Source organism: Nicotiana tabacum, chromosome 1 (genome assembly GCF_000715075.1).
Source record: "Nicotiana tabacum cultivar K326 chromosome 1, ASM71507v2, whole genome shotgun sequence".
NCBI lineage: Eukaryota > Viridiplantae > Streptophyta > Magnoliopsida > Solanales > Solanaceae > Nicotiana > Nicotiana tabacum.
In genome coordinates this window covers 40218343-40289918 of record NC_134080.1, presented here as the reverse complement: position 1 = coordinate 40289918, position 71576 = coordinate 40218343, and the positions used below count along the sequence as shown (strand labels likewise).

The following is a 71576-nucleotide window of genomic DNA, read 5'->3' as shown; positions in this document are numbered from 1 at the left end:
GAAAACTATAAACTAAGCTTGACTAAAGTAAAAACTGACCCTATTCTCCAGGAGGGGCCCCCTGAATGCTAACTTGAAATGTATTCCCTGCTCTCTAGGCGGGCTCCTGACTGCTGAACTTGAAATGTATTCCCTGCTCTCCAGGCGGGCTCCTGACTGCTAAACTTGAATGTATTCCCTGCTCTTCAGGAGGGCTCTTGACTGCTAACTTGAAATGTATTCCTTGCTCTCCAGGCGGGCTCCTGACTGCTAACTTGAAATGTATTCCCTGCTCTCCAGGCGGGCTCCTAACAAATATCAATAAGAACTTGAAAGCTAAAACTTGAATTGTACTTCCTTGTCTCCAGGTGGCTCCTGATTGCTGACTTGAAATGTATTCTCTGCTCTTCAGGCGGGCTCCTGACTGCTGACTGGAAATATATTCCCTGCTCTCCAGGCGGGCTCCTGACTGCTGACTGGAAATGTATTTCCTTGTTCTCCAGGCGGGCTCCTAATTGCTACAAAATAGACAAAAACAAAGAAAATTTTCTGCCCCAGTTTGGTGGCTGGGATAATATGTGAGTGTTAAACTGAACAGTGTTACAAAATATTCGTAAGAATTTGAAAGCTAAACCCATTATCCAGGTGGGTCCTGACAACTCTCAATTAAACGACCATTATAAATCCAAGTTATATCTTCTAAAGGTGTGACTTCCGCTAGATCTTGTTATCTAAGATGGTCTTAAAGCTACATCCCATTATCTAGGAGGGTCCTGAAAATCAAAAGTCAAGTTTTATCTTAAGAGTGATAATTTCACGGTTTAATTATACTACCCTACAACAGAATTTACACTAAATATTGTTATCTAATCGAAATCTTAAAGCTAAGTCCCATTATTCAGGAGGGTCCTGAAAACTCCTAAGTGAATCCTATCTTAAACATACAAACTTTGAAGCCAACTTATATTCCTTTGGGGTACACTTATGCTGGATTATGCTACTCATGATTATTTTGAATTTTAAACTAGGTCCCATTTTCTAGGAGGGTCCTGAAAATTTACGGTCAAACCTGTCTGGCACTTGCCTTTCCTTGCGGAGGGTTTCTCCGACACAAACGAAATTTTCTGCCCCTATTTCAATCAAAGAAAAATCTTGTCAGTTTAAAATGTGGTGGTTGGTTTGTTGCTTTGACTTTGAGGGCGATTGCTCCTTCACTTCCCATGATAATTGATTTCCACTCGACGACCTTGCTTGTTTATTGATTAACCACTTTCTCTGTCATCCTTATCACAGAAAATACCTCTTCTCCGTTCAGACTCAATACCCTCTATCTGTTGTATTGCTCATGAACTGACATTTACCAACCTTTGTGTTTCACCTAAAATACCTTTGATCTGTCCACCTAACACCCTCCATCTGTTGCATCGTGCTCTTGTGTTGACATGAATTCCAAAGCACGTTAATTGCCATCCACTTAGTGCGCATGTTGTTCCTTCCTGGCTTAAATCACTGGCCTTGGCCTTGAAGTCTATTGTTCCCTCACTCGTCACGATAACTTTGATTTCTACTTGGAATATCTTGCTTGTCACTAGTTAAACGCTTTCTTTGTTGATCTCATCACAGAGAATACCTTTGACTCGTTCACCCAACATCCTCCATCTATTGCATTGTTCACGAATTGAAATATACCAAACCTTTGTATTTCTCATGGACTCCAAAGCATGTTGATTACTACCAACTCAGTGCGCTTGTTGTTCTTTCCTAACTTGTGCCACTTTGATGTACTGACCAGATCCCGTTTTGTGCAATTGGAAAGCTGGTGGCAAATTTGGAAGTCATTTCTCACTTATTCTGACCAAACGGACTCAAGAAGAAGAAGTAAACAAGACAAAAGGAACAGAGTAAAGGACAAAGGAAAGAGATGATTCCTAACAAGAAAACTACAAAGTAGAAACCTATCAGATGTGGATACCAACTCTCATGACCATGACATGCACATGTTGATTAAGTGGCCTAATCTGTCAAACAAGTCTGATGTTCAACTCTTGCTATACCCCTGAACCGTGAAACTGGACTTCAATGCTCAGATCATCCAATTTGATTCACACCCGAAGGGTTTTCACCATCAAGCCTCTCTCATTTTGTTCTTTCCTTCAACTTACCGTCGCCTTACGGTGCCCGCGAGGGTTTTCACCAATAAGACTCTCTCATTTTTGGATTTCTCTCAGCTCCCGTCGCCCTATGGTGCCCGTGAGGGTTTTCACCAATAAGACTCTCTCATTTTCATTATCTTTTCTGCTTGGACCAGAGTGTTGCCCCTGATATGAATTACCTCTCCTTGCTTGACTTGGCATCTCTCAAAGACTGATTGGAAAGTCTTTCTTTGGACCGTAACGTGGGCTTTTGGATAGGGTTAAAAAGAAAGGATATCAAAGGCTCAAAACAATTCACATGGGTCCAAAGTTACAACTTTCGGAATCAGATTTCTTACAACAACCACAACTTCTGCCCCAGTTTCTTGCTTGGGGACTTTTGGATTTTTATTTTGATGAGACCGAACTGTGAGGCTGCCTACGTATCCTTAAAAGGAATTAGGTCGAACGTAGTTCATGTTATAGGAATTACTTTGTTTGTTGTGATTTTTCCTTTCTCTTCTTTCCTTCTTTTCTTTTTGTTGTTGTTTTCTTCTCTTTTTTTCTTTTTTTCTTTTTTTCTTCTCTTTTTTTCTTTTCTCTTTCTTTTTCCTTTTCTTCTCTCTCTTTTCATTCTTTTTCTTTTCTTTTTTTTTCTTTACTCATCTGTCACGCTTGCGTTTCTGAACTTTGCTACTAATTCCAAAATAGGGGTATGAAAGAAAATAAATGAGGCTCAAAAGGGGTGACGAGGGATAAAAGTGTTTAGATAGCAGAACAAAATGCCTTCGTCATTTCAATCTTCAAGATATGCCAAATACAAACAAGTACAATCAAACAAAGAAATCATACATAGTATCTCTTGACTGCATCGGAATTGATAGCCATTTCTACACATTTCCCTTCTACATCTGTTAAATATAACGCGCCATTGGAGAACACTCTAGTTACGACAAATGGCCCCTGCCAGTTTGGGGCAAACTTTCCTTTTGCTTCAGCCTGATGAGGCAAGATACGTCTCAACACTAACTGACCCAATTCGAACTTCTGTGGACGTACCTTCTTGTTATATGCTCTCGCCATTCTCTGTTGGTACAATTGGCCGTGACACACTGCTGCTAATCTCTTTTCATCAATCAGACTTAATTGCTCCAAGCGGGTTTTGACCCATTCGGCGTCATCAATTTCTGCCTCAGCAACAATCCGAAGGGATGGGATTTCAATTTCTGTGGGTATTACTGCCTTCGTGCCATACACCAACAAATAAGGAGTGGCCCCTACTGAAGTACGGACAGTAGTGCGATAACCCAACAATGCAAACGACAGCTTTTCATGCCACTGCCTAGAACCTTCCACCATTTTTCGAAGTATCTTCTTTATATTCTTGTTGGCTGCCTCGACTGCTCCATTCGCCTTAGGGCAATATGGGGTGGAATTGTGATGTATAATTTTAAACTGCTGACATGTATCTGTCATCAGATTACTGTTGAGATTAGCGTCATTGTCCGTGATGATTACCTTCGGAATCCCAAACCGACAGATGATATTCGAATGCACAAAATCGACCACTGCTTTTTTGGTCACAGATTTAAAAGTTTTCGCTTCAACCCACTTGGTGAAATAATCAATGGCTACCAGAATAAATCTGTGTCCGTTTGATGCTGCTGGCTCGATTGGCCCAATGACATCCATGCCCCAAGCGATAAAGGGCCATGGTGCCGACATTGTATGCAATTCAGATGGTGGAGAATGAATCAAATCTCCGTGCACCTAACACTAATGACACTTGCGCACAAAACTGATGCAATCTCGCTCCATGGTGAGCCAATAATAACCTGCTCGGAGAATCTTCTTTGCCAGAACGTACCTACTCATATGCGGTCCACAAACCCCGGAGTGTACCTCAGTCATGATAGTTGTGGCCTGTTTAGCATCTATGCATCTTAGCAATCCCAGATCTGGAGTCCTTTTGTACAATACCCCTCCACTGAAGAAAAATCCACTTGCCAATCGTCGAATAGTTCTTTTCTGATCACCAGTGGCCTGTATCGGATATACCCCCATCCTGATGTATTCTTCGATATCGTGGAACCATGGCTCTCCATCAAGTTCTTCTTCCACCATATTACAGTAAGCATGCTAATCACGGACCTGGATCTGCAAAGGGTCCACATAAGCCTTATTTGGATGATGTAACATTGACGCTAGAGTAGTCAAAGCATCGACGACTTCATTATGTATTCTTGGGATATGCCTGAACTCTATTGACTGAAACCGTTGACAAATATCATGCAAACATTGTCTGTACGGTATGAGTTTCAAATCCCGTGTTTCCCATTCTCCCTGAATCTGGTGTACCAGCAGGTCTGAGTTACCCAAGACTAAGACTTCCTGGACACCCATATCCACAGCTATCCACAAACCTAAAATGCATTCCTCGTATTCCGCCATGTTGTTAGTACAATAGAACCGAAGCTGAGCCGTAACAGGGTAATGATGCCCTGTTTCAGAGACAAGTACCGCTCTTATCCCAACGCCTTTCATGTTAGCAGCCCTATCAAAGAAAAGTTTCCATCCTGGCCTTTCAATCTGTTCCAACTCCTCAATGTGCATTACCTCTTCATCAGGGAAGTAGGTCTTCAAAGGTTCGTATTCTTCATCCACAGGATTCTTAACCAAGTGGTCGACCAATGCTTGTGCTTTCATCGCGGTCCGAGTCACGTAGACAATGTCAAATTCTGTGAGCAAGATCTGCCACTTTACGAGCCTTCCCGTGGGCATAGGCTTCTGGAAGATATACTTCAATGGATCTAAGAGAGAAATGAGGTAAGTAGTATAAGAGGACAAATAATGTTTTAACTTCTGGGCTACCCAAGTTAAGGTGCAACACGTCCTCTCAAGCTAAGTGTACTTAACCTCGTAAGATGTGAACTTCTTGCCGAGATAATATATGGTCTGCTTCTTCCTGCCAGTGATGTCATTTTGACCCAATATACAGCCGAATAAATTGTCCAAAACCGTCAAATATATAATCAAAGGTCGTCCTGGTTCTTGCGGGACCAACATGGGTGGACTTGACAAGTACCCCTTTATCTTATCAAAGGCTTCCTGACATTCATCTGTCCACTTGACCGCAACATCTTTCTTTAACAGTTTGAAGATTGGCTCACAGGTTGTCGTGAGCTGAGCAATAAATCGGCTGATGTAATTCAATCTTCCCAACAGACTCATCACCTCGGTCTTGTTCCTCGGAGGTGGCAATTCCTGGATGGCCTTGACTTTCGATAGATCCAGTTCAATGCCCCGACGGCTGACTACGAACCCCAACAACTTTCCAGACGGCACCCCAAAAGCACACTTTGCTGGATTAAGCTTGAGATTGTACCTGCGAAGCCTTTGGAAGAACTTCCTCAGATCCCTCACATGGTCAGACTACTTTCTAGACTTCACGATCATATCATCCACGTACACCTCGATTTCTTGGTGTATCATATCATGGAATATTATTGTCATTGCCCTCATATAGGTTGCCCCAGTATTCTTCAAGATAAATGGCATGACCCGATAGCAGTACGTTCCCCACGGCGTGATGAATGCCGTTTTTTCTGCATCTTTCTTATCCATTAAGATCTGATGATAACCCGTGTAACAATCCACAAAAGAACCAATCTCATGTTTGGCACAATTATCAATCAAGATATGGATGTTCGGCAATGGGAAATTTTCTTTTGGACTCGCCTTGTTGAGATCCCGATAGTCAACACACACCCTAGTCTTGCCATCCTTCTTCGGCACAGGCACAACATTGGCTAACCAGGTGGGATACCGGGTGACCCAAATGACTTTGGCATTGAACTTCGTGGTGACCTCTTCTTTGATCTTTACACTCATATCTGTTTTGAACTTTCTCAGCTTCTGCTTGACAGGAGGGAATGTCGGGTCAGTGGGCAACTTGTGAACCACTAAATCAGTGCTTAGATCTGGCATGTCATCATAGGACCATGCAAAAACATCTTTGTATTCGAACAGTACTTTAATTATCTCCTCCCTGAGTTGAGGTTCCAGATGTACACTTATTTTAGTTTCACAGACATTATCTTGGCCCCCTAGATTAACTACTTCTGTATCGTTCAAATTAGGTTTGGGCTTTTCCTCAAAATGACTTAGTTCCTTACTAATTTCTTCATAGGCCTCATCACCATCAAATTTCAACTCGTCATCACACTTCATTTCTTGTATTATTATTTCATAGTTAAATTGGCTTTTAACACTGGGCCGAAGATTCCTCATATATGTCATGTCATTGATATTAGCATAAAAAGAACTGTACAAAAGAAGAAAACAAAAATAAAATTAGAAGAAATGAAGGGAAAGGAACAATCGCATTTCATTGAATTTAAAGATAACAGGGTTTTAACACATCCAATTGGAAAGAACATAATATCTGAATTACAGACCCTGGAATAATCCAGACAACTAAAAGAAAATCAAAACCCACTACTAAGACTCCCTCCAGGTAGGAAGAGGAGTAGCTTCCCAGTTGTTGACTTTTGCACGTGGTCCCACGAATTGCACATCTGCTTTGTTGGACCCTTCCCCAGCCTCAACCATGTTAATCTCAGAGAATAACCTTTCGAACCCCTTTTACAAGTCTCCATCAGCACCAATCAATGATCCAGGAACCTTTGATAACAATTGTTTTCTGATACTCGGCCTAACGAATGATCTGGACAGACGCGAGATTGGCCTAGGCAATGCCCATGCTTTCTGTTTTATTTTGCGGGCTCATCTCACATCTGCAACTGTAGGCTTGAACCCCAGACCAAAAGTATCTAGATTCTTTGGAAGAGAAACCGGCTGCACAATACCTTGCAGAGATGCACCCAAACCCTTGCCCGGTACAAAACCATTTTTTAACATTTCAACGGCTACCATGACTAATGCAGTAGCTACCTTTGGAGTTGGAACGCACTTCCCTTATGGAATTTTCTCTACCGATACTATGTCGAAAACCTGATAAACCCATGGCCCTTTGTCGTCTTCAACCTCTATGAACAGAACAATGGCATCATTGGGCACACACAAATTATCCTCGCCGTGTACGACAATTTCCTGTCGATCCCATTCAAACTTGACAATTTGATGCAAAGTAGACGGGACCGCTTTGGCAGCATGAATCCAAGGTCGTCCCAAGAGCAGATTATAGGAAACAGCCACATCGAGCACCTGGAATTCCATAGTAAATTCAACTGGCCCTATTGTGAGCTCGAGCACTATGTCCCCGACTGAATCTTTTCCTCCCCCGTCGAATCCCCGAATGCAGATACTATTCTTGTGAATTCTTTCATCGTCCACCTTTAACTTGTTCAGAGTGCAAAGAGGGCAAATATTTGCACTGGAACCATTGTCAACAAGTACCCGAGTAACCACAGAATCTTCACATTTCACCGTCAGATAGAGGGCTCTATTGTGCTCGGTACCCTCCACGGGCAACATATCATCAGAAAAAGTGACTTTGTTTACCTCAAATATCTTTCTAGCTATCTTTTCCAAGTAGTTTACCAAGATTTTGTCAGGAACGTGGGCCTCATTCAAGATCTTCATCAAAGCCCGATGGTGTTCGTCTAAATGGATCACTAATGACAAGAGCGAGATCTGAGCTGGTGTCTTCCTTAACTGCTCCACAATGGAATAGTCTTGCACTTTCATCTTTCTCAGAAATTCTTCTACTTCTTCCTCAGTCACCGCTTTCTTCACCAACACTGGATTATCTTTTGAGGTCTTAGCTTTTCTCAACTCTTCGGGGGCAAAGCATCTCCCCAATCGAGTCAAACCATGAGTCTCACACACTTCTTCTTTAACCTCTTTCCCTTTGTAAGTCATGGTCACTCGTTCATAATTCCATGGGACTGCCTTGCTGTTGACTATCGATAATTGAGTTACCGGTTTGATAATGACAGGATTTGTGGGGGCGCCCTTCACAATTACCACAGGCTTGTTCGTCACTCCTGGAACAACCACTTTTGCTCTTTCATGTTTTCCTACAACGTCACTTGAGGACCCCTTTTTGACCTCAACATATGGTTCATTATTTGCCCTGTTCAACTTGATCACATACTTCTCACTTGTTGACTTTTCAAATGGCCTGGCTTCACTAGCCCGAATCATCATGACGGTTTGCGGAGGCTTCTTAGGCTCCCCTCCCTTATGCACTATCTCAATCATATTTGTTTCATGATGGGCTAGCAAGGGATTCTGATTGATATTGGGCGTCTCCGGAGCTTGGACCTCAATTCGATTAGTGTCAATGAGTTCTTGAATGGCTGTTTTTAATTTCCAGCATTTCTCTATGTCATGTCCCGGGGCCCCTGAACAATACTCACAACTCACCGAGAGGTCAAGATTTCTGGAAGGGGGATTCGACAATTTAGCCTCGATCGCATTCAACATACCCAACTGTCTCAGTCTGTGGGAATAGACTAGAATACTATTCTCCCAATGGAGTGAAAGTCTTTTGCTTCTGCAACCTCTCATTCTTACAGGCTTGGTTGGATCGAAAACCTATTCCAGGAGGATTTTTGTAGGCTTTTGGGGGTGGATAGTTATTTTGTGGAGCTTGGTATGGATTTTGTGGAGCTGGCGCATGCCATTGTGCGTGAGCGGGAGGTTGGGTATAGGTTTGTGCGTGCTGGACAGAAAAATGGGGATCTAGCGGTGGGTAATAGTGTTGCGGTGGGTTATATGGAGTGTGGGGGTAAGTTTGGGGATATGGTTGCGGCTGGTTGTAGTAACGGGGAAGGTTCCTGGATCCAAACCAAGCTCCTAACTCAATTGTCGCAACATCCTCCTTCTTCTTCTTCCCGAGCACACCCCCAGTACCGTTTTGAATGGCCTGGGTAGTCGCTTTGATCGCGGAATAACTCATGATCTTGTTGGACTTGTGTCCCTCTTCAACCATGCCTCCCATTTTTACGACTTCATTAAAGGAATTACCTACTGCTGACACCAAGTGACCGAAATAAGTGGGTTCCAAAGCCTGCAAGAAATAATTAACCATCTCGCTTTCTTTCATCGGAGGGTCAACCCTCGTTGCTTGCTCTCTCCAATGAAATCTGTATTCCCTGAAGCTCTCACCGGGCTTCTTCTTAATGTTTGTCAACGACAGACGGTCTGGGATAATTTCGAGATTGTACTGAAAATAACAGGCAAAGGCTTGGGCCAAATCGTCTCATGTGTACCACCTGTTGTGATATTGTCTGGTATAGCATTCTAAAGTCGATCCACTCAGACTTTGGCTGAAATATGCCATCAGCAATTCATCTCTTCCACCTGCTCCTCTCATCTTGCTACAAAATCCTCTTAAGTGTGCTACTGGGTCACCATGCCCATCGTACAGATCAAACTTGGGCATTTTGAACCCCGCTGGAAACTGAACATCTGGGAACAGACATAAATCCTTATAGGCCACACTTACTTGACCTTCCAACCCCCTCATATCTCGGAATGACTGTTCTAAGCTTTTGACCTTTCTGATCATCTCTTCATATTCGGGATTTTTGGGTGGTTTCTTGGTCTCTACCGGGAGATCAAGATGATGGGTGTAAGGATATGGTTCTGGAACTTTGAAGGTGGGTTCAGGGGGATAGTACTGGTTGTCGTGAGTATGGAACAGGTGTTCACTAGAAGATCGATGTAATGTAGCAGGTGGAGGTGCCACAAAAACGGGTGTAATTGGTGGGGGAGGGTATGGGACTTGTTTGGGTGGTGGAGCTTGAGAAGTATGGGAAGTGGAGCCATGACATTGTTGGTAGAGGGGAAAGGCTAGAGATGAGTTCACAGTGGGAGGCTCCGGAGGTTGGGATGATGGTGGGATATAAGTAGGGTTGGCGGGATAAACTGGTGGTGGATTCCCCTTGGCCCAGGCTTGGTACATTTCAGCCATCTGTTGCTTTAGCTTATACGTTTCTTCCCTCATTGCATTAACGTCCAATTCTTCCACTTCTTTCGATGGGTCGACAATACTTATTTCCGGTTCTTGGTTGGCCATATTCAGCCTGTCTTTTGATCGGGTGTTGTATGAGTGGGTTGCCAGAATGCCAATCAACTAACCACCTGCCTGGACTCAATGCATCAACAACAACAACATTTTTAGCGATTAGGTTTTAACAGATTGGTAACCGCACATTGGGCATGAATGCACCTAAACAGTTAACCATCTCTACTATGTATCTGATTGGTTGCATGCGTCATCCTGGCCTTTTAATTGCAATCTTCCCCCTTTTCTTTCTTTTTCGTTTCCTTCCTTTCACTTTTGCCTCTGTTCTCTCTTTGTTTTTATTCTCTCTTGATCTCTTATTTTCTCTCTTTTCTTTCTTGTTTTCCCGCTCTTTTCTTTTCTTTACTCTCTTGTTTTTCCTCTTATTTTCTTTCTCTCTTTTTTTTATTTGGTTACGGTCGAATCCTATGAAGATTGCCTATGTATCATGACCCTGCATGAATCAGACCAAGCGTAGTTCTTGGAGTAAATAATAAAACATTTTTGGAATTTTCAAATTTTCATAATAAGACTCGGAAATAAACTTAAACAGAAACTAACAAACTCTGATGAAAGACGAAATACAGACTCCAAAACAACTGGCAGACTTTAACGGAAAGAAAATACAAACTCAAGAAATCACGAATACATCAATGCCTCAATCGCCCCCGGGACTCGCGGGGCATCATTCGGCCTTGCTGCGGGCCAACTCGCTAAATCCCCTTGAAGGTGGTAGAGATCTTCTATTACCCGGCGAACAAAAATCATCACAGTGGCAAAGAACATAGATCTAGTCATATCCTCACAGCTACTGCACTTCATTGCAATATAGTTGGCGACCCTTTTGACTCGCTCTCTTATGACGCCCTTCTCTTGCAACAAACGCCCAATTTGTTCGGTTCTGGCTTCCAAAGTTCGTTTGGCTACCTGGTTCTGCTCTTGGAGTTGTTGCAAGTCTCTTTCTAGCCGTGCCATTAAGGCGTAACAATGTTCTCTTTCAGCCTTAAAATTTTCGGCTTGCTTAGCCATTTCACCCTCGAGGTTGCCAATTGCCTTTTCCCAACCTGTGACCCCTTTTTCATATCTTTCTTTCATCTGTTGAACGAAAGCTGCACGCCCTTTGGCACTTTTAGCCAACCTCGCCCATGCTTTTGCTAGTTCAGACTCAACTTTCTGCAGGTCATCTTCATAGTCACGTACCTTTTGAGTAAGGTTATAAATGAGCCTTTCATCTTTCCTGCTTCGGTCTGGGTTTTCAGCTTCAATTTTCAACTGTCGAACCTAAGCTCTGAGGGCTTCATTTTCTCGCACCAATCTTCTCCTTTCACCTTCGGCCTCTTGCGCCTGCAAATCATTGTTGAATGTGACATTTTTCAACTCTTCTCGTAGACCATGGATGATGGCCTTATATTCCTTTTCCTTCTTCCTCCAAGCTAACCTCTCCTGAATTTTATCATCAAAGGCTTGAACGTGAGGCCTTTTGGCAGGCCTTTCAGGCTCTAGCTCGTCATTTACATAAGACATTTTCTTAAACCAAGCAGCATAATTTGGATCTACTTCCCCCTTGGCGATGTCTGGTACCTGGGGCCATTTTTTAGATACCGACAGCTACTCCAATCCTGCTGAACTACCGCCTCGGGCAATACAACTTCTGGATGTAACTCTATGACCTGGGTGCTTAGATCTTCATCTTCAGGCACAATCTAATACCTTCCCAATTGCCTCAAGACCCTCTGCGGTGCATATGGCTGGATACTCCTTATACCCATTAACCTCAGGTAGCCTTTGGTAGCAGTCATATAGATGACTTCTGTCCTCGGGAGCCATCCTATAGTCCACTCAACCTGACCTGCGTTAAGAACTTTCAAGTGAGAGACCCATGCTTCAAACCCTTCTGGTGCGTTATAATCTTTTACCCTCTCCTCGTAACTAGTGATGAAGTTATTCGGGCTCGATCCATAACTCATGAATCTAGGATGATGGCGAAGGTACTCAGTCAACCACATTTGCAGAAGGATGTTGCAACCTTCAAAAAATTGAGCCCCTGCTTTGCATAGAGTCAATGCTTGATAAATATCCGCCAGCACCAACGGGGTAAGTGTATGATCTTCCTTGGTAGTGAGGATTTGTGCAATTCCAGCCATACGAATATAAACTGTCCCTTTCTCATTTGGAAAAACCATGATCCCCAAGAATGCCACAATGAATGCGAACCGGCGATGAATCTGCTAAAGGCCCTTGTCTTGCTTGTTGTTCAGACCCTTTTCATGCATTTCAAAACCAGCAGAGTGCCCGAACCTGAAGTATAAAAAATGGAAAGCACAACACCCGTTGCTCACACGTTCTTTATTCGTCTGTTAACTAATATTCAGGAGGTCAAAGAACTTGTGCACCGATGGAGCCCTTGGAAATATGAGTCATTGCTTCCTCAAATCTCGTCCGAATTCAATGTACCCGGCTATTTCCTCCAAAGTAGGGGTGATTTCAAAATCCGAGAAATGAAAGACATTGTGGACAGGATCCCAGAAAGTTACCAAAGCTTTGATCAGATCTTCTCGTGGTTTGATCTCAAAGATGTCTATAAGATCACCCAAGTGCTTTTCACCCATTTCTGACCATCTTCGTCTAGATCATTCCACCACATACGCAAGTGTAGTTGAGCCTGTTCCTTGACCACTTCTGGCGGTTCCTGGATGGTATTCATTTGTTCCTGTGGAAGATTAAGGTTAGGGTTGACTCGAGTGGACCCTTTTGTAAACAATTTTTGAAGAAGAAAAGAAAAATAAAGGGAAAAGAAAAGAAGAAAAGAACCATAATTTCTTCCCCTATATGCCAACTTTAGCCAAGCGACTGTTTTTGCAAATGCGGCCCCTTCCCAATTTCACGCGAATTTTGAGGCCGGGGGAAATTATTTTATGACCCTTCACAAACTTGTCCATTCTTTTACGAAAATAGCCTTTCGACAATTGAAGAATACTCTGAGGCTATCTCTACAAGAACGGTTTAAGACATTGCCGAAGCTGGATCGGCTTATTTTGACCAAAAATCAAGATTGCATTCACTCGACCACCGACTCTCTTTTCTTTTTTTTCTTTCTCTCTTTTTTTTTCCAAAAACAAGGCCGAACCTTATGTAGGTTGCCTACGTATCCCACATCTGGTGAGAATCAGACCTGCGTAGTTCGATCAGTTTTGACACCATCGAAAGAACACAGTGTTTGACTCTTTTTTGAAAAATTTTGGGTAGAGTTTCAGGATGCTTTTCAAATACCGGGATGTTTAGAAACGGGCTTTATTTCCTTCCCTACATCACTCTTTGGTTTTCTTTTTTTGCTTTATTTTCCCTGGCCGGTCAGCATGCATGCCAAAACAAATAAATGTTCACATAGCACGTAGAATGCATCAGTATGGTCTATTATTTTGGGCACACCTGTCCTATACGGACCCAACCTCTATGTTGAGTCCCCTAAGTCAAATGCACATGATGAAAACAAACGTTCCTACTAGGGATCCGGCATGAGGCTATGTTTTTCTAGGTTTAAATCCTGGGGTTTAGTTCTAGACTTGGGGTACCCGAGCGGACAACTGGGGCCGAAGAGGGAGCGACGTACCGGGAGCACTGAAGTCTGCCCGGCCTTGTCGCTTGCCCAGCCTCGTACTATTTGGTATAATTTCTACAGAAAAAGCGGGCTACGCGAATGTATGCGCCATTTCCAGAAGACTCAGATGGGTGGCGTAAGAAGACAATTATATACAATTCAAATAATATTAAAGCGGTAAACAAATAGCATTTAGCACAAAAGATTCACAGAATACGATAATATTAACATTAAATAAAGCCAAACAAAATCATATTAACAAGCTCGAATTCTTGAACCCTGAACCAGAGATTCTGGGTTCGATCCCCAGCAGAGTCACCAGAGCTGTCACACCTCCTTTTTCACTACACCCCGCAAAGGGTATAAATATAAGGGAGTTTTTCCAATTAAAGGACAGTTGAAACGGATTTTTTTGTTTAAAAATTTAGAGTCGCCACTTAGGATAATTTATGGTATCCCAAGTCACCGGTTCGAATCCCGAATTGAGGAAAAGATTGACTCTGTACTACAGTTTGCGAACACAGAAATTCGGGTAAGGAATTATGTTAACCCAGGAGAAGGTGTTAGGCACTCCCGAGTTCTGTGGTTCTAGCACGGTCGCTTTGATCATACTTGGCTTAATCAAATTGTCTAATTACTTATTTTAGAACCTATGTGCATTTGCGTCTTTTAATTAAGAAATTATATTGAAATGAGTCACGCGTATGTGTACCCATTCGTTTGGCGCGTCAAAAATCATGTCACGCGAACGTGTCCACAATTAATAACGCATTATTATTCATTAAGAAAATTTGGCCGAAGTTGCGCGAACGCATACCCCGAACTAGTTTTTATAATGGTAATCATGTCACGCGAACGTGTACACAATCACAATATATTTTTTACGAGAATGTGCATAAAGGCGTACTAACGATTCTGGAACATGTTCCGTAATCAATTATTATGAACTAAAGTTGTTTCAGCCAATTCCATTTTTAAACTAAGAAACTCAAGTGATACATTTTTCCTTTTAGGCTTAGTCCGTATCTTTTAGGCCATAACAAAGAAAGTAATCCCCTGCAAATCATAACACATAGTGGTGCTCCAATATTCATTTTCCAAATTTGAAAAAAAAAAGGAGAGAGACAAAATCAGAACATTTCAAGCGGCAAAAACTACACGGCAGCACATAGCTGAGCAATTAATGTGCATAAGTCGGCCACACTCTTCCTTGTACTCCACTAACTGATTGTGAATACCACCTAAATACAATTGTGATCAATTGCAAAAGCAGAAAAAACGTAGGCAATGTTCTCAGGCATAAAAATGATAAAAACAAAGCACCCTCGCATAAGTTATGAATAATGATTTAACTGGAAGTAAACACTTCAGTTATCTAAAACCAATCAATGCCTAACTTAGGATCGTCATCAACTTCTGGCATGTACAATACCCTGGAATCATTGAAATCTTATTTTATAAAGTAAAATTTGTATTGGGAATTAGGGAAAGCTTACTAGGAACAAAGTTGTGGTTGAATGCATACAAGATTGCGACAGGAGCGAAGTCTACCTCGCCGGAAACTTCGACGACCTTGACGACCTAAGCTCCACTTAAGAGACCAGTAGCAGTTAAAGAAGCTGAAGCTGCTACGTTTTATAGTAAGAACAAACTGGTTGGAGATGGTGAAACTCCGGCAAAACGCCGGAAAAAGCAGTGACATTTACAACAACGTCGAGTTTTAGCAGCTCGAGCTCGACGGGAAAAAATGGACAGCGATAACCGTAGACCGGAACCAACGTACGGCAACTTCCATACGACTCAAACTCGCAAACGACTCCAGACCTCAGCTAAACATCCATGTTTCGGAAACTAAGAATCAAACCAAGGATGAGGAAGACGAAACATTTTTTGTACTGTTTTTCGACTTTCTGAAATCTCAAACCTGCCTTATGTTGATACCCAATTTTTCTCTATGTATTTCTTTTACATGCAAATACTTTCAAATATCATATATATACATATATAAGTATGCCCAAGTATTTTAGTATTTTTCCAATTTTTTAAAAGATTTTTAAATTGATTTATTGCTCAATAATTATTCCCAAAATTATCACTTTGGTGAATAACTTATTTTATTCTCATATTTATACCAAAATATAGGTAGGTTACTTTTCATATATTTTTACTATTTAATTTGGTATTTTAAAAGCTAAATTGCATATAATTGCAATTTTAGCCTGCTTTAAGATTTAATAGCATTTTATAATTATGAAACTGGTTCCAGTATTTTTAAATTAATATTTATATACTATTAATGGATCCAGTGCTTTTAATTTGCTTTCAAAATTATTTTTTACTATTTTTATAAAACAAAAAGGGAAAACTGGATATTTAAATTTTGACCTCAGTTCGTTTCAATTGTAGCCCCATTACATTTCGATTTTAGCCTAAAATTGACCCAATTTCAAACTCAAATTCGAACCAGCCCAATTCCTTCTGACCCAACCCCTAACCCAACTCAAACGACCCAACCCGGTTCCCCATCTACCTTCTTAAATCTAGGTCGTTGATCATTCGGATCAACAGCCACTATTCGCCCTACCATAATTAAACACAGGTGACTACACTAATCCCTCATTCTCAACTGGCCCGCCGCCTTTGAATCCCAAACCCTCTCAAATCCTCTCAAAAACTCTCTGAAACCCTAGCCTCCTCCTACCCCCTTTTCAACCACCGGTCACCGGAATCCATGGCTTCTCAGGCCATGGATAGTTGGTACTCACCTATCTTCACTAGTAAGCCAGGGTTGTTCGAAGCTTCGAGGCCTGACCTCGACGATTCCCTCTCCGATCTTCTCAGACCTTTGATTTCATGGTTCCTCCGGCCATGCTCCAGCATATTCAAGACTCAGGAGCCTGATTCTTGACCTCTCTGACTCAAGATCGGACCTATTTCCAAGCCTTTCTCATTTCTAGGGTTTCTCCGAAACCCTAAGCTATTCAAGGTCCTTTCACCGTTATTTGCTTAGATCTATACTGTATCTATGCTTTTCTTGCCATCTAAAGTGTTTTCCCCAAAAGTTTCTTCTCAAAATCGTTTCTCTTCGATTTTAGGGTTTCTGAAAGGATTTTTTGGGAAAAATCTTTCTAATTTTTCTTCTTGTTTACTTTATGTGTGTTTGTCCATACCCTGCTGGTGTGATTACTCTTTATTACGCATGTACTGCCTTCTACCTTTTCTTTTCTGCTATGTATGTTAATCTCTGCTTAGTTTTCTTTACTCTTTTACTATGTGTATTTACCGTTAAGTTATTTGATCTTGTTTACTGGACTCTGTTCATGTTCTTACATGCTTCATCTACTTGTGTTCACGTTTGTATTATCTCCTTCTTCTAAACTTGTTTAGCTTCCGAGTTTTCTAAAATATGTTCTTCATGATTTTTCTTCCTTTGTCATTCAAACATGCTATCATATCTGTTTTGTTGAGACTCTAAAACAAATGACTTGCTTTCTCACTTCCATGTCTGATTCAATTTTGAAACCCTAGGATTTGGGGGATTTCCTTTGACGATTTTGATTTTTGTGTTCGAGTTAAGGCTCCACTTTGGGACCCTGAACTCTCAGACTCACTATGATTTTGCAAATTGAACCTGTATCTTTTTTCTTATGATTCTGAACTTCTCTTCGATTAAACTCTCTTCTAAATATTTGATAGCCTCTTCTTGATTCACATATTTGTGTGCTTTATATATGAGAACTCTTCTTTCAGAAGGTTTTGCCAACTACTAATTGATTCCGAATTCCTTTAATGGTGTTTACTTGATTGTTATTGATTTTCCCTAATTGAACCTTTCTTTACCCTTTTTCTGACTTGGTTCATCGAACAAAGCTTGCAGCTTTGATTTTACTGGTTGTTTGATTGATTCCCTTTCCTTATTTTTCACAAACCATGTACCATTGGACTTTTGCCTTAAATAAACCCTATGTATTTACCCTTATTATGTTACTTTGGAAAAGGTTTTAATCAAATTCTTTCCTTAATTGTCTTATGCCCGTTCGAAATCAGAATCCCTTAACTAAAGGGAGACTTTATGTGATTGATTGCAAACTATTTCCTTACCTTTTCTTACTTGTTTTCTGCACTATAAAAGGGGGCTACCCTTCTGCACTTGAACACACTTTTGAATTGCATACTCTTACATACACACTCTCAATTACAATACTCTTTCAATTCTCTACTCTCTTCTGAGATCTTTTGTACTGCTTGCTTGCAATTTGGCTTACAAGACTTCTGCTTTCACTTATTTGTTTCCCTGAAACTGGTATGTCCTAATTTTGATTCCAACATCATCCCTATGTGTTTACTTTACAGTTGCTACACTCTTGGCTACTTTCCTATTCATGTTCTATATTGAATATGCTACTCTCTCTTTGCATCTGCTGTTTGTTATGAATTCCCCGTACCCCTACTCCCTTCTATGTGTTTGAGTTAAGGTTTATGGCCTGGCAGTATCCAAATTGCTGCTCAGGTCTGAACCTGATCCTCAATGGATCTTAACTCCCAAAATGTGGCCTAGTAGACTGGTTAGGGTGTGCCAGCACTCCTTATTGTTGGGTATGACCACCAGTTTACACTGGACTTCCCCTAATTCCCCTCTATTGCACTTGCACTTACTCCTAGCCTCTAAGTTCTGCCCCCCCCCCCCCCTATGAGCCTTGCCTTGGGACTTTGAGTTCCCTCTGAGCTTGGACATTTGAGGGCTGGCCCTTCCACACTGTGCTATAATCTGATTCTGCAATGATATTTGGGGGTGTAAGCATTGCCTGGAGTTCTTGAAGCTCCTTGGAACTTTGACACATCCCAAATAAGAGAAAGGCTTTGGAAATCTGATCTTTGGAAGTTGGTTTATTTCATATTTCAGACTTGGGGTCTGAATTAGGCTCTCCTTGGTTGGAATCTTTAATTTCTGATATATTTCTTATCTTTTTCTTATTTATTCTGGTCTTTAATAATCTTGTAATAAACTGGTGGGGTGTTAGTGAAAAAGGGAGGGTCAGTCCTGCATGCAAAGGGGTAGACACCATGTTCATAGGGAATTACTATACTTCTAAAATTCTGCATCTCATGTAGATACCATGTTCATAGAGAATTACTATACTTCTGAAATTCTGCATCTCATGTAGATACCATGTTCATAGGGAATTCATATACTTCTGAAATTCTACATTTCATGTAGATACCATGTTCATAGGTTTTTCTGCACTTCATATAGATACCATGTATATAAGTCGTTTTTGAAATTCCGCATATCATATAGGTAATATGCATATAGGACTTCCTGCATTTTGCATATGCATCTGTCACTAGGCAAACCTGTTTATAAGATTTAAATAACTAACTGCATATAGATGACCTGCCTATAGGATTTCTGCATGACAATAACAGCGCTTAAAATCAGTAACGCCTAGAAAGCATGCCTATATGAGCTGTCAACCAAACCTAAATTGTCAACTCGCTTATAAGCCTAAAATCAGTAACAATAATGTTTAACGCCTGCAGATCTTATGTCCCTGTAATTGACAATTCTTTTTTCTGCAATCAGTTTACTTCTTTATTTCTGAAACTAATAGATATCATGCCTATAGGTTTCGTTTAACACCTAGGCAAACTTTAGGGTAAAAACTATAATTGCATCAGTCTTTGATAATTACAACCAGCAGGCAGGCCTAATTTGGACTTCTTATCTGAAAATGTGTGATAAATCAGCCTGCCTTAATGTTTAAGTTTAATTCAGACCTAATCAGTACGTGTAAGACATGCTAAACTATATGATTTTCTCTGATTTAAGGAGGTTTATTTGAGCCATATCTGCTTACTTGCTTTCCCAATACTTGCTGTATATGTTTTAAATGTCGCCTTAGAATTTTATCCTTTTTAAAAAACTGCAAAAGCCCCAGCTCCCTCCCCTTTAGGATTAGTAGTCACATATGCCTCCGGGACTGATAGGATTAGGACGGGTAATAGCATGCAATAAGTAACGATACTATTCCGCGCTTTAATACCTTAACGGGGTGGGAAGGGTAGATATGGAGATGATGACCGATGCGTTAATATCACGTGTGACCCCTCTTTTTTGAGGAGTGATTGTTGGGTATTGCATTGAAGTGATCCATATTAATCGTAAACCTAGGACCCCCCTCCCCTTATTTGCTTTCATCTCTTCTCGTGAAACCATTCAAATCTTTTTTTCATAAATTTCTGTCATCTCTACTTACCTTCAAAAGTTTTCAACCTAATTGCAATGTTGTATGCAAGTCCTTATTTGAGCCTTGATTGTTTACTTGTAAAGTCACAATTATAACATGGTCGGGACCACACTAGTGGATCTTGAGGGGTGCCTAACACCTTCCCCATCGAGATAATTTCTAGCCCTTACCCGAACTCTGATTTTTTCCAACTCAAACCTTTCTTAAAGTGTCCTAATGCACTATAATCATTAGGTGGCGACTCTTCAAAATTCCAAAACCCAATTCTCGAAAGGGAATAGAGTTGTCCTCCCAATGTTGTATACCCGATTTCGACCCGTAGAAAAAGGGAGCGTCGACACCTTACGCTCTTTCCCTCACTCCGTTCATGTGCGTGACTGTGTGTGTGTGAAGGTGAAGCTCGCCGGATATGGTGTCGCTGGCGGAAGGTCCGGCGGGTCAAAGTCGATGAGATGGGTGGTGGGGAGCCGGGTGTTGGGTCGTTGTTTGAGGTGTTACGGCGAGCTCACTGCTGGTGAGGAGAGGAGAAGTCGAGGGGTCATTTGGGTGGGGAGGAAAACGAGATCGTGGGGGGGTGCTTGAAGAAGATAGACGCGAGAGGGGTGGGGGGTCGTTCTCTGGTGTTGATTTGTGAAGAAGACGATGCGCAACTTTTTCGTTCTTTTTTTTTGTCGTCTTCAACGTCCTCCTCCTTTTTTGTTTTGTGTCTTCTTTTTTATATATAGTTTAGGTTTTTTTTTGGTAGGGTTTTTAGGTTAAGGGGTATGGGCCTAGGAATTATGGGCTTGGAAATTGTGGGTTAGGTCCAAAATTAGGCCTAAAAACGGGTTGCTCGAGCCCAAGTTCTATCCTTTCCCCGTGAACAAGACTAAAAATACGATCTCAATTATTAATTAGTCCTACTATTCAAATAATTATTAAAATAAAACTAATCATTAAAACAAATCTATTTTTGGTATTTTCAAATATCATATTAAAATAAAAATACGATATTATTTTTTGTATATTTTTTAGATTAAAAATAACTACAAAATATTAATGAACCTATTTTTGTAAATTTTATTTTCTTGTAATAAAATAGAGTAAAAGAGTCAAAATTACTTAAAATATCTATATTATGCCTAAATTAAATATTTTACGCTAATATATAAAAAATCTTGGGGAGGGTCAAAAATCACATGTCTACAGGACCAAGACTGGCGGGTTTGATAGATATTCCTTGATTTAGTCAAAGGCTTATTGACACTCATCCGTCCATTTAATCGTTGCATCTTTCTTCAACAACTTGAAGATGGGCCAACATGTGGAAGTTAAGTGAGCAATGAATCAGCTAATGTAGTTCAACCTCCCCAGCAAGCTCATAACCTCTTTCTTGGTTCTTGGAGGAGGCAAATCCCGAATAGACTTTATCTTTGTTGGGTCTAGCTCGATGCCCCTACGACTGACTATAAATCTCAAGAGCTTGCCAGACGGGACCCCAAATGCACATTTAGCCGGATTTAGCTTCAAATCCTACTTACGCAGCCACTCAAAGAACTTTCTCAGGTCCCGAACATGGTCGTCCTGTGTTCTGGATTTGATGATCACATCGTCCATATACACCTCGATCTCTTGGTGCATTATGTCATGAAAGATGGCAGTCATGACCCTCATATAAGTTGCCCCGGCGTTCTTCAAACCAAAAGGCATGACCTTGTAACAATAGGTGCCCCAGGGTATGGTGAAGGCTGTCTTTTCCGCATCTTCTTCATCCATCAAGATCTGATGATATCCAGCATAACAATCCATGAAAGATTGTATCTCATGTTTGGCACAGTTGTCAACAAGTATGTGGATGTTTGGCAAAGGGAAGTTGTCTTTGGGACTTGATTTGTTTAGATCTCGATAGTCAATACACACCCGAATTTTCCCATCTTTCTTTGGCATGGGAACCACATTAGCTAACCATGTGGTGCACTGAACTACTCGGATCACCCTTGCTTTCAACTGTTTGGTGATTTCTTCTTTGATCTTGTCACAGATATCAGTTTTGAACTTCCTCTGCTTTTGATGGACATGGGGATAATCAGGGTAAGTCGGCAACTTGTGGACCACTAAATCGACACTTAATCCCGACATGTCATCATAAGACCAAGTAAACACAACTTTGAATTCGAACAAAAGTTAGATCAATGCATCCCTGGTTCTTTCATTCGTGTGAATGCTTATCATGGTTTCTTAGACCTCTTCAGAACTACCCAAATTAACCGGTTCAGTTTCATTTAAGTTTGGCTTAGGTTTATTCTCGAATTGTTCCAATTCTTGGTTTATTTCCCTAAAAGCCTCTTCTTCATCATATTCCGGTTCTTGATTTATTATTTCACAATTAGGCAGCGTGTTTGGATCTGGGCATGAAGTCCGCTAGCATGTCATGTTATTTAAAGTCGTATTGTTAGAACTGAAGGAAGAAAGAATAAAGAGAGATGAACGATGAAATATTGATTTCATTTCATTGAATTTTGAAGATAACAGGGTTTACATTGGAATTTAAAGACAGTAAACTAAAAAAAACATCCAAGTTACACCCTAAAATAACTCATGATGTAGAAAAGGTGGCAAGACTGGACTACCGAGATTCCCACCTGACTGGGAACGGAGTAACCTTCCAGTTTTGCAACTTGGCATTGGGCCCCATATACAGCACCTCAGCGGTGCTCGAGCCTTCTCCCGGCTGAACCATGTGGGTTTCATACAACATTTGCCTCATGGCTCCATATATGTCCTCAATTTCCTCGGTCGTGAAGGTCTCATCATCTTCTTTTTTGTTGTACATGGTCCTGACGAATGTTTTGTAGAGATGCAGAACCGACTGAGGTAAAACCCAACCATTGCTCTTTCGTTCATTTTCCCATGTCACATCAGCTTCTGTGGTGTGATTACCCACACCGAAGAACTTCTCGCTGGTAAGTAAAGTGATAGGTTCTGTGATACCTTGCAATAATGCCCTGAGTCCCTTTCCAGGCTTATAACCATGCTTGATCATTTTAGTAGCGACCATGATGGATCCATTTGACAAAAAAGGATGAGGACAAGGGATTCCCTCCTCACATTGATCTGTGACCACTACCTCAAAAACTTGATAAACTCTATGTTCGCTACCTTCCCTGGCTTCGAGACATGGGACTGATGGGTCCTGGTAAATTGACTACTCATCTTCTCCATGAACCACAATTTCCTGGTCTTCATATTCAAATTTCACCATCTGGTGGAGAGTGGAAGGTATGGCCCCTGCCGCGTGAATCCAAGGTCTTCCTAAGACGAAATTATAAGAAGTGTCCATGTCTAGGACTTGAAATGTCACCTCGAAATCCACAAGACCAATAGTCAAAATCAAATCGATCTCACCTATGGTGTCCTTCTTGATGTCATCAAAGGCACGCACATGGACATTGTTAGGCCTGATTCTCTCAATCTCAGTCTCCATTCTTTGCAAAGTTGAGAGAGGGCAAATATCAACTCCGGATCCGCCATCCAGCATGACTCGCTTTACATAGTACCCCTCACACTTAACTATCAAATTGAGGGAATTGTTGTAGGCGGCCCCTTCAGGGGGCAAATCATTCTTACTAAAGGAAATCTGATTAACTGTGAAGAATCTTTCTGTCATCCCCTTCAGTTGTTCAATAGTGGTTTCAATCGGAACATAAGCTTCATTGAGGGTTTTTATCAACACTTTCTGATGCTCGGTTGAGTTGATCAGTAGAGACAAGAGTGAGACCTGTGAAGGAGACTTTCAAAGTTGGTCTATTACCTCATAGTCCACAGTTTTCATTTTATGGAAGAATTCTTTGGCCTCTTCGGCTCTAACTGGTTTTTTGGGCGGGAAGCGTTTCTGCTTGGCATTGTTCACTTCTCCCATATTAAGGTATTTCTCAGTTGGGTTAGTTTCATTTGATTCTCCTAGGACCTCTTTTCCCTTGTAGGTTACTACCGCCTTATTATAATTCCATGGGACGGTAGTAGGGTCTGTTATGGGCTTCTACGGTGCGGGGCCAATAACCACGGGCTCATTCAGCCTTGGTGAAATTACTGGCCCCCGTACTACATAGGCCCATTTAGGCACATACATCTTGGGTCCCTTGTTCAGCTTGAACCTTTTCGGAGGGCTCAATATCATTTGTTCTATCTTGTGACCCCGAGGAACATAAAGAATGACATCTTTTGGGGGTACTGCCCCAAATTTGGTTTCCATTGTCTTTTCTGCACTTTGGGGGGTGGGTTTACTCTTCTTCTCCCCCTTTTCTTGCTTTGCAACAGCCTTTGGCTTCTTTCAACATCAGTGATTACAATGATGACTTTCAAAGCGGGATCAAACTCTTTATCTTCGTAAATCATCCCAATAACCGACCCGTTGTCTTGAGCCGGTAATGGGTTGTTAGTCACATTAGGAATTTCTTCATCTTTTAGCACTATCCATTTTTGCTCTATGAAATTTTCAACAGCCCTTTTCAGAGTTCAACAGTCTTTAGTGTCATGCCCTTCCGCTCCCGAAAGGTAAGAACATTGAGTGCCGGCTCGGTAGGAGGGTGACTCTAGGTTTTGCCTAGTTTGGGGTACGGGTTGCAACAGGCCCATTTGGACCAGTTTAGGGAAAAGGCTAGAGTATGACTCGCCAATAGGCGTGAAGTTTGTTCTCCTGGGTGGCTCCCGAGTACGGGCATTGTAGGGGAAGTTATTTTGTAGAGGTCGGGGATTATACTGAGCTTGGTGAGGAGGGTGATTTCTAGCAAATGGAGCTCGATTTTGGTTGAACTGTTGTTGTGGCCGAGCATATGGTTGGGCGTTCATTACTGCGTACGGCTAAGGAGCCACAGCATAGGCCACATCCTGATGAGGATAATAATGTTGTGGGGTGCTTGGAGGGAAATAACCTCTGGGTGGACGGGGGTTTCTTAGACTTGAGGCTGCCATCTCTACCTCTTCTTTCTTATTTCTGTTTGCTACACCTTCAAAACCGCTTTGAATCGTTGGGGATGTAGCTCTTATGGCAGATTGGCTCAATATGCGCCCTGTTTTCAGATCATTCTCGACCATCTCACCAATCTTGATGGCCTCAACAAACGGTTTCCCCATTGCAGACATCATATTCTGAAAGTAGTCAGCCTCTTAGGCTTATAGAAAAACACTAACCATTTCCATTTCATCTATCGGGGGTTTGACCCTGGCCACTTGTTCGCGCCATTTAACAGCATATTCTCGGAAACTTTCCAATGACTTCTTCTTGAGATTCGATAGAGAATTTCTGTCAGGAGCTATGTTTATGTTATACTAAAACTGCCTGACAAAATCTCGGGCCAGATTATCCCAAATGTGCTAAAGAGACATGTCTTGGTCCATGTACCACTCAAATGCGATGCCAACTAGATTTTCTCCGAAATAGGCCATTAGGAGCTCTTCTTTTCCACCTACCCGTCTTAATTGATTGCAGTATCTCTTGAGGTGGGCTATGGGATCCCCGTGCCCGTCATACTTTTCGAACTTTGGGGTCTTGAAACCCAGAGGCAAATGCACATGTGGGAACATACATAGATCAGTGTAGGATACGCTCTTTTGTCCGCTTAAGCTTTGTATATTCTTAAGGCTTTTTTCCATGTTCCTCATTTTTCAGGTAATTTCCTCTTGCTCGGGGTTCTTTGTAGCCTTCTCCTGTCCCGCGGTAAACTTGTACCGGGGTTGTTGAGGGTAAGAATTGGTGGTGAACTGGGTAGGTTCTGGTGGAAAATATGGTACTTGTAAGGTGAAGGATGATGAATCAAAGCTTGGCCTGGGCACAGTCGGTTGTACCGTAGCCGAGGTTGGTGGTGCTGTAAATATATTGGAGGCCACTCCCGAAACTACCTGGGGGCGATCCTCAGAAGGTGTTCCGGTGAAGTGACCTGAGATGGTGGGGTATCTAAGTGGGGTATTCGGGTAATTTATCGGGACATTGGAATTTCAACTTGCTCTGGGAAGTAACTCGGGGAAACCGGGTATGGCACTTGGCGGATCTCTACCATTGGACCAGGCGTCCTACATTTCTAGCACGTGGAGGTGCAGTGCCCTATTCTCTTCAGCTACCGCTGACTCTGAGGTTGGGATAACCGATATCGGGCTATCCTCTGAGATGGGAATCGTTGGTGGATGACCTTCTGATGACATTTCTACACTGCCCTTTGATCTTGTGAAGTACGGGTGTTAATCCAGGTTACCACAAACCAACCATCTTAAAAACAGAACCTGACTCTACAGTAGACAACAAACTGGTTGGTTTGGAGCAATTAACACATAGGAAATCACACATTGGGGGTGTGATGCACCTATGCAGTTAAAAGTGTTTCTAGATGTTTTGCAACGATTGCATGCCTCATCCCAACTTTGTTTATCTCCCCGATCTTCTCCCTTGCTCTCTTTTGCACTCTCATTTTCTCTCTTGTTCTCATTCTCTTTTCCTTGTTTTATCTCTTTTCTTTTTGGTATTTCTTTTGGTTTTCTCTTTTCCACATTCCTCTTTTATTTGAGTTATTTACAAGATCATGACCGGATCCGATAAGGATTGCCTACGTATCACGACGCTTTGTGAATCAGATCATCATGTAGTTCAAGAAATAAATGCGGAAAATAAAGAAGTAATTTTTTGGGGGGGATTTTCCAAATTTTCATTAATAAAAACTCTGTTGTTCTCTGTTACAAAAGACTCTATCATACTCTTTCTAGGAATTTCAAAACTACAAACAGACTCAAAACATTCTTTAAAAAAAACTGAAGTACAGACTCAAAAATGAAAATCAAGAGTACATAAGTGTTTCTACTCCAGGGGCCCGTGGTACATTAGTCGGTCTTGCCACGGGCCTATGCACAAGGTCCCCTTGAAGACACTACATGTCACTCATTATTTGGTGAACAAAGGTCATTACCGCAGCAAAGAAGGTGGTTCTAGTCATGTCTTCACATCCATGGCACTTCATGACGATGTAATCAGCAATTGCTCTAACCCTTTCCCTAATGATACCGTTTTTCTTGGAGCAAACGCTCGATTTGCTGAGACCTAGCTTCTAGTACTTGGGCATCATGATGGTTTTAACCTTGCAGCTGTTGCATGTCTTCCTCCAGCTAGGACATTAATGCATAGCAATGTTCCCTTTCTGCTTTAAAGTTCTTAGCTTGTTTGGCCATCTCATTTTCGAGGGTAGTTAGCCTTTTCTTCAAAGTTGTGAATGTTCCCTCATATTTCCTTTTCAACTGCCGTACAAACTTTGCCCGTCCCTCTGCGTTCTTTGTCAACTATGCCCAGGCTCTTGCCAGATTAACCTCGAATTTTTCCAAGTCATCCTGATACTCAGATATTTTCCTTCTAAGACCATTTATGAGCCTTTCATTAGTTCGGCTCCTTTCCTGATTCTCAGCAGCTATTTTCATTTTTAGATCTGGGCTCGAAGGGCTTTGTTTTCTTGAGCCAGCTTCTTTTTTCCCCTTCATCATTAGCAACTTGTACACTATTGTCAAATTTGAGATCCTTGATTTGTCCCTCCAATTTGCTTATCTTGGCCCTTTAGCTGGCCTATTTGGCCAACCAATCCCATTGCTCTCGTGAATCATCAGTGAATTGATGGACGTGGGGTCTTTTAGCAGACTGTTCGGGCTCCTGATGAACTTGAAACCTTTTAACAAACCAAGTCATGTAATTAGGGTCTAACTCGCCTTTATATAGATCCCGCACCCGAGTCTTTGGCTCTAGAAATCTACACTCATTCCAAATTTGACGAACTTTTCCTTCTGGGAATACAACTTTTGGACCCAATTCGATGACTTGTCGGCTCAGATCTTCGTCATGTGGGATAGTTTGGAACCTGCCTAGTTGGCGCAGCACTCTGTGTGGAGCGTATGGATGAATGCTCCGGAGACCCATTAAGAGAAGATAACACACCTCGACTGATATGTAAATGACTTCAGTGATAGGGAGCCAACCGAAAGTCCACTCAATTTTGTCTAAAGTTAAAGAACTCAAATGCGCAAACCAGGCCTTTGTACCTTCTGGAAATTCACAACCCACCACCTGGTTTTCATGCTCTTCAATGCAATTCAGACCAGTCATGACGTAGTTCATGTACCCCAAGTGGTGACAAAGATGTTCTTGTATCCAAAGTTGCAGGAGCATGTTACAGCCCTCGAAGAATTTCCCCCTTCCCGGCAGATAGTTAAAGCTCGATAAATCTCCGCTAAGATTATTGGAACAAGGGTGCCATTAGCTTTTTTAATCATGACGTCGGCCATTTCTACAAGACCCAATTCTATGTTTCCATCTTTTCTTGGGCAAATTAAAACACACAAGAATGCCAAAGCCAGTCCTCGCCGTGATTCCCATTTATCTTTGTTTCTTGAATGAGTTAGGCCAGTATCTGGTGCCTCAAAACCGTGGGGATCGCCATAACGCTGGTACAAGAAGTAGAATGTGCAAAATCCTTCGAATAGATTTCCATCTTGAACCTCCCGACTGATGCTCAACAGGTCTAAACACTTATGAGGAGTCACTGTTCTTGGCGCCACTGGGTACCGACTTCTGAGATTCCCACTAAGACCGACATAGCCCGCTATTTCCTCCAGTGTGGGGGTTAGCTCAAAATCAGAAAAATAGAACACATTATATGTCGAGTCCCAAAAAGGTATCAAAGTCTCAATCACATCCAACCTCGGTTTGATTTTCAGAAGACCAACAAGACCGCCCAAAACTTTCACCACAATATCATTGCTGACTTTTTCTAAGTCATTCCACCACATGTGGAGTCCTAATGGGATTTCTTCAAGGACTGAAGGGTTCATTTTCAATTGTGCTCATCCTGCACATTTATTAGAGTGATTGGTTAAAAATCAAGACTTATTTTGACTTGACAGAAAATTATGAGTTTTCAAAAAAAATTCATTTCAATTTAAGGAACACCTTTGCAAATACGACCCTTCAGTACCTCAAGGAAAGAAGATTTTGGGGCTGTGTTTGCTAATCGGCCAAAATTTGAAAAAGGAACCATAGGTGGCTATTCTTACAAAAGCAGCCTTCTGGTGCCCTTTTAGGGACATTTTGGCTATTTGGACAAGAACGACATCACCTTTATTTATGAAAAAACACAAAATTTTCGTTCTTTTTGGGTTATTTTTTTTTCAAAAAAAATGGAGTTGGACCCGGTAAGGGTTGCCTACGTATCCTACATCCGGTGAGAATTAAACTTGCGTAGTTCAGGCAGTTTTGAAATAACAGTACCAAATTTTTTTCTTGAAGCAAAAATTTCTTTCTCTTTCTCAAAATTTTGGCAGAATTTCGGTACTTTTTGGACACCGGGTTTTTCAAAGACAGATAATTTTCTCTCTTAGTCCTTAATCGAATTTTTTTTCTTTCCAACTTTTCTCCATTATTCATAAGCCGGTCAACATGCAATCCGAATCAAATAAATGCACAAGTAGCAAGTAGAATGTGTCAGGATTGTCTTTTCATTTCGGGTACACCTGTCCTAGACGGACCCAACCCCTGTGTTGAGTCCCTAAAGTCAAATGCACGTGATGCAAACAAACGTTCCTACTAGGGATCCGACATGAGGCTATGTTATTCTAGGTTTAAAAACCTGGGTGTATTGTTCTAAACCTGGCTTACCCGAGCAGACAGCTCGAGCCGGGGGAGGGGGGGCAGCATACCAGGAATACAGAAGCTTCACCGGCTTTGCAACTTGTCTGAACCTCATTCTAAAATTGGGATATGACTCTAACAGAAAAGAAGTCACACGAAGTGCACACTTCCCAGATGATTTAGAAGACTCAGAGAGAAGAGGGTTTCGTAACAATTTATATATTGTCCAAACAATATCAAAGCAGTAAAAAGTGGCATTTAGCACATTAGGCTCAAACATATAAAAATCAGATAATAAATAAAGTCAACTATAACAGTTATGCTAAGCTCGAATTCTTGAACCCTGAACCAAAAGTTCTGAGTTATGCTCCCCAGCGGAGTTGCCTGTCACACCTCCTTTTTTACCACCCGAGGGGGATATAAGAGAGTTTTTCCAATTAAAGTGACATTAATCGAAATGAGCTTATTTTATTTATTTTTCAGAGTCGCCACTTGGAATAGTTTATTTGGTGTCCCAAGTCACCGGTTTATTTTACAATCCCAAATCGAGGAAATTTCGACTTTATTTTATAAAAGTCTACGAACCAGAAATGCTAGATAAGGAATTCTGTTAACCCGGAAGAAGGTGTTAGGCATTCTCGGATTTCGTGGTTCTAGCACGGTCGCTTAAACTATTAATAATTGGCCTAATTATCTGATTTATTACGTGTTTAAAGCCTATTGTGCGTTTTTAAACTTTTTAAAACCACTTTTAATTTATGGAATTATTTCTTGAAATAAGTTACGATTGTCGTACACTTGTCGTTTTAGGACACACCGCAAACTACGCTATATGAAATGCACCCGCGATTCGTGATATATTTATTTTATTATTATTCAAAGTTGTTATGATCGGATCACATGAAATGCACACCCGAATTTTGGAATTAGGCATCGTAACTATGTCACGGGAACCGTACCATAGCCATGATGATTTATTAATCGCGCCTAAAGAAAGCTACGATGTATGTGACTTATTTCCTGATCTAATTTGAGATTCTTGTAAGGCCATGAATTATGGAAATTATTGAGAGTAGGCCTGGCAGATGATTTATTTTAACCAAAAATCTTAAAGGTCTAGTTTCCTACTTTATTCAAAGAAAAAAAAAAGGGTTAGAAATCCCATTGCCCAATATCAAATGAACTTACAGCAACATTTCTATTAAATTAAAAATAAATAAAATATTCACACCAAGCCTTTGTTAAACAATATCAACTCAAAGCACACTATCGAATCCAAACAACGATTCTAAATCATGTTTGTTTAATATTTCATCAAAACATATTTACTATATAAAAATTCTTCGTTCTTTAATAGCTCAAATCCCATAACCTATCAAAGTTTTAAAACAACAAATCATTATAGCATCTATGAATCCAGGAAAGGGGAATTAAACTAGTTATTCATGCTCATAAAAAATATATATTAAAACTTTCCATGTAGAGACATAAATTAATTTTAAGCATTTAACTATGAAAAAATAGAATTTCGTATCTCTTCTTCTCTAGATTCAGCAAACAAAACAAACATCCAACATTCATTTTTGAGAGATTTAAGCAACGAAATAGTCGAAAGCTTTCAACTAGACCAATCAAAATAAAGTATCGATTATATCAGTAGAAACAAAGAGAAAAGGGACCTTTGTATAGATAGATCTCAACTCGAATTACAGTAGCTTGTCAATTCTGGACCGGAACTTTCGCCGGAACTCAACGGACCTCCAAATTCGCCGAAAATATGCGCGAAAGGGTTGTTTGGAGCTGTGATTAGGCTAAAACAAAAGAAGGAGCAGCGACACAATTTTGATCTTTTTTGGTCGAAGAAAGCAATAGAGCTCTTTTTTTCTTGGAAGATGGATAAAAAAAGATTGGAAAAATGGCTACTGCTCACTTCAACGAGAGCCTTTTCATTAAAGGAGAGGCTTATGGATTGGAGATCTATGGAGCTTAAAGGCTGATTTTTTCAGCTTTTCTGTGGAGCTTGAAATTGCAGAAGCAAGAATGTTTTTTTTTCTTTTGCTTTTTTCCTTTTTTTTTTTGTGTGTGTCGTGTGTTATAAGTAGAGATTAGGTGATGAAAGAGTGGGGAATATAGGTGGGGAACATGAGTGGAGAGAGTGTGAGAAGTGGGTAGTAAGCGGAGAAAGTGGGGGAAGTGGGAAGTGGGAAGTGAGTGTGAGAATAAATTCAAACATGGTAAAAAATTAGGTAATCACAACGGGTTAATTTGTGGAGGACACATGAGAGTGAAGGACTGATTATTTTTGGATAAAAAATAGAATTTATGCCAAGTGACGACGTTCCATTGACTTCTATATTTTTTCAAATTCTTTTCCTTTTAAAGATTACTAGCAAATTTTAAAAGCAACTAAAGAAAAAGTTACGAAATTATTAGCAAACGAAAGAAAATTGACCTTGTACCAAGTACCTACTGGTATTAGAGCATACAACATGTCACTCCAACTTCATAAACCCAATTCGAACTTCTATTCAAACTTAAGGTATTAGATTGCACTTTTCAAAAGCTGTTAAGGGCTTCTCTGCCTTTTCTCTTTTTACACTTCAGTCCACAGTTTTTCATCACTGTTTCTCCTTTGGCTATTCCGTCTTTTATACCTGTCAACGATTCTAACTCTATTTTCATCCTCCTTGCTCTCGCTGAGCAGAAATTGATATTTCCAATGGCAGTGATGCATAAGTCGATGACAATCTTGCTCTCGCTAATCTCACTTCTTTCTTTATGCTCCTTACTTCCCTCCTCACTCGCGATCGCATCCGGGTACTCTTTTTTCACACACGTATTTTCATACAAAAACCCAGTTTTTATCTGTTTCAAATCTGAGTTTTTGGTTCGCTATATCAAAGGCGGATCTTATAATATAATTATATAATCTATAAAGTTTTCTCTACTATATAATTATCCGTGGAAAAGATAAATATTCAATTGTTTTAAGCTTGGTCTTTTATTGTTGCTTTGATTGTTTTGGCAGGAGCAGTGATGGTTATACTATTAATGGTCGCGTCAAAATTCCTGGTATGTATTTATTTAATTTTGCCTATTCCTCTTTTGATTTAGTTATATAGAAGAACTCAGTTGCAAAATTTTGATTTTTCTACTTGGTTTGTAGATTTACAAGGTTGTATTAGTGAAATAATTGGGGAAAAACTTGTTGGAGCTTAGCATTCTTATTTTAATGCTTAAGCTAACTTAGATATCTACTTTTTAGGCGGAATCTAAGTTGTCAGTGAAATTCTGGTTTTGGGACTATTTATTGGGATAGATTGCCATTAAACTAGAAATACTGAGAGTTCAGTAGTGCGTAAAGCAGAAACTTGCTGTTTCTCAAAAATAAGACCAAAAATAGCCGTGTTCTTTTATTCTCAGATGGTGACGAAGGAACAATATTGAGCGCTAGTTCTAATCCAGACCACCATTGCTGCGGTTGATGCTGCTTGTCGCCCCTGTATCGTAGTTTTGCCTTAGTTTCATTTTGTTTGACCTAATTTGAGTGGCGAGATAGTTGAAGTTATGTCTTGAGAGAAGTGAGCCAAAAGTATAATAAATGTTAACATCTGATAACTTGAGATTTTATATAATTAAAATTGGATTGAGTTTTATTCTTTGAACCAATATTATTCTCTGAATGTTGACATGGAAAAGAGAATAGGATTGTGGTTTGGCCACAGTAAGAAGTAAGACGTCCATTTGGCTTGAATGGAGTATATTTTTTGTGACATGTTCCAATTTTTATTAGTTTTTCAATGTTTTGTTCTGTCATTTTCGATTACAGTGCTACAATTCTCTTTATGTTGTATTGAACACCTTTGACGAGCACAAAACACAACACAAAATTAATGCTCGCTAGTCAAAGATAGTATAATTTAATTATTGTCTCCACAAGGATTGGATTTAAACATTGATCAAGTAATTTCTAGCTTAACACTATTTAGGATGATCAAAACTTGATTTATAATAATTATAAACTACGAGTAACTACTAAAGTAAAGAATTGCCGATTGACTGCAACAAACTAGAGATTAGCAAAGTTGGTTTCTTATCAATGTGAGGAACAAGGGTTTTGACGTGGTAGGTGCAAGGTTGTTATTTTGGATATGGTACTGTTATATTTCACTTTTGAGGTTCTATCGATTCTCACGAATTCAATAGGTGATTAGTTTATACTTCCGATTCAGACTCCTCTCTCGATTAAATCTTAATCTTTCAAATAAACTAATGTAAAGTGCAGTGAAACTTGCAAGAATGTATTGGTAAGAATGGTCTAAGAGAAACTTCTCTCGAATATTTCTCAATCTTAATTTAAGAGGTAGATCACAAAGCTCTTTCGATTATTTTAAAGAAGTACCAAAATAAATTAAGACATGCGTTGCTACAACATTCAATATTATGCTCCTCTTTCGATTAAACAAGAGATAATGAATAAAATCACCACTAGAGTTAAAGCTCTTACAAGAAATTCAAGCAATTAAGCAGCAATCAAATCCATAAACAACAACCAAGTCGTCAAATCACGTCAAACCCTAAGGTAAACTACTCCATAATTATGGAGGAAATCATCACAAAAAGAGTTAAAGAATTAGAAAGCATCGATCTAACGTTACAATCCAAACTCCCATATTGAATTGGTGGAAAGATAATGAAATCCCGTGTCTTGTAGTCTCCAATGCTCTCCCAAAGCTTCCAAGGTCAAAAGTCCCTTAAAAAATGTGTTTCCAGTGTATTTATACCAAGTAGGAACGAACCCGGACGAAACTACCCTCTTTGAGCCGAAGTGAAAAACTTACAAACTTTTTACACTTCATGCGTCGCACAGTGCTACGTAGGGTGCGTCGCATTAGTGCATTTTGCTCGGTTGTAAACTATCTGAACTTCGCTTGTCTGACAAAATTCTGTACTGATGCCACACACTATGCGTAGCACTAGCGTATTTTTCTGTCAGACCTAAAAACTACAAGTCTCTGAACTTATCAAATTTCTGACGCACATTTGCACTGATGTGTCGCACTGTGCTACGCATGGTGCGAAGCATTAGTACAAATGTCATAACCCTTGTGCTTTCTTCCAATTCTCGTATGCAACGCCGGTCTAATTCCTTGGTTTTTACTCAGACTTCAAAACTCCAATTATTCGATTTAGCTCCAGAACATCTTTTTAACTGGGAATCATCTCCTACAAAGCGTAAAACATGTAATAAGTGCAAATCACCGTCATTTAAGCCCAAACACGCTCAAAGTGCAATTATTAGAGTGCAGAATGCGGCTAAAACACGCGTTCCTAGCCTACCATCAACCTTGCACTAAAGTGTGCTTCAAATCCTTTTCTTGATATGTTATAGCTGTTAACGTGTCTACCTTCTTTTGCATGGTAGGCTTTAGCTTGAAAGGATCTGGTTTGGCAACTAAAGCATCAAATGTCAAAGTCCTACTCAATGGTGGTCAAAGTGTTACTTTCCTGAGACCTGATGGATATTTCTCATTGTATCCTTCTTCTATGTCCATGTATTTCTCAGCTTTGCTACGGAGGTCATTGTTGTTATTTTCGTTATTCCAATGATATTTAACTGATGCTGTCTCCAAAAGAAAGGGACTCCCCTATGCTGTTATTTTTACATTTGTTTGCCCACTATATGTTCTTTCTTTAGAGGTTTCTTGACATATATGAAATAATGGAATTAAGTTGTTTCTGTTTATGACAATCAACCAGAACCCGTTTGTACATCAAATTAACTGTTAAACTAGAATTTAATCTAATGTTCTTTATTTGCCTTCTTTCTGTTGTCTGTTATCTCTGTTTCGTCTATTGTTGGCCTGATATACCTAATATAAGAGCAAGAACAAATTGGTGGTATTTGGCAAAGAACAATATGTTGCTCTAATCGCGATAATAAGCTGACTTCACTTCCAAGCACTAGCTGTTGCAAACTTTACTGGAAAATGGTTTCCTTCTGTCTTTCTACTCTGTATGATGAACCAAGAGAGCAAGGTAGCAAGGCTATGTAACTGGATTTCCCCTTAAAGATAGTTTTACGAAATTACTTCTGCCTGGTATTTGGCTGTCTGATCAAGGAGATGATCAATGAAATAAACAAAGGTTCCTATTGAATGCTGGAAATTGGTGAAACCATTTTGCGGAGATCTGGAGCAAAAGGAGCCCATTCTTCTTTGGATATGTGGTGGAACTGAATGATCACTGAAATTAAGTCAGAGTACAATCAGGCTGACTAAGGTGGGAAGAGTGAAACTCAAAGCATGCATTGGTATGCAGATGGATTAGCTATAGCACTAGATGTTAAGATTAATTATATTATTTGGTATATGGCTTGTATATGGGGTTAGTCCCCAATTGTTAATAAAATTATTTACCTTATACAAAACTATTACATTATTTGGCAATAAGTTTCCTAGATTAATTCCATGAATAACTTGTGATCAATAAATTGGTGCATCATGTTGTTTGTCACATGCTTGCTGCTAGCCATATGTTTAAGCATTATCAGGTATTAGACCTTTTTATCTATTGTCTTTTATCGGCTCTCTTGTCGCTATCCTATGATGTTCGAGCCTTTTGATTTACTTCATATGCTGTCAATAAGTAATATTCGGTACCTTGAGGCTAACTGCTGAAACTCGGTGTATGCAAAGAGCAGGGGGGAGATTATGCTGTTATTTTTGTAATTCTTTGACTTTAGACTTCAAAAGCCATAATGTGCCAGCAGGGACGCATCTCATAGAAGTATCTGCAATTGGCTACTTCTTTTCTCCAGTGAGCTTCTCTTTCCATGATCTTTGCCTCATTCATCACCAATTCTTTGTCAAGGAGTTTTAGGATAATAACCTTCTTCTGGCCTTCAGGTCCGAGTTGATGTCAGTGCCAGAAACCCTGGAAAGGTTCAAGCTGCATTAACTGAGAATCGGAGGAGCCTGATTGAGCTGGTTTTGGAGCCACTGGGAGATGAGCAATATTATGAGGTCGGACTTTTTTCGTATCTCCTTTTTTTCCATTTTCCTCCTTTCTATTAGATTCCTAATTACTATGTGAATGTTTCTTGCAGATAAGGGAACCCTTCTCCGTTATGTCTCTGGTGAAAAGCCCAATGGGTCTGATGGTTGGATTCATGGTGGTTGTGATGTTTTTGATGCCAAAATTAGTAGAGAATATGGGTGAGTGTACTCTATGTTGTTCTTTTACCATTGTCAAAATTAAATTGCATTGACATCCAGTAAGGCGAAGACGAGCCTTGGCGCAACGGTAAAACGTGTGACCAGAAGGTCACCGGTTCAAGCTGCCACTATAGCCTCTTGTAGAAATATAAGGTAAGATTGCGTACATAAGACCGAATATGGTCCGGTCCTTCTTCGGACCTACGCATAGCGGAGCTTAGCGCACCGGGACTGCTCCTTTTTGGACATCCAGTAGGGGGCAAATCCACAATTCACTTCCAGTTTTCCATCCACAATGCTAGTTTGCTGTGTTTTTTGATGACTGCACTGTTATGTGGTTTCCTAACGGCTGGCGTCCCACAGTGATTATGATGTAAATCTATCTGTTTATCTACTGGCATCTGATCTTCTATTGAATTGGATTACAATAACAACAACAAACCCAATGTAATCCCACAAAGTAGAGTTTAGGGGTAGAGTGTACGCAGACAAGATAAAAGTAAAAGAAATAAACCTTATCCCTGCCTTGTGAAGGTAGAGAGGTTGTTTCTGATTGACCCCCCCCCCAGCTCAAGATAAAAGCAAAAGAAGCAGACACAAACGTAGTAACATCAACAAGATAAGGTGATACGGAGACAGGGTGATAGAATAATCTAAGCGAAAGGATCAAGATCAACATAAGGTAAAAGAAACCTACAAATATGCTATGTTGCTCGGACTCTCCGAAAATGTGGCCGGATACGTGTCGGATCCTCCAAAAGTAGTGCATTTTTAAAGGATCCTACACGGGTGCGGCTACATTTTTGAGAGTCCACGCAACCTCTACACCTACTAACTTTTTACCTTAATTCCCAACCTCTACACCTACCTATCAAGGGTCATGTCCTCAGTAAGCTGAAGGTGCACCACGTCATGCCTAATCACCTCTCCGCAATACTTCCTAGGCCTACCTCTACCTCTCTTCATGCCCACCATGGCCAACCTCTCGCACCTCCTCACCGAGGCATCTATACTCCTCTTCACATGCTTGTACCATCTGAGCCTAACTTCTCGCACCTTATACTCAACAGGAGCCATTCCCACCTTGTCTTGGATAACTTCATTCATAATATTGTCTTTCCTGGTATGCCACACATCCATCTCAGTATCCTCATTTTTGCTACTTTCATCTGTTGTACATAGGTGTTCTTGACTGGCCAACACTCTGCTCCATACAACATAGTTGGTCTAACCACTACTCTGTAAAACTTATCTTTGAGTCTTGGTGGTACCTTCTTATCACACAAAACCTCGGAAGCGAGCTTCCATATCATCCACCCCGCTCCGATCTGATGTGTGACATCCTCGTCTATCTCTCCATTACTAGAAATTGTAGATCCGTGGTACTTGAAACCCCTTTCTTGGGAATTACTTATGAATCTAGCCTCACTTCCACGTCCTCTTCCTCATTCTATTGAATTGGATTGTGAATCTAAATGAAGTATGAATCACACTAATCCATTTTCAACAGTCTACTATTAATTTAGGATGGAGATCCAAATTTAAAACAGAAAAGGTAGCCACATTTCCCTTTCGAAACATCAGCTCTTCATCCCTTATACAAAACCAATCTGGACCCCCTGTGCCTCGTAACATTTTGCTCTGTTTCTCTTTCTGTCTCTGAATTTTATTTATTTTATTGACTTACAATGACTTTCTAAATGCGTCAATTTACCTGCATTTGGATTTGTTTGTTGCATTTGGATTTGTTTGTTTGCCCATATTACCAACTGCGTGTTGTTTACTTGTTTATATATCTATCTAGTAGGTAGCACGTGCCTGTTATGTATCTCTGGATACCTGTGTTTGTAGTATATGTTTAAATCTATGGCATTTAGTATGCGTCTGATAGAATAACACATCTCAGTTCGCGAAAGAATTCCCTAGACTTATTTAAATTATTCTTTAGCCAGACCCCTCCTAGCTCATATTTAGAGTTTGTTGCTGGTTTACCCAGCTCTGGATATCCCAAACCTTGGAATCCAGCAGCTATTGTTCAGTGAAGGAAAAAACTTTTTCTGATTATGTATATGCTTCAGGGTTCTGCTTGAAAAGTAGGCTCATTAAGGGTGACGGCATTGAGATTTCGTCTCTGTCTCTCTCTCTCTCTCTCTCTCTCTCTCTCTCTCTCACACACACACACACACCCCTTTTATCTTTTGGTTCTCCAGTAAGTGATGCCTTTAAGGTTCTTCTAGTACGACTTTTGCTCAATATGAGATGTGATGAAACTAGAGTTTAGTATCATGTGAACAGAACGAAATTAAAGGAACAAGGAGACATGTAAAAGGCGGTCATGGAGGCAGATAAACGGGAGATAAAGTAAAAAGCACTATACCTATTTCTTTTCGGTCAAATGTTTTCTCAATTTAAAAATTTGTCCATCTATTATCATGCTTAAAAGGTGGATGAATTTTATTTATGTTCATAATTCATCTCTTTCGATCCAACTCTCTTAATCTGTTTTGATCGGTGGAAATCTATCCAATTGGTATGCACTGTTTGCAGTATATTGATGCACTAAGACCTAGACGTTTCTTTTGGCGAACCTATAATGTCTTTCCTACTCACACTTTCGACCTTCTGAATCAGCAAAAAACTCGTAGGTGTCGTTCAGCCACCAGATGTCATTGTTACCACATCAAGGCCTATAAATGACTGAATACCTCTTTTTTACCAATCCACCACTAACTGTTGTATCATAGTTATACTTCTGTGCAGCCGAAAAAGTAGAGTGACTGATATGTGCAGGAAACATTTCCGGAAGTTGCTTTATATTTTGATACTTGCGTAGTTCCCGATCCATTCTCAGAGAAGACTGACAACATGTGAAGTGTCTTTGGTTACTCTGCTGATTACACTTGTTTTATGTGGCAGATCCCGAAGAAATTAGAAAAGCACAAGAGGAAATGAGAAGCCAAGGAGTCCCTAGTCTTTCAAGCTTGTTACCTGGGGCCCAAAGGAGCAACTAGTGACTGCATTAAGAACATTGAAGATTTTACGTTGATACAAAGGGGAATTCATCTGCTGCCATTTTATGGAAAAGTTGAAATGATGTAAAATTCTAGTTCCAATGATTTATCTCATGCTGCTGCAAGTATTTATTGACCATAATTAGTTCAATTGTTAATCTTAAAGACCCTTTGTTTCCTCTGGTTAGAGACCAGTATATTTTTTAGTCAGTTTTATTAGGTTTTGATGTGGATTACACCAAGAAGTTTTGAGTATTGGTAGGTGTATGGTGTCTTTAAAACAGCCTTGGATTTAATACCATGTATCAAGTCCTGATTTCATTGTATGTTTGAAGTATTAGTATCTTTAAAAATGCTTATGCTGAGCTCTAGCTTTCTAGTTGTCCTTGGCATGCAATTTGGATACATGGTGGGAATAATAGATCTCAATAAACTTGAGTTTTAAAGTAGATTGTTCTGAAAAATGTTGTAATAATTGGCGGGGCTTCATACTTGTGCTGACGAGAGATAGCAGGTATTCCGTGGAATATTTGAAGTGTAAACAAGCTGATCGAGCATAAAGGTTGGGCAAATGCAATTGGGGAGGGGTATGCCGTAGAGGGAAGGGGAAATGTTACAACGATCAAGTTAGAATATCAGTTAGTTTGTGGAAAAGCTATATAAATTTTTTATTTTTTTGGCTTCAAATTATGTATAAGTAACTGAAATGGAATGGAATGGAATGGAAAAAGACTTAAACTACTACTAGTTGATTAAATATGCAGATTATATACATTACATCAAGGTTTCATTTCAAAAGTAAGTGATGATTATACAAAACTAGTGAACTTACCGCGCTTCGCGCGGTCATAAAAGATCATATTATATTCATGTATGGAATGATCTTTTACTAATATTCAAATGTTTAACAAAATTTAAAAAATAGATTGTGAAGAGCTAATTTAAAACTTTCTAGTTCTTTCATATCACGTATGTTTAACAAAGGGAAGGATGAAGATAAAGGAGATCAAGTTATTATTTTTTTCATTCGCATAAAGGATTCATAGTTTACTTTCTTAGTTGTTTGGTACAAGTGCAAAAGAAGTAAAAGAAACATGCTTTTTCCTCTTTATCTAATTTAAAAGTGATATAAAGAATTTAATTGAATATATATAGGAATTTCTCTTATACTTTTCTTGTCTTTTGCTTCCCAAAGGAAATAAGCCTTTGATTAGGTATCATCCTTTTTTTTTACCTCAACAAAAGATAGTTTCAATTCATGTATCTTTATGTTCTTTAATAAAAATTTATTTTAAGCAAACTCTGATTTTAGTTATATCTCTTAATTTTAAGGTCTTGATTTTTGTGATTAGATTAATTCTTTAGTATTTAATAGCAATCAAAATTTGTTCACAAAGAATAGCTTTTGAGTACGTTCTTGATATTTCACTTGTCTATTCAAAGATAATTTATTCAAATTCTCATAAAAATTCTTTCTAAATATTTTTAGAAAGTTTACCAACAAAATACTTTTAAAAAGCAGTTGAAACGCTATTTGTGTCAAAATAGTACTTGAGAAAGTGAAACAAATATTGGCATCTGTTAGTTTAAGATAATTCTTCATCCTTGTTCTTAAAATTTTCAAACACTTACAAAAATATTCTCAAACGGTAATGTATAAAATAAATGTTATCGTGTATTTTTGGTACTCATGTTAGTTTTAAAATACTTTGTACCTATTTTCTTGCTCCTTGTTCTAATGTTCCCTTTGGTGCTTCATTTTCTTCTCATTTTTCATGTCTTCCTTTTCCTTTTTTCTTTATTTCCTTCCTTCTAACTTTTTCTTACCCGGGACTTATTCAACAAAAATCGTTACCCTAAATATAGGCAAAATCCCTTTTCCTCCTGGACATGGACCAGCATCTTAAAAAAATTCCTTATCTCATAAAATTCATCTATACCAATCACATTTTTTACCGTCTTCCATAAATAAAACATATAAAAGAAACAAAAGAAGAGAAAAAAGAGTAGAGTATTAAACTATAGAGAGGAAAGTGTAATACTCCACTTCGATCAGTTCCATCAAAATATTAAGTGAGTTTTCTTCTTGAACTCGCTCATGATATTTTTGTCTTCAAGACGCTATTTTTTTACCTGTTGTTTCATTAGTATTTATATATAATCACTGAAGGTTCCTGCACAATGAGATCATCGAAAAAAAAAAGAATAAATAAAATTCTTTCAAAGATAAAGTGATGGTATGAATGTAAAATATTTCTTACCTCTAGAACATCAATCAAGTTAAAACCCCAAATTTCAAGCGAAAATCTAAAAATTATTTTTTAAAGAACATCAACAAATAAACTACACATAGAATTGATAGATTTAAAGAAAATAAAGAAATAAGGCATATTATCACTCTCAACATGAATTTTTTTTTATTTAACAGAATAACATTAAAATAAGAAAAGATCTATTTTTAGGGAATATAGTTCCTTCCGGTGAAACCATACTACACTTCAATATCCAATATTAACGGAAACTTAATCAATGCATGTTTAAGTGACGCTTAGTAGAAATAGATGAGACTAACAAAGGGTTAATGATTAGAAAAACTTGTGTTATCGCAGGGAATTGACAACAACAACAACGACCCAGTATAATCCCATAAATGGGGTCTGGGGAGGATAATATGTACGCAGAACTTATTCGAGAGACTGTTTCGAGAAGACCCTCGGCTCAAGAAAGCAACAAGAGACGATATATTAGTACCACCAATAGACTCATAATAAAATAACAGCAATATAAGAGATACAAAATACGGAATACGAAATACGAAATAGATGGATGGTATAGTAAAAACCAGCAGATAAAGCCCTGCATCAGTAGACGACCAATAGCATCCTCAGACTAACTCCTAACTAGCTAGTCTCACTCTATTGTGTTGTTGAAATATTTAGAACTTTTCCCTAACCTACAACCTTAATGCTCGACCTCCACAATTCCCTGTCAAGGGCCATGTCCTCAGTAATCCTAAGTCACGCCATGTCCTGTCTGATCACCTCTCCCCAATACTTCTTAGGCCGCCCTCTACCTCTCCTCGTGCCCACCACAGCCAGTCGTTCACACCTCCTCACTGGTGCATCAGTGCTCCTCCTCTGAATGTGCCCGAACCATCTGAGTCTTGCTTCCCGCATCTTGTCCTCCATGGAGGCCACGCCCATCTTCTCTTGAATATCTTCATTCCTAATCTTATCCATCCTTGTATGCCCGCACATCTACCTCAACATCCTCATCTCTGCTACTTTCATCTTCTGGATGTGTGAGTTCTTAACCGGCCAATACTCAGTCCCATACAACATGGCAGGCCTAATCACTCCTCTATAAAACTTACCTTTTAGTAACGGTGACACTTTCTTGTTACACAGGACTCCGGACGCTAACCTCCACTTCATCCACCCCACTCCTATACGGTGTATGACATCCTCATCGATCTCCCCGATCCCCTGAATAACCGATCCAAGGTACTTGAAACTACCCCTCTTGGGAATGACTTGAGAGTCAAGCCTCACTTCCACTCCCGTTTCTGTCGGCTCAACCCCAAATTTGCACTCGAGGTATTCCGTCTTCGTCCTGCTCAACTTGAAACCTTTAGACTCAAGAGCATGTCTCCAAACCTCTAGCCTCTCGTTGACGCCGCCTCGTGTCTCGTCAATTAGAATAATGTCATCAGCAAATAGCATGCACCATGATACCTCCCCTTGAATATGATGAGTTAGTGCATCCATCACCAGGGCAAATAGGAATGGGCTGAGCGCAGACCCTTGGTGCAACCCCGTAACAACTGGAAAATGCTCGGAGTCGCCTCCTACTGTCCTAACCCGAGTCTTAGCTCCAACATACATGTCTTTAATCACCCTAATGTAGGCAACCAGGACCCCTTTATCCTCTAAGTAGCTTCATAAGACCTTCCTGTATTTTAATTAAGACTACCTTAATTTAAATCCGAAAGGATCATATATAGATATAGGAGCAATTCTAAATCTGGGCTTGAATCATGAAAACAATAAAAGAGAAAAGTACCATAACCCAAAAGACGAAATTACAAATGGATATGAGAAAGAGACATAAGAACATATGAAATACCAGCTTGCTGAAGAATTCATTCCTGACCAGAAAGCTTTACGCACGCCTCATGCAAACATTCATGTGCCTTTTAATGAGAAAGCAACTAAATCAGCAGGAAAATCATTAGTTTCTGTTCACATAATTTAATCAAGAAGAAGAATTCTATATGGGAAAATTTACCAACTTGTTATGTCTGTTCTCGCTCACAACATTTAGTAGCCTTAATTTATTTGTGTGAATAAATAAATTTTTAGCATTTTATAATGAGAATAACCAAATGAAAGGGAAAAATAAAGCACAAAAACCAAAAAAGAAAAGGACATTCGGAGTAATAGCACACAAACCAACTATCATTATTGAATTTACCAAGTCTTCTTATTTTGGAATTTGGTCAAGGCACCATTGCCAACCTCTAGAACTACGTGAGAGAAAACGTGCATATTTGGAATATTATAAGATTGATAGACTATCAGAATCTAAACTTGCATTGAAATTAATAATTAATGCTATACACTCTAATAGATAGGTTTCCAAGCTAACCTCTAAGTTTGAGAGATATATTGTAGTCTACCTCTTGCTTCTTTCATGCGCAAAAGGAAGAAAAATAAATTATTAGTAGTATCTTGTTAGGTTGTGAAATAAAAGTATAAAACAAACAAATTCCATATCTGTTGAATAATCACATTAATGGATTCAGTGCCCTAGTATGAGCTAGGCTAAAGTTCTACTTGATAAATACCATTAATTTTATTGGGTGCATGTAATAAGCTTTTATTTCCAATTTAAGCCTAACTAACGATTGCCTGGATGCAACTTATAAGCTTGAAAAAAAATACCATCCAACCTTTTAGATCCTTATCACAATGCTAAAGGTTGTTTTTATAAATTTTTACTTTTATTAAGTTTGGTATAAATAATTACCACAAAAAGCACTCTTAGTGATTAATTTTCAAATTTAATTTATAAAATTTCACTTTCATTTGTCATTTGAATGAACAACTCTTAATCAGTTTGACCGGTACCAAATTTAAGTTTTGCCAAAAGAAAATATTTATATGTATATTTTTATAGAATAAAAAATCTCCTTAACAAATTAAAAACCACATGGAAAATCTTTCAACTGTGAAGCAACAGCTGATTTTTGGAAAGTTCCTACCTAAATTGAGAGGGGAAAAAAGCTCCTAAATTAATCTAGAAAAGGGGCAAAGTGAGAGAAGATAAAAATAGATGGGCTAAAGTGAACCTTAAACACAAAGTTTCTATTACTTCCCCGTCCATTGAAGTAACCGCTCTGCTAGAAAACTCCAAAACTCATTTTTCAAATCAATCAATCGATCGAAGTTCCAATTTCAAGAAGATTTATTCTTGAGATCTCCGTAATTTACACTGATTACTTTCCGAATCATCTAGAATATTCCACATCTAGGAATGCTCTCAATTTGATCGAGCGTTTTCGCTAAATTGTCTTCTCCAGTATTGTTTTCACAGAACACAAATTGGGAAGACATGGAGAGCATCTTGCCAACGACGTCGTTTTCGTCGTCGTCAAAATCGGAAAGGCGGTCAAAATCAAAGTCTAGTCAAACATCTAAACCTTCTCTAGTAATGGCATTAATCTCTTGCTTCGCTTGGTTATATGTCGCCGGAAGGTCCGCTTTTATGTTTTTTTTTTGTTTTTTTTGTTTTATTTATAGGCATATTCTCCAATGTGTTAATTTTGTTAAGTTATGCTTTGATTGATTTTTTATATGAAGTTTTATGTCTTGGGATTATTGTTTTTAGGTTATGGCAAGATGCAGAGTACAGAATGGTATTAGGTAGTCTCTTGAAGAAGAACTCAGAGCAGGTTTTGTTCTTCTTTTCTATACATAGTTTTATTTTGCACTCGATGATCTGGATTACGAGGTTAAAACATCTAATTTCTGGTGAATTTTGGATATATTTCACTTGATTTGTGAAATAAAGTTTACATTTTTATAAACTGCATTAAAATTACTGCAATTAGAATCTTTTGTAAACTTCTTAAAAAATAAAACAAATGTTTGAAAATTAACCATTTGACTCTCCAAAATTTAATAGTGTTATATAGATCAAGACATAAGGAGTTCTTTGTGCTACGAGAAATTTGGAAAGGAAAGCATGTGAACATTGTGAAATGTAAAGTGCTATTTCGATGTCCTAGTGAAAGATAATGCCCTATTGTTACTGAACTTGGAATGCTCTGGAAATTACACGATGATTGATAAAGGGCAATGTTTCCTAGACAGGAGAAGTTTTTCCTTACATGTTCAGGAGATGCTAATAATGGTCTGATCAGTGGCTCAAATATTGGATTATTGACTCAGTTATAATAGTGCCACGCCCACGGACAAGTCTATGCAGTAGTTTACTTGCAAATTGTGACCTGCTGGTTTTAAACTGCATATGCTAATGCTGGTTCACAATTTCAAATGGAGTTGGCTTCAACTCTTGTCTGAGATTCAAAGCATCTGATATTACTTACTTTAGCTAGTTCTTTAACCTGTTTCTTTCTTCCTAAATCCTAATATTGCATTGGATACATATGGCAGAGACCAAAGATGCTGACAGTTGAAGACAAGCTAATGGTTTTAGGATGCAAGTACGTTTTTCAGATTCCTTTTTTCTTTTGTCTTAACATAAATGCATATACGAGCATGTGCGGACAATTGCAATTGAGCTAATCTAGATATCCATATGTTTTCCAGGGATCTGGAGAGGAGAATAGTTGAAGTCGAAATGGAATTAACAGTGGCTAAGAGTCAAGGTTACCTCAAGAATCAGTTGAAGCAGAGTGGTTCATCTTCGGGCAAACAACTTCTGGCTGTTATAGGAATCTATACGGGATTCGGAGGTAGATTGAGGAGAAATGTGATCAGAGGGTCTTGGTTGCCAAATGGTCAGTCTCTACTCATTTTGTTTGGGGCATGAATTTTCTGTATTTCCTAATATGTGTAATGATCTCTCATTGATGTGTTATGATCTAAGTTCTTAGGGATTAATGTAACTGTGAAGCTGCCACACTGAAAGTAAAAATTCAGATTAGAACTTGTTAGCGGATTCAGTGTGTTCAAAATTTTCATAGCTTGTTATTGTGATATTAGTCCATTTTAGCTGGGCTTCCCGGAGAAGGAAGAGAAGACCCATCGCGTGGGACATTGCTCCCTTAGCTCTCATGTGGGTTATATGGAAGGAGAGAAATAGGATACTGTTTTAAGGGGTTGAGAATGATTATGTATATTTGAGGAATAGCCTCGTCTTAGTTTATTTTTGGTTCACCAATGAGGTCCCTACTTGTATATATGATTGGGTTGGGTGACTTTTGTCGAGAACCATACTTTATTGTAGGTTCTCTACTTCTTGAATAACTGCTTTTGTATAGGAATTTCCCCAACATCAATAAATTATTGACCTTACCAAATTAGTGATATTAGTCTATTTGATGTCTATCTGTGCACTGAAAATGTGCGCACAGTTCTATGCGTTCAGAACCCCCAATAAATGCCTTTTGATCAGTAGTGGAAGATGGTTTGACTGGCCGGGCAAAGATGGAAATGTTCTTATTTCAAGTCTTCAAGTGTAGTTATCTTTGTTTCAAACTTTCAATGACATGATATCATGATAGATCAGTGTTATTTAAAACCATTTCATTGCCTAAAGCGATGCAACGATATAAAGCAATGGGTAGTGTGCCCTTCAAACAATGACGCACAAAGTCGCTTCTTTGAATCTCAACTTTGAGGAGTTGGATTAACTTGGGCATCATTGTATACTGGATGCTGAAATTAGTCATTTTACATGAAGTGAAGTTCAATTTTTGTTGTCTAAATTCATCAATGTTCTTCACAGAAGCGTATCCTTCACATCTCGCTTTTCGCTTCAAGCCCCACACACTTTTTTGCGCTCTTCGCTTTTAAAATGCTGTGACGGATGGAGTTATTGGTCTAACTGACGCAAGTGGATTTTGAGCTAGAAACATTTGGATTGGCTGAAATTGGGGCATACTCTCTTTTGAAGCTGACGACAACAATTACTCCTTCCATTTCAATTTATATGACACACTTTCCTTATTAGTTCGTTCCAAAAAAAATTACACATTTCTATGTTTGGAAACAATTTAACTTTGAACTTTTCATTTTATCTATTTTACCCTTGATGAGAAGCTTTTATAGCCACAAAATTTATGGTCCCAAAACGTTTTTACCCTTTATCCTTTAAAAATCACAAGTTTCAAAAGTCTTTTTCCCCCCTAAACTTTGTGCCGAAACAAAGTGTATCATATAAATTGAAACAAAGAGAGTAATAATTATGAAAATATCTTGGCTGTGTTTATTTTCTTTTACGGCGAAACTTATCTTGGAGGCATGGTTTGGTTGCTCGCAAATTTCACATGTTACTAGATCAGTTATAGTTTGACTGCTAGTCTATTTGCTTTAAAACAGTTCTTGAAGTTTTCACCCGTTGATCAAAATATGATACAGAGCTTTCTGATGTTAGTTAGAAGTAACAAAACTTCTTTTTGGTTGAAAGATGTGTGTAGTTTCATGGTTACAAGTTCTGATTTGGCTGCCATAACCTTCGCAACATTGGTCAGATTTTTTATTTTAAAAAGGGAGAAGGGTTAAATTTGTCTTGTACTACCTAAAATTGAGTAACTTTGTCTCTGTTAGACTTTTGGTCTACTATTACCCCTCCCATTAGGAAAAGTCTAGTTTATGACTTTGTCACGACCCTAACCCCAAACCGGGTCGTGATGACACCTCTCATGATGACAAGGCCAGCCGACACTTTCCATTTTCCAATTATTGACAGATAAGCATTTAAGAACAGTCTAAACATGATAAGAATAAATTCGAAATAACCGATAATAACATAAATACGCGGAAGAATACCCATGCACAGCCCTAACCGGGATGTCACTAATCATGAGCATCTATAAGTCATAATACAATTCTGCTAAATCCATAACTAGTACAACTGTCTGAAAGGAAATTGAAGCGATAAAGGAGTAGAGACACGGGGCTGCGGACGTCAACAGCTACCTCGTAATCTCCGAAAGCCCGCCTGAAGCTGGAGGAATCAGCGTTCGGGAGCGGAACCAGCTACGCCTGAATCTGCACACAGGGTGTAGGGAGTAAAGTGAGTACTTCAACTCAGTGAGTAACAAATGTAAATAACAACTGAAAGCAAGAAAACACGTAAGGCACAAGGCATTCTATAATGAAGCAGTAAAATCAGTTAAAAACAGTAAACCAGTGAAAAGTCAAGTAAAATCCTCCTTCAACAAGTAAACAAGTAATTGACAGTTAGTTAAGGTAAAGTAAACAAATAGAAGTTCGCCCCTCGGGCACAATATACGGATCCGCCCCTCGGGCAACATCTCAGAACAATACCAGCCCCTCGGGCTTAAGTTCACATCACAATGGTACCCGCGCTTACTGGGGGTTGTGCAGACTCCTGGAGGGGCCCCTTACGGCCCAAGCGCAATAACAAGCCATCTCGTGGCATCAAAACTAGGCCCTCAGCCTCATATCAATCAAGTCACCTTGTGGCGTACATATCTCAGGCCCTCGTCCTCAAATCAGTATCAGTGTTTCCTCACAATGTAGGCCCCTGGCCTTAGTCAAAAATCATCACAAGCCTCTCGGCAATAGTAAAACAGTGTTTCTCAGCCCAAACATCATTTAAAATATCATTTAAGTCTTCAAAACTGAGTAAACATGGTTGAGTAGTTAAACACTCGAAATTAACATGACTGAGTTCAAGTATAAAGTTAAAACAGTGAGGGAATAGTACTAAAAATACCCGAAGGGTTCAAATAGTTGGCACGAAGCCCAAATATGGCATTCAACGGATCCGCCCCTCGGGCTCAAGCTCACATCACAACGGTAAAATCATCAACCGGGACGGATCAAGTCACAATCCCCAATAGTGCACGACCCCACGCTCGTCATCAAGCGTGTGTCTCGCCTCAACATAGCACTACGATGTGCAATCCGGGGTTTCAAACCCTCAGAGCATCATTTACAATCATTACTCACCTCGAACCGGCTAAATTTCTAGCTCGCGATGCCTTTGCCCTTCAAATCGGCCTCCACGCGCGTCGAATTTACCCAAAATCAGAACGAGGACGTCAAAATATGCTAAGGGAACGAAGCCCAAACGAAAACAATCAATAAAGGACACAAATCCCGAAATTACCAAAACCCGACCCCCGGGCCCATGTCTCAAAATTCAGAAATTTTTACATCAATAGATTCCTTATCTTCCCACGAGTTCATACATATCAAAAGTTCTCAAATCCAACCCCAAATGGTCCTCCAAATCCCCAATCAAAAGTCCAAATTTCCAAGCCCTAGTTCTTCAATTTTTAGCTTAATTTCCATAATTTTCTAGGTGGAATTCACATAATAATCGAGTTTTATGTCCAAGAATCTTACCTCCCAACAATTCCCCTTGAATCCCTCTTCAATCTCCTTCAAAAATCTCCCAAAATGACCAACTATGGAGGAAATAAACCCAATCCTCGCGGACAAGACGAGTTTAAAAACATTCTGCCCAGGTCTTATTTCCTTCTTCGCGAACGCGGTCAAACTCTCGCGTTCGCGAAGCACAATCTTACTTTGACCAATTTTTCCTCTATGCGAACGCGACATTGCCATCGCGAACGCGATGGTTCCTCAACCTTACCCTTCGCGAACGCACACCCTCTCTCGCGAACGCGAAGAACAAACACGACCTCAGACCAGCTGACCAAAAAGACCCTACGCGAACGCGGCTTACATCTCGCGAACGCAATGCACGAGCCTCCAGCCCTTCGCGAACGCGAAGGCTAAACTTCCACTGACCCCCCACTGACTCTTCGTGAACGTGAGGGTCCACTCGCGAACGCGAAGAGTAAAAGTCTGCAACAGCTGAACCTGCAACTTCTGCAATTTTTCCAACTTCAAAATGATCCGATTGACCACCCGAAACTCACCCGAGGCCCCTGGGACCTCAACCAAAGGCACCAACATATCCTAAAACCTTATTCAAACTTGTTCCAATCACCAAAACACCTCAAACAACATCAAATCACCGAAAACACATCGGATTCAAGCCAAACTTTCTAAAATCTTCCAAATTACGCTTTTGATCAAAACCCAACCAAACCACGTTCGAATGACCTGAAATTTTACACAGATATCCCAAATGACACAACGGAACTACTGCAACTCTCAGAATTCCATTCCGACCCCTATATCAAAAACTCGCCTATCGACCGGAAATCGCCAAAATATCAACTTCACCCATTCAAGCCTAAATCTACTCCGAATCTCCCAAACTCATTCCGATCACACTCCTAAGTTACAAATCACCTCCCGAAGCTAACCGAACCATCGGAATTCACTTCTGAGCCCTCTAACACATAAGTCAACATCCGGTTGACTTTTCCAACTTAAGCTCCCTCAAAAGAGACTAAGTGTCTCAAACCTTACTAAATTCCTTCCGGATTCGATCCGACCAACCCGATATCACATAACACAGATAAACAAAGCATAAAGAAGCAGAAAGGGGGAAAACGGAGCGGTAACTCATGAGACGACTGGCCGGGTCGTCACAGACCTTGACGCATATCGGAGCTTCTATGTGAGGGTACTTTTAAACCATAGTCAAAGGTTGACAAGTGAATATTGACCTTTTTCCTATACGCACGGAGTCCACGTATCTCCTGCTGTACCCCTCTTAATGGCAAGGGAAAATACAAGACTTTGGTAATGACAAGGGTATGAATGAACCAAAAGTGTAACATAGGGCAAAATTGAGCAATTTCAGATAGTATAAAGGCAACTTTGGACATTTTCTTTTTAAAATTCAGGTCTTGCTGGTGCATCTGACACATCTAATATTTTCTTTTCTTTGACAGTTGATGCTTTGTCGAAACTTGAAGAAAGAGGAGTGGTTGTGCGATTTGTAATTGGTCGGAGGTTTGTGCTGCATACTGAAAACTTGAAATATACATTTGAAATTTTAGTGGCTTTATTCATCTCTGGATGACTTGAACTTGGCAGTCCCAACCGTGGTGATAGCTTGGACCGCAATGTTAACGAGGAGAACCTAGCAACAAAAGATTTCTTGATTCTAGTAAGTTTGGTTATAGTCATTTTTGTCTGACCTATCTGTATTTTTTTGTGGCATAATTTGAGTTAGGCTCTATCCAAACCGTTGCTGTAAGGGCATGTTGGTTGCAAAAATGCATATTAATAATAATGATCATATGTTTAAATAATCGTTAGAGCTTAGCCTGCATGCATTCTCCTAATTTTCTGTTTACTTTGTTTCAACTCGTTCCATATGCAGCTTACGTTTGCTTATTTATATTTTTCCAATTATTTAAAAGGAAAGTCATGAGGAAGCTCAGGAGGAATTGCCCAAGAAAGCTAAATATTTCTTTAGTTCAGCAATACAAAATTGGGACGCAGAGTTTTATGTGAAAGTTGATGACAACATTGATGTTGACCTTGGTAAAATCCTTGCTTATCCGTCCTCTAGAATTATGATCTATGTGCCCTAGATTTGAGCTTTTTTAACATTCTATTTATCTTTATTCTGTCAGATGGGTTGATTGAGCTCCTTCAAAAACGGCGTGGTCAAAATAGTTCTTACATTGGATGCATGAAATCTGGAGAAGTAGTTGCAGAAGAGTAAGATTTTCATTCAGATTTAACTCAGCTTAAGATCATGTATACAAGCATTAATATTTCACCTTTTCCCTTCTCCAGGGGAAGGGCATGGTATGAGCCAGAATGGTGGAAATTCGGAGATGAGAAATCGTAAGTATTACTGAGTCCTAAGAAACTGATGCCTCCTTATTGTTGTATGAGTTACTTTGGCTTTTCTATAAGCTTATGCTTATATGTCCAAATGACTGATAAGTCTATTTATCGGTAATAAACCAGGTCTATATTCTCTCACATCTAAAAGTATGCATAGTAATTTTAGTTGTAAGATGATTTGGTTAGAATGCTTTTCACTTGGTTGACTTCGGTTGAATTAGTTCTTCAAGTGTCATGGATGCAGCTATCAAGCCTATGTACAAGGTTTTGCATATATTCTTTTAGTAAATGTTATCGATCTATCTTACTATGAAGTGGCATATCTGGAACTGCTTGTAAAAACCAACTCAATCTGTCCCTATTTATGTGATGCACTTTCCTTTTTAGTCTATATCAAAAAGAATGATACCTTATTATATTTAGAAATAATTTAATTTTAAACCTGTCATTTTACCCTTAATGAGATGATATATAGCCACACAAATATCTATTGTTTTAGACTACAAGTTTCAGAAGTCTTTCTTTCTTAAACTCCGTGCCTAGTCAAATTGCATCACATAAACTAGGAAGGAGGAGTAATTTATTATATCTTACGTCTAGTTAGATTAGTTTGTTGAAGAATTCCTCAATTGAAAAGGGTTAACATTAATTCGCTAATGTTTGCAGCATGTTAAGTTGCTTTTCAGTCACATTACTATTTGCATTTTCCTAAGTTATCGTGCATTTTCTGTGCTTTGGGGTATTTTTGGTGTGTGCGCATATGAGAGTGCTTGGATTTGTCTTTCCAAATGAAATTCTTAACTGATGGTTTGGGCCAAATTTTCAATTGTCCACGTTCTCGATGTACCTGGGTGAATTTCTTGGCCCGTCACTCTCTACTCTAGAATGACATGGATTTCTTTTCAGGTACTTCCGGCATGCAGCTGGTTCAGTTCTGGTGCTTTCCAAAAATTTGGCCCAGTATATTAACATAAACAGGTTAGCTATTGTTATTTGAAAAAAAAGGTTAGCCATACATGTATAACCTGTTCTGGTTTTGTCAGAAATAACTTGTTAGATGTACTATTTTAACCCTCTTACACCCACAGTGAAGGACATAAGATTTGCACCGGATTTCCAAACTATTGCTTTTTTCTCCCGTTTTAAAGGCCAATTTTATGGTAGTGGTTAGGTGGAGTTAACTGACATATATATGGCCTAGATAAGACTAATTCAACTTAAAAGGTGTATTTGACTTTAATTGAAGGTTCACTAGAATCTGGATGGAAATATTGGAATTACTCCACCAGCACAAGAAAAGTGAAATATACCCTTAAATTTAGCATTACTAACTGTCGATAATAGAAGACACCGGAAGAGGAATTTCAGGACCAAAAATCGTAGAAGGCCTAGCTAAGACCCTGAATATTTAATCATGCCAAAAAGATAGTGGAAGGGCTTAACCGTGACTTTTAAATAGCTTAAGAGCATTTGTTATCATTTGCTTTATTGAAATTCTTGGATAAGTTGTTCTTCCTCTTTTTTGATGTATTGCGTTGAAGAAACTGACATCACTGATTCTGGTCTTGTATCTGTTTCTAAGTGTGTTATTTTTCCGTTATGAAGTGCTTCCTTAAAGAGTTATGCGCATGAAGATACATCAATTGGATCATGGATGATGGGTCTTCAGACAACTTACATAGATGACAGCCGCCTATGCTGTAGCACCTCCGGACAAGGTAAACAGTTAAGTGTTATTTGTGCTGATTTTAACCAGGTTAAGTCCTTTGGCTTGTTTCACGTTCACTTTCTTTATTTGGTATGGCGATGATATGAGTAAGCTTAAAGAAAGAAGTGAGGATTCGGGCCTTGTTTGGGACTGGGCCGTAATTGTTGTTGTTGTTGTTGTTAAATCATTTGGCTTGTGATCCTTGGAGAGTATTCTTGATCAATGTTTTTTGTTGACGAGTGTGCATGAAACCCTAGATACAATTGAGGGAAATGGAGAAAAAATCACGAAAGCAGAAAGCGAGGAGCTCAACAACGACCATTTTTACTGTATAGGGATAGTAAAAGGATCCTATGAGAAGAAAGGACGGAAACCAAAATTATTCCTTTTCCCTTCTCTTTTATATATATATTCTCCTCTTTCTAAGTCAAGTGATTTTATGTTATTAAATGTTGATCTTCGTCTTCAGTGTGCTAACATCTCAGAACTCTCTTTTTTCCAGACAAAGTGTGCTCATTGGCTTGAACAGGAAAGATGTCATTCTGTCTCGTCTTGCTAGGACAACTATTCCATTCGCTTTTATTGGAGCATACCATAACTCGAAAATGGAAACATCCTGTTTCATCCCCAGGTACCATTGACATTCATGCTGACGTTATTCGGCTATTATATACGTGGAGTGAGCTAAATTCTTTTATAGGATATGTACACTACTATTGGACTAGAGAATGTACACCTCGGAGAACTTTAGTTTCATAAAGATGGAGATATTTGTGGATAGCTTTGACGAACTGATTAGCGTGATTCATAATTAGTGGAACATATTTGTTTCTTTTTGTCCTTCCCGTGATCATGTTCTTATATTAAGCTAATAGCTGGTCAACTGACCAAAAGTCACATGCTCCAAGTAGCATCCTTGCAGGAAAATTAGTTTCCTGAAAGATCTTTAAATACATAGAGACACATGTAAAGGTATTTACTAAGAATTACCTACTACTAGAGAAAGGAAATAGAATATACAACATAGGTTTATGCCATACTTTGTATGCAAATAAGCTGATTAAAGAATTTGATATTGTGCTTCTAAGGGAGGTCCGCATCAATGTGCAACATTACGTGTAATGAGCTTCAGAGTTTGGTAAAATCTAAAGTGGTAGCAACATGTTTGAAAAAGGTGATATGTCAGAAAGAGACTTCTCGCGGTTGGAAACATGGGCGTGAAACGAACATCCATCGCCACAAAAATGATGCTTTCCACTTGAAAATCATCAGCAACTATAATAATCCGGTTGGATCTAGTAAATCAAAACATCTACATTTATTTCCACTTTGATGACGCATACTCGCTGGCTTGGTGAAAAAGATGTTGCAATAGCATTCGTGGATGGAAGCAACGAAGTTTTGTACCAAGTGCAACTTTTTCATTACAAAGTTGGGAATCAGTAAACATACTGGGCAGATTTACGAGAAATGCAACCCCAAGATTTTAGTCTAATGCCAACAGCGTAGTACCTGATGTATGGATTAGACACACAACATAGATTCGAGGGTAAGCTTTCAGGATTTCTTGGTTATAGAAAAAATCGTAAATAATGCATTAATAAGTTCTGAAGGATTGGTTATATTTACTGTAATTTATCCTTCTTTATCAGACACTACGGTTTTTACTTTCTTTAACATTCTTTCTAAGTATAACGGAACATTTCGTTCTCTAGTCATAAATGGTTTCATATATATAGTAGAAAAAAATGGAATAAAGCTCCCGTCGTGTGTCCAATGGACCATTGAGAGAGGGGAAATCGTGGAAATCTGGTTTTAAAACAGATAAATTCCTTAAAAATAAAAACTCAGTGCATAAATAAGCATTAGCAAGCAGTTAGATTGCTATGCGTCAAGTTAATAGAGGGAAGAGATGTTGATTTCTTTTCTCGCGTTTAGCTCTTTCAATACAAAATCAGCAACTCCTAATTATTAAGGGACCAAAAGTGCCAAGTTTACTGTCAAAAAAGAAAAATTCAGCAAGATAATAGATTCCGGCTATAAAATCTACTGCGAAAATAAGAGGGAGGAAGTAGCCTGAAGCAGAAGCTAAGACAGAGGCAGAGTTTCAAGGTGAAAGAAGGTAAGGGAAAGCACACGTTCTATAGAACCCATGCCACAACTGAATGGTCCTTCCATCCGAGCAAAACAGTGTTGTACCATGTGCTAAATAAGTTGTACTTGAAATACCAAACTGCATACACATCAATCATAAATAAAAAGACCCATAAGAAATACCCAGCACGATCTCAAGAGTAAAACCTTAGATTTATTCGTAATTGCACAAAAGTCACAAGTTAATTTTGTCTATTACACAAACAGACCCATGAGCCATCCTAAGGAAACCCTATATTTATTCATAATAGCACAAAAACCCCAGATCCCCAAACCCACTTCATTTATTAGATTAATAAATAACAGTGCCAACGATTGGGTACTTAGCTTCGAATTTCTTCTCCCAATCGTTGAGAACCCCCATTTCTTTCTCAGAAAGGCCATCGAGCGAGGGGGTAACGTCCTCTTCGTTCTTACTCATCTTTGCGAGTGCTCTGCTTGCATCTTTTCCGGCGAACATACAGTATGCGCCGCCGGGACCGTAGAAGGAATTGCCGGTGGTGACATCAAAGATGCGACCTTTGATTGCCACGTAGATTGGCTTTGATGGATCTGAGCCGTCGTATGCCTTGAGCTGCTGTGCTGTTAGCTCCATGCTTGTCTCGGTGATTTTTGGAATCAAATGGGATGTAGTTAATTAATGGGTAGATGTGGTGGAGTGGGAATGATGTGATGGTTGTCCTTGCTGCTTGTGCCGTTTGGCTTTTCCCATATATAATGGGAGAAAAAAGGGAACATATTAAGGATCGGTTTGTCCATAAATTTTTTTTTTCGAATTTGTTTTTGAAAAACCATATTTATTCATGAAATTTATAAGTTTTTTGAGATTTTTCGAACATAAATTTTATAAAAAGTACTTTGAAAAGTTTTTTCAAGTGAAATACGTGTCTAAACATAATTTTAAATTTCAAATACCATTTTTTAACTTAACTCCAAATATTTTTTTCTTAAAAAAAATACAGTTTTATGTCTAAATGCCTACTAAAACCTTTTTCCTTTGAAACTTTTTAGCAATCATAAAAAGGTAGTGATAATTAAACATACCAGTAGCACTAGCTAAAATTATTAGAGATTGTTTGTTTCGCGAACAAATTTATGGTGGAATTATAATGTTGAAACTTATTATTGAAATTGATCCTAAATTAATTAGTGCTAGTGCTTTGTTAGATTTGTTGAATTAAAAATGAGATATACAATGTATAATTCAAAAAATATACTATATAATTTGAATTTCGTAAGGGTGGCCGAGTTGGTTGAACAGGAGATCCCCAAAATGAGAGGCTGCATGTTCGAAACTCACGCATGCTTTCCCGATCGAGCTCGTTGCACGGGGTTCACTTAGTGACATTTGCCTATCCAGTGTGGTTTGCGAGTTATTGAACTGGAGCAGGGTTTACTCATAACACACATGAAGGGCAACGGTTGCAGGTTCCATAGTTTACAGCAACAACAAAAATAACATACAACAACAAATTTAGTGTCGTAGTTAAAAAAATTTGTTTTCATACTTCACCTTAATTATAAATTTATAGGTGAATCATAAAAGGTCTGAGAGGTAACTCATTCTTGTATTATAATCCTCCATCCAATGCAGGATAATAATATCAACCTTTTATTATAAAATTTATATCAGTATTAGCTAATAACAGTAACTAAACACTGGATAATTATTATCCTAAATTTTATAACGGAGTTACAATCCTAGTCTCAGCAATCAAGCATCCCTAGTATTTTCTAATTATGTTTTTGAATAATTGTACGATTGAATTTTAGTTTGGATTTTTTTTTTCTTTTTCGAGCGAGAGACAAATTTACAATAGGCTGAATACATACAAAGCCCCTCTAACTTATTCGATTTTTTTCATTTAAACATTAAACTAAGTCTTGTTCCATTGAGCACTTGAACTCTCGTCCAAGTGTTTCTATTCAACACTTTTCTAACTGCCAACTAAAATGCGTACTTGTGTGATTCTCAAACTAGAAGACATAATTCAAAACCCAATAAATATGAACAAAAAGAAAAAAATCCATCTCTCCATCTTCTCCTGCTTTGTTGCACCAGACCGCTATCTGGCTAACATACTTGGCACAGTACATGCCTCTTATCACGTACAAAGGTGAAGAACAAGTTCATCTTCCCAATATGCCATAGGAATTAGCAGAAATCATCAACCTTCACCGAGTTGCAATTCATCGCAGCCACCCGCATTACTGCAGAGGAACATATATATGTGCTCAACCACCGATCGAGCAACCCCCAACGCGGCAACACAAACAACAATTAGAGAAATACAAAAAGGAGCGGTTCGACGACGAGAAAGACATCAACTTTGTTGGGTTATTTCTTCAGCAAACACGATATCACCCATAAAGCTTTTGCTTAGTTTCTTCATGACAAGTGATTTTTATTTGTTTTTTATAGTGGGTAAATTATGTATATTGTTCTCAAAGTACAAAGGGGTTAGAGACAAGTCAAAGTTTATTTTGCTAGGATAAAATTACAGATGTAGAAATGGGTTAGTAATGGAGGATTAGCGGACTAGTGTATTTATTGGATGGTTGCGATGCAATTCCAGAATTGTATTTGATGAAGGTGGTGGTAGAATTGGGGTTGAAGAGTTGTTTGTGTATTGCAGGAGGTTCAAGTCAATGGCTACTAGTAAAGGAGACATGATTCGGACTCAAAATGTCCACCAAACGGGTTCAAACATTTGAAGTAGTAATGTACAAAGAAATAGGGTTTGCACCTTAAAGAAGAAGAAGCAAAACATGCAACTTAGGTATACCTCTCTCAGATTATAATTTCTATAAAGTAAAACAAAAAAAAAAAGGTGCAGGTTTCCGTTTCCAATGAATATAGAAGTAGTTTATATAGGATAATAGTTGTACTTATTGTTGATTGATTTTAACTCGAGGATCTCTTAAAAAATTAAACCCACTTTACCCGGTGTGTTATGCTTAGGTCAAGTGGATTCAACATTATGATTGTATTTCTCAAACAAAAAAAAAATACACCTATACATACAAAATAATTTTTCGAAGTTCAGCTCCTTATAGCTGTAAAGGTGTAGAGGTGGAGAGAGGACGAAGGAGAGATTTTTTGAGAAAAAGAATAGGTCCCCCCGCGCTAAATTCTAGTGGAACTCACCTTATGTGCCATGCGGGCGAGTTGTGCCTGATAGGTACACTTGGATTAGAGTTCAAGAGCTTAATAGGAACAAAACTTAGTTTAAGTATTTAAATGAAAAAATCTAACAAGTTCGAGGGGCTTTGTATGTATTCAGCCTTCCTAAACTTCTTTAATGGCAAACTTTTAAGTCTTAGCTATCAATGTGTACTAAACCCATACTACAGGGGCAAATCGAACTTTCCTTATTTAAGAAGGGTCAAAACATTAATATACAGAATGAAATTGCGGATAGAGCACCACCACTCGCTCGGAGCGAAGCTATTCCACAAATCGGCGGCCACCGGTTCTCCTCCTCCTCCTCCTCTGCCGTCGTCGTCGCGGTCGTCGTATTCATCTCTCTGAATGGCGACGCTGTTAAAATTCTATAAACCATTGTTACCTTCCCGCATCTCACGTCTCCCAGTTCGCTTCCACAACTTTAAAACGCTCATCGCCGCCGCCAGAAACCGACCGAGGGTTCGGTGCCTGAGTACAACAGAAAATTCAAACCATAAAGTGAATATAACAGAGAGTAACGGCGCCGCCGTTGACGGTGACGGAACAGAAACTCAATTGAAGAAACAACAACTTTGGTTACACAACACAATGAGCAAACAAAGGGAACTATTTATACCAAAAGTGCCGGGAAAAGTTGGAATGTATGTCTGTGGTGTAACAGCGTATGACCTCAGCCATATCGGCCATGCTCGTGTTTATGTTAGCTTTGATGTTCTTTATAGGTGCTCCCAATAACCACCTTTATTTTCTTACATACGTGTTAATATGTTTATTTTTTACGAATTTCTGCCGCTATTTATTTACTATGAAAAGTACAATTATACATCAACTGTGCAGGGAATCACCTAAGTTCTCACCTCTATACCCAAATTTTGATATTTTCTAGAATTTGATTTATTAATGCACATCTCTGTATATAACGATTTCAAACTTTCAATATCTGTCTGAAGTCCTAAACTTTACTAAGATTTGATTTAGAAAGTGCACATCTTGTTGGTAACAATTTCAAACTGGTAACTTCTGTATCAAAGTCCTAATCTTTTGTGTAAGCTATGTCATAAAGTGAACATCTTTAGTTTTTTTTTTCCCAACCTTTGTTTTTTTCTTTCTCTAATTTTTCTTATTATATATAGTGGGAAGTTAAAGGGGAAATAGGGAAGGGGATTACAAGGTGCGGAATCTAATCTCTATAACGAGGTGAATGTTCAGGTAGCCAACCAATTGGACAAAATTCCTTTTTCCCGACCTTTGTAGGTAAAATTTCAAAGGCACGCACGTGCACACACACACATTCATACACATATATAAACATACCTGCATAAGTACGTGTGTATAACACTTATGTGTTTGTGTCTCTGTATGCTTTTTGTAATTCTTTTATTGCGTAGGGGATAGGGGAAGTGAAAAAAGGGGAAGGGAAAAGGAGAGTGAGATTCAAATATGTGTGTGTGTGAGAGAGAGTATATAAAATACATTTTCATGTTTGTGGCTGTGTATGTTTTTATTTTAACTTCTTTTATTAAACAGAGTGACGGGAAGGGAAAATGGGACAGTGAGATTCAATTACCTTTTGTATGGGAGACTCCCACTGGTACCGATATGCTATAATTGGTAAAATAGAAAATTGTGAGATTCTGTGTTTATATGTATGTATTTGTGTGTAAATCAGGCAGGTAACTGAAAGTAATGTTGATAAACACTTTCTTTATCCTGGTGAAAAGTATCTGGTACAAGTTGCTGCTGTGAAGTAAGTTGCATGCTGGTATAGAAAAATAGGGAAACTAGAATTGTTAATCCCTCCATGATGATGGTCCGGGAGATTTGAGTTTTAAACGAAAATTGATTTTTAGGTCATTTCACTTCAACCTTAGAACTTAGTTGTTTTGGGAACCAAATCAAATTTGCTATCTATTATTTGTGGATTCCTAAATATTTGTCCAGAAGTTTGATTTGAGTAACTAATCAGATATTCTTGCTTTTGTCTCTTTTGGAATATTAGGCAGATACCTAAATTATTTGGGATATGAGGTCAATTATGTCCGGAACTTCACCGATGTTGATGATAAGGTGAGCTACCGTTTTTCTTTCAAGAGTTATATATTTTTTTTCCAGCTTTATCTTCTCTGCCATTGCCTGCATTGTGCTTTGAGAAAGGCTAGATCCTTGTGACAACATTTCCCACTTATCTTACTTTCTTCACAGAAATTTGTTTCTTCAAGGTCTATTGAAGTTCGTTCTTTGCCATTTTTATTTAAATTTAGCCGCTTCGCATCATGCAGTAGACCTCTTTTCTTATCACTGTTTGTTCAGAAGTCTGTGAACTTATCCACTCAAGAAGAGATTCTCTTCTTGGTTTGTGGATGTACATCCATGCAATCATTAATGTTATCTGTTAAGCAATAAATTGCAGTTTGAAGCTTCTGCAGTTTTGGTTATTCAATCTCAAACCCAATATACCAGTATTACTTTCATGTTATATTCATGTCACAATTGACGACTATAGGTTCTTGTAGCCATGGAACTTGGTTAGGATTTCAACTACTTTGTTCATATGTATGCCAGGACAGCTGAGTATAATAGTTTCAAATTCTGCAGATTATTGCTAGAGCAAATGAACTGAGGGAGGATCCAATTAAATTAAGCAAACGCTTCTGTGAAGAGTTTCACCTAGACATGGCATATCTTCACTGTCTTCCTCCTTCAGTGGAACCTCGTGTCTCTGATCACATGCCTAATATAATCGATATGATTCAGCAGGTTCTTTCTTGATCGTTTGTGCCTTTTTTGTAATGACTTTTTTGGCTTGAGTAGTTGGGAAAAGTTGTAGCCTCTTGTGGGGTGGGAGCAACCCTATTTATGTGGTGTTAATCTTATTTTTGCTGCTTTTAGTTGAGTTTTGCCTGTTCAGTTGTACAAAATTTTATCAGACGTTCCTTTGATGTACTCTAGCTAGCACCAGTTGTTTTTTTAAACTGCTATGTTTTTTGCTATCAGAAACAGACTCTTTACCTGCACTCGGTAAGGGTCAGGTCTAAGGTCTGCATTAGAGGTGTTTAACGGGCGGGCTGGGACGGGCTGTACCCCAAAAAAAATCAGCCCGTACGGTTATCGTTCCGGGCTGTTAGCGGGTTGTGTTTTTGCGGGTTTTATTGGGCCCATACGGGTTCGGGCTTAAGCGGGCCGGACCGGCCCGGTTTTTTTTTGTTTTTTTTTTTTGTAAATTTTGTTTTTCTTATTCGATGTTATTGATACTTAAGTGTTTGCAAACTTTGAAGAATTAAACTGTAATTTATCAATTATTAGGGATGGGAGGGCTATTTTCTTAATGGGGGAGGCCGAAATGGTCATTTGTGCAAAATTTGGCCGTTGCCCAACGGTCATTTTTTTATTTGACTGTTGGCAACGGTCCACAAAATTTTAAAAAATAAAAAATTGTAAGTATAACGGGCTGAACCGGGCTGCAGCCCGTTAAAAGCCCGTTAACGGGTTAGCGGGCTTAGCGGGTTTCGGTGCACCGGTATCCAAAATTTTTTTGTCTAAAACCCGCTCCCCGTCCCAGCCCGCCCTAATATGCTACAGTAACGGGCTGAACCGGGTCGAAACGGGTTGAAAACGGGTCAGCCCCGCCCGATTAACAGGTATAGTCTGTATACACACTACTCTCCCCACACTACCCTCCCCAGATGTGGGATTACACTGAGTATGTTGTTGTTGATATATATATATATATATATATATATATATATATATATATATATATATATATATATATATATAGCGTGTGTGTATGTATGTATATTTCCTTCTTTTCTTTTCTTGACATAAAGATATTTGGTCATAAACTAGTTATCATGGATTGATGTATAATCATGGTTTCCAAGATTTGCAAAAACCTTCTTGTATTGACTACCTTCTTAATGTGGAAAAATGGCACATAAGACTCAACATCAAGTTTCAGTTATATCATTCTATGAGCTAGTTTCTTTTTCTGTTTAGTCTTCCCCTCAGTCCCCGCTGTTGAAGTTTCTTTGGGTTTGATTTCCGGGCCACGTAATAGTCCTTTTCCCTACTATGGAGCTTTAACAGTTCGTATGTGCTTCTGCCACAGATCCTCGATAATGGCTGTGCGTATACAATCAATGGTGATGTCTACTTTTCTGTAGACAAATTTCCAGAATATGGAAAGTTATCTGGGCGAAGATTGGAAGATAATAGAGCAGGAGAGCGGGTGTCAGTAGACACAAGGAAGAAAAATCCGGCTGATTTTGCCTTGTGGAAAGTGAGTTTTATAATTATGCATGTTAAGTTTGTTACGTTTGGCAGCATCGTGTATTGGAATTTGAGCACATCTTGATAACTTGACATTCACCATATCCACTTGTTAAAAGAACAAAGCAAAATGCAAATAAGGGAAAAGGAAGGAACAATAGAAAAGGGGGTGGGGGGGTGGGGGGGGGGTGATCATGCAATGTGTTTCTATTGTTAGTATTTTTTGTTTCTTTTTCTGTGTGGGTTAGTGCGTGCTCGCTTCATCTGTTTCTGATTGATACTTGATTATTCTTGATATGACTTTGTTTGCGAAGCATTTCAGAGATTGGAATGTTTAATCCCAAGTTCCCTGCACGGAAATTATTAGGCAGCATGATATTTGTATATTATAACAAGTTTTTGCAAAATGCAGCTAGTTATTTGTCTTCTGTTTCAGAAACTTGGTAGCATCACATAACAAATGGTTTCCCCTCTTTACCCCTTAAATGGATACTCTTCAGATGACCTGTTTTGGAAAGTCATGTCTTTCATTAACTCTAAGTTCATTTGAAGAGCTCAAGTTCGATCTAAAAAGAAACTCTTAGATTGTGCTAGCATACATCTTTACCCACTGCAATCTTCTTTAAGGCAAAAGTGCTCATCTGTTGATGGTCTTGATGTGTTCTTACATTTATTCATGATGTGATAAATGCCAAATGCTAGTTTTGTTTCCTCTAAATCTTTCAATTTTATAAATAAAGGAAAGAATCATATGCAATGTTCTCTGCCACAGGAAGTGGTAATAGAGAAGCAATAATTGATGGTTGAATTGGCACAGGAAATTCTAGCTTCCACTCTGTTTCTTTGAATAGTTCATATGCAAGAAAGTTTACTTGTGGTTGGTATAACAATCTCCTGTCATTTAGAGATGATCCTTATCCATTATTTAAAGGAAAAAGGATGACGATTGTATGAGTTGTATTATCCTGAGTTTGGGTTGATTGTTGACAGATTAACTTTTTAATAACCTTAGTATTGCCTCCATTTGTTTTTTACTTTTCCCATCTGGTGATCCTTCCTTGCCAATTGTTTCACCTGAGCGTCGATGTGCAAAAATCATTTTGGAGCTGCTTTTTTTCGACTTCATACACTTTGGTAGGAGAGTGTAACTGAGTCAGTGGGCTTTTGGTTACCGAAGATATGAGCTTTTTCTTTCTTTGAGAAGGTAACATATCCAGTATATTCATAAAATCATCAGCACAAAGGTTGTGCTGGAAGCCAAAATACAAGAGTTACATCCTGTAAAAACAAAACTACAATCCTTGTTCTTCTTATAAGGAGCTTAAAACATCTAAGATTGATTCAGGTATATAGTCTGAACACCAAAAACTAAAAAGAAGAATACAATTCATCTTGATCTTCTGTAGAGAGCTGCTTGTATCATCAAAACATCTAGAATTCCTCTCTTTCCAGATTGTCCACCAAATAGTTGCTGGGACAATTTTCCATCTGTCCTTGTCTGTGGTAAAGTTTGTCCCTGTATTCCAGCATGATAAAGGTTCAAAAGTTCTCCCTGGCATTACTCATCTAGAACCTCTGAGATTGATAAACAAATCCATAGCTGGCTCGTCTCTTCGCATTGTAGAAACAGATGGCTGATTGTCTCAGCATCCTGTCCACAGAAATAGCATCTTAAAACAATAGGTATACCCTCTTCCTTAGACTATCCTGAGTGAGAACAGCCTCCTTAATCACCAACCAAGTAAAGCATGCCACTTTATATGGAACCTTAACTTTCCATATGTGCTTCCAAGGCCGGAAACTGAGTTGAGGTCCCATCTGATTCAAATCTTTGTATGTGAGCTAACTGTATAAATCCCACTGCTATGTTTTTGCCATCTGAGTGTATCTTCCCCCCACCAAAAGTCCTTTGCATTTTCCCAAAGTGTTATAGAAGCCTGTTACTCTGGGCATCTGCCAATCATATGAGCTACTTAAGCTGATGTTTCTCAACCTCTGCTACTATTTAAGAATTTTATTTTCTCATGCAGTCTGCAAAGGAGGGAGAACCTTTCTGGGAGAGTCCCTGGGGTCCAGGAAGACCTGGATGGCATATTGAGTGCAGTGCCATGAGTGCTGCATACTTGGGATATTCTTTTGACATTCATGGTGGCGGGATGGATCTTGTATTTCCTCACCATGAAAATGAAATTGCCCAGAGCTGTGCTGCTTGTAAGAAGAGCAACATAACCTATTGGATACACAATGGTTTTGTCAACATTGACTCTGAAAAAATGTCGAAGTCCCTGGGGAACTTCTTTACAATTCGGCAGGTAGACTGGGGACGACACTCATGCTTTTCCTTCAGAATTAATGTGTGGAAGGTTGTCTGTTTTTTCCATTTCAGCTTTCTAGTACTTGAGATTGCTTTATTCTGTCTTTCTTCAGGTGATTGATCTTTATCATCCATTGGCCCTAAGGCTTTTCTTAATTGGGACACACTATAGATCTCCCATCAATTACACGATCGCGCAGATTGAGAGTGCATCTGATCGCCTTTTTTACATCTATCAGGTACTTTGATTCTAAATCTCTAAATTGTCTGGTAAATTTACATTAACCTTTTTGGTGACCACTCATGCTGCAATTGTCCTTGTTCTCATTTTTTTTGTAAAATTGTTGCCTGGCATGGTAAATAAGTGATAAGGTGCTTTTAGGAGTCAATTTGTATGTGGATCAGTCCTTGTAAAAGAAAAGAAGTTTGCGGGGCATGTAGGTCTCACCTCAAAAAGAAACAGATGGCTGGGATAGTAGAAAGACTGAATACATAGTTTTTTTTTGAGAAGGTAACGGATTTCAATGTTAATAAAAGTAATCCTTAGCGCAAAGGTTGTGCTAAGAGTAACATAGTTACAAGACCCAAAAAATGACAGAAACTAATCTTGTAACAGCTACAAGGATCCAATCAGATATACGAGAGACTCTACATCTTGTACAAGAGCTTCTTTACACCAAAAGACTGAATACATAGTTCAAGAACTCCATTGTTACAAACAAAAATGCTCCTTATGAGCTTATCTTTATATCGGCCAATGCACAGATATTAACCCGAGTCTTGTCTTTGTTCATAGGCTTTATATGATAGTCAAATTGTTCTCAGCCAGCATGATGAGGCAAGTCGGAAGGATTCCATTCCTGCGGGAACTGCTAGTTGTATAAATAAATTCCAAGATGAATTTTTAGTTTCGATGTCAGATGATCTTCACACTCCTGTTGCTTTGGCTGCTATGTCGGATCCATTGAAATTGATCAATGATCTCTTACACACTCGAAAGGTATTTTTGCTTCAACTAAAATACCAATCAATATCACCTGCCCAAAAGTTTGTAAAAAAAGGTTGAAAGGTGGTGTAACTAATGCTTTGTTCTTACTTTAATGCTTTGTCATGGAAAAGTATTATTGAACTGCTTTTATTGTTTTCTTTTTTCTAAAAGTTAATCTGATATAAAGAGACGGATGATTGAAGATATTACAGCCCCTCATTAGCATAATTATTTTAAAAAGCGAACTAAAGTTTTGGGAGATCAATCATATGCCAGCACAATGGCCTATTGCCAACTGGCTAAAGACGAGTCAAGTTTCTTGCATTCAGAAAAGATGAACATGTCATTAAGTTCCTTTCATCTTTTCTTTCTACTTTTCATCAGCTTCAGCTAGTTGTAGAATTAATTCAAAGGTTAAAAACTTTTGTCCTTTGGCCGCCGCATTAGTAGTTTGAGCTCTATCCTCTTTGCCTTGGACAACTAGATCAGTGTAGACAATAATCACTGAAAAGCAGTTTCTTTGCGCCACATAACGGGCCCTCTAGTTAACTACAGTAACATGTTTCTGGGCCGCACATACTTTATTATCTGCTAAACAACACAGAGGGAGGTCCTTCTAATTTTCTGTAAAGATCATATAATTGCAACTCCTGAAAGCTCTACCATTCTACAAGATTGACGCTATTAGGTGCTTGGTTAGTCGGTGACAATATTGTAACAGGTTAATTGATAATATGCCATGTGCAACCAAGCTAGTGAGAGAACTTTCCAGGTATAGAAAAAGGAGAAAGCTAACCTGCCCACCATCTGGCTATACGACATTCTCAGTTGATAGGTGAATGATAGATCACCACGATAGGACTGTCTGGAACCCGCAAAAGGATGCAAAGAGCTGCCTGTACATGAGAGGTTGCACACTTTATTAAAATGAATAGATTTGGGGTTTGAGGCTGAATTTGGTTAGTAGCATCACAGCATGATGACATTGTATACATATGCATCTATTGCAAGTACCAGGTTATCTTAATCATTTTTGCTTATTATGGATGAAGTTTATTCATAAGTCAAACTTTTCTTTTTCTTTTAACTAAAGAAGATCTTATTGATGCCCCTAGGGCCTAGCTCAAGTGGCAAAGGGTGGTGGATTTGTGTCTTAGGTCACAAGTTCAAGCCCCCACACCATGCAAAGCAAAGCCTGGTATTTAAGTGGGGAAGGGTAGAGGGGCAGGCCCATTATCCACCGAGTTTCGAAGGCTGCTGTTGGTCCAAAGGATCGGCTCCAGACAGATTTCTCGGTCATCAAAAAAAAAAAAGATCTTATTGATGAGAGGGAATCCTTGTGAAGAATGGATTACAGTTGGGCACAGAGATTGATGTTCTGAGTTAATAGAATGGTTCTGCTCAGTTGTGTTGCAAATCAGTTATCACGTCACTAAAGTGGCGATTGCCCTTAGTCTACAGATATATTAGAATATCGCAGATTGAGTTTTCTTGTATAGTATTTATTTTCTTCAAAAGTCCAACTTCCCCTCAAGCCAGATACAGCAAAGGTTTGTCAACAAAAGAATCCTGCCACATTTCTTTTAAGAAGCCCCAAAAACTCATTTCGAGCAATTTATAATTGATGTTAGAGCAACATATTTTTACAACGCCAAATAGCCTGCTCCAAACGTCATATACAAATGTTTTTATTTTGTATGCCAAATGTACAGTGTAGGAAAATGTCATTATGGCCTTCACTGTTTTGGTGGCATGTGAGATAGATATCAGGAGTGATTAACTCTCTCCGGCTGCATATTTTTCACAAGTCATTTGTATTTCTATTCATAGCAAAAGGCCACGTGGACTTTGAATACAGAGGCCTAATTGAAATCAAGAGCTGGTTATTTGTATCTATTCTTAGTTTAAGTTGGTCATTTGGCAATGGTGAACTCCTGAATGCCTGATTCTGTTGTGAACTTTAATTTCTTTTGTTGAAGAATTACACTGAATATTACTGTCAATACTATAGAAACATTATATAACTGACTGATTAGAAAACAATAATTCGTATGTCTAAATCAATGTGATAGGTGCCATTGAGATTATCCTTTCCAGACACTACACGGATCCAATTTCCATTTTTATCATTTGTGTCTATTACTAGAATTGACGTGTTGCACATGTATGGTATAACTTCCCTTCTCTTTGCATCTCCTGGTTAGATAAAATTTAAGGCAAAGGTTTCCTTGACAGTGGCTTTCCATTTTGCTGCAGGGTAAAAAGCAAGGACTACGAATAGAATCACTTGCGGCTTTAGAAAAGACTATAACGAGTGGTCTGGAAATTCTGGGGCTTGTGCCGACCAGTTATGAAGAGGTGCGAAATTTTATTTGCTGTCATAAGCATTGTATTTCGTAAGCTGTAACTTTTTACTGAGGAATTGCTGGTCTCAGTTGTGGTGCAGTTGGTGCATGCTATTTTCGGATGATATTGTGCTAATAACTGAGGGGTGTAAATCGTTTCTCCCCTCTAATTTTGCCTAAATTATCAAACTTTCCTTCCAATTTTACTCTCTAGACATTTTCCCATTCTATCTTAATATCTAGTCATTGATGGATGATTTTATAAAGTGATGTCAATTATCAATCGCTCTCCATGTATATTCTTTTTATCATGATAATTTTAGTTGGTTTTCTTTAAATTTCACGGTAAGTGCTCTACCATTATTCTTCTGAATTGTATGCAAAAGCTCTTCTATAAATTACTGCAATGTACTTGTCGTTCAACTTTTTGTAGCTTATGGATGGTAATTATATTACGGAATCTCACATCTTAAGCATGCTGTTGGTGTCTGTAGGCTTTGCATGAATTGAGGGAGAAAGCTTTGAAGCGTGCAAAGTTGACTGAAGATCAAGTTCGCCAGAAAATAACAGAGAGGGATACAGCAAGGCAAAATAAAGAATATGAAAGATCAGATGCAATTCGAAAAGAATTGGCTGCGGTAGGTATTGCTTTGATGGACAGCCCTGAAGGCACCACTTGGAGACCTGCTATACCACTTGCTTTGCAGGAAGAACAGGTTGCATCCCCTTGAATCTTTTCGCATATTTGCAGTAACCTGCCATGGTATGCGAAATTATGTTTGGCAAATCAAGTTTAGTTCCAATCCAAACTGCGAAAAGGGTTTGGCTGTAACATTTTAGTTTGTTAATCCTTCCAACTAGGAAAACTCAGAAGCTAAGTAAAAGTAGCAAAGTTGCAAATTTTTGTAGAAATATGTAGAAATTTTGCAGAAGCTATTCCTTAAAGGCTTTCCTCTCTTCTCATCTTACCTGCATGCTCCAAAATCCCTATAGGACGGGAAAACAAAAAATAATGGCCTTTATTTGATTCAAAAAGTTTCCTAGTAGCAGGTTAACAGCATATTCATGTTTGTGCGGGGACAGCAAAGGTTCAAATCGTTGAAAGACCTCAAAGAAACATGAATTAGCAAGTATTTTTTCTTTCTTTCTTATTTTGATACAATTTAACATTCAAGCAGGTACCTGAATGGTAAGCAAAAAAGGTATCATTCACGGTTACTACGCTATCGTTAAGCACTAAGCAGCACTGTCTGGCTATGGATATCAGCATCCAGAGCTGTTAAATAGCACTACTCGCTCTATTCCACATTGGCTAGTCTGCTGTTTCGATGGTTAAGGATGTTCTAAGTGGAGGAATTACCTGTAATAATCAGGACTAGGGGCAAAAGTGTTACTGTTGAATAGATCATAATATTGTTTATAACCTCGATCTGTTTTTTTTCCCTATTTCTTTCTTTTCTTTTCATTGCACTGGCTGTTGAAAGTGCACAAATTGCCAGTAAGTTTGCATGTCTTAAATTGTGAATGTATTAGTTTCTGAGCACGACAAGTAGCAGAAACAAGTATAGCTGCTGTGAACAAGAACTAGATAGGAGTATAGCTTACCAAGACCTAAAAGCAAATCTATTTGTAATGGGATCTCGGCCAATGTTGCAGTCCAAATATAGTTTTGACTTTGTAGGTTAGACCACCTCTTGCAATTTGATTAAGTCGTATGGTTAAATGTAAATAAAAGCTGTTTTGGCCATGCTGGTACTGGTACTAAGCACGTAGTAATCAGCTGTTTCCTGTACAATTTTTCATATCATATGACATAAAT

At 38.9% G+C, this 71576-nt stretch overlaps 4 protein-coding genes across 7 annotated transcripts; 3 read left to right on the top strand and 1 right to left on the bottom strand.

Annotated features, from left to right (window-relative positions):
* The first annotated feature begins 32223 nt into the window (after positions 1-32223).
* LOC107794309 (ER membrane protein complex subunit 7 homolog) lies at positions 32224-40216 on the top strand. The gene is made up of 7 exons (XM_016616791.2): positions 32224-32440; positions 32652-32695; positions 35049-35157; positions 36379-36442; positions 36532-36648; positions 36732-36840; positions 39757-40216. The coding sequence occupies exons 1-7, from the start codon at positions 32343-32345 to the stop codon at positions 39849-39851; spliced, it is 636 nt and encodes a 211-aa protein (XP_016472277.2). The 5' UTR covers positions 32224-32342; the 3' UTR covers positions 39852-40216.
* Positions 40217-45283: 5067 nt separating this feature from the next.
* Positions 45284-56171, top strand: LOC107794310 (hydroxyproline O-galactosyltransferase HPGT3). 3 transcript variants are annotated; one of them, XR_012708004.1, is made up of 13 exons: positions 45284-45607; positions 45741-45804; positions 46529-46578; positions 46685-46875; positions 51883-51943; positions 52028-52100; positions 52357-52480; positions 52573-52660; positions 52739-52789; positions 53699-53770; positions 54398-54510; positions 55003-55131; positions 55589-56171. XR_012708004.1 is itself a non-coding variant. In XM_016616792.2 (13 exons), exons 1-13 carry the CDS (start codon positions 45465-45467, stop codon positions 55620-55622), a joined length of 1200 nt encoding a protein of 399 aa, XP_016472278.1. In that variant the 5' UTR covers positions 45284-45464; the 3' UTR covers positions 55623-56171. The 3 variants fall into 3 exon arrangements, 2 of the variants coding, with proteins under 2 accessions (XP_016472278.1, XP_016472279.1); XM_016616792.2 differs by having other exon boundaries at positions 54398-54517; XM_016616793.2 differs by lacking the exon at positions 55589-56171 and having other exon boundaries at positions 55003-55338.
* Positions 56172-56946: 775 nt separating this feature from the next.
* LOC107794311 (putative steroid-binding protein 3) lies at positions 56947-57249 on the bottom strand. Its single transcript, XM_016616794.2, has one exon. It carries the CDS (start codon positions 57247-57249, stop codon positions 56947-56949), a length of 303 nt encoding a protein of 100 aa, XP_016472280.2.
* A 2675-nt stretch (positions 57250-59924) lies between these two features.
* Positions 59925-70723, top strand: LOC107796507 (cysteine--tRNA ligase, chloroplastic/mitochondrial). Of its 2 annotated transcripts, none has more exons than XM_075250135.1 (9): positions 59925-60563; positions 61845-61908; positions 62437-62598; positions 63950-64120; positions 66141-66422; positions 66538-66663; positions 67221-67424; positions 69669-69770; positions 70252-70723. In XM_075250135.1, the coding sequence occupies exons 1-9, from the start codon at positions 60187-60189 to the stop codon at positions 70486-70488; spliced, it is 1725 nt and encodes a 574-aa protein (XP_075106236.1). In that variant the 5' UTR covers positions 59925-60186; the 3' UTR covers positions 70489-70723. The 2 variants fall into 2 exon arrangements, with proteins under 2 accessions (XP_075106236.1, XP_075106238.1); XM_075250137.1 differs by having other exon boundaries at positions 60058-60563; positions 61841-61908.
* Positions 70724-71576: the final 853 nt, after the last annotated feature.

Coding starts and splice junctions, on each gene's coding strand:
- LOC107794309 (XM_016616791.2), top strand. CDS start 32,343: ATGGCAGTGATGCATAAGTCGATGACAATCTTGCTCTCGCTAATCTCA. Junction 32,696..35,048: donor TGGTCGCGTCAAAATTCCTG/GTATGTATTTAT, acceptor TTTGCATGGTAG/GCTTTAGCTTGAAAGGATCT. Junction 36,443..36,531: donor TTGGCTACTTCTTTTCTCCA/GTGAGCTTCTCT, acceptor TCTGGCCTTCAG/GTCCGAGTTGATGTCAGTGC.
- LOC107794310 (XM_016616792.2), top strand. CDS start 45,465: ATGGAGAGCATCTTGCCAACGACGTCGTTTTCGTCGTCGTCAAAATCG. Junction 54,518..55,002: donor ACCTCCGGACAAGGTAAACA/GTTAAGTGTTAT, acceptor TCTTTTTTCCAG/ACAAAGTGTGCTCATTGGCT. Junction 55,132..55,588: donor ACATCCTGTTTCATCCCCAG/GTACCATTGACA, acceptor TGTGCTTCTAAG/GGAGGTCCGCATCAATGTGC.
- LOC107794311 (XM_016616794.2), bottom strand. CDS start 57,249: ATGGAGCTAACAGCACAGCAGCTCAAGGCATACGACGGCTCAGATCCA.
- LOC107796507 (XM_075250135.1), top strand. CDS start 60,187: ATGGCGACGCTGTTAAAATTCTATAAACCATTGTTACCTTCCCGCATC. Junction 61,909..62,436: donor TCACCGATGTTGATGATAAG/GTGAGCTACCGT, acceptor CAAATTCTGCAG/ATTATTGCTAGAGCAAATGA. Junction 62,599..63,949: donor TAATCGATATGATTCAGCAG/GTTCTTTCTTGA, acceptor CTTCTGCCACAG/ATCCTCGATAATGGCTGTGC.